Source organism: Somniosus microcephalus, chromosome 8 (genome assembly GCF_052327205.1).
Source record: "Somniosus microcephalus isolate GS21.2 chromosome 8, FLI_Smic_1.0, whole genome shotgun sequence".
NCBI classification, from domain to species: Eukaryota; Metazoa; Chordata; class Chondrichthyes; order Squaliformes; family Somniosidae; genus Somniosus; species Somniosus microcephalus.
The window spans coordinates 155,080,862-155,152,950 of NC_140994.1; positions in this window are offsets into that span (position 1 = coordinate 155,080,862).

A 72,089-nucleotide genomic window follows, 5' to 3' on the forward strand; every position below is an offset into this window, starting at 1 on the left:
AATCAAGATAAATGTCTCTGTGGTCTGAACGTTTATTGTCACTCTTTCATTTACAGTTGACAGAGGCTCAAGCCTAAAGCTATGATTCATGACTCAAGTATAATCCCCAAAATCCGAGCATAGCAGAAAAATAAAGAGACATCAATATTTGCTGGTTATTAAGAAAGCACAGAGGACCTGGAATTAAAAAAAAATTCCATCATTTAGATTTCAGGGTGTTTCTGCAGGGTGTTTGAGGTAAGTCCTAATGGTCAGCTAATTCTTCATCAGCTGTTGTAATCTTCACAACATGGAAATTCTTCACAAGGTTCTATGGTAGAGTTGCCACAGAGCAATGCCAATCCAGGGAATAGGAGAGGAAATTGATTCGTTTTTAACTTGGGCAGCTCAGCATAAACAGAGCGGCAGCTGCCCGAAAAAAGCTTACTGTCCAATTTGCACTGGCATCCGGCCGCTGCGACCTTCAAAGGAGTCTACAGCTGGGTGGCCAGAGCGCCCACCTGTTTCCGGCAGTAGACCCTGTGTATATGTATATATGTCCTATGGCATACAAAGGACCTGACGAACTGGATAGAGCATGCACTGTGCACACAGAGCCCAGAGGTAAGTTTTTATTTGATTTGGTGGGGCCAGGAGGAACAGGTGTGTACAGCAGAAAAATAAATACAGAGCAGATTTGCTTCTCCAGGTTGCACAAAAAATATCCTGGACTGTTGCTACACTGGACATAACATCTAGTTGGGTCAGTAGTCGAGGTTCCTGGTGGGCAGAATCTGTCACTTCCACGAGGATCAAAGGGCCTTGGATATTCAGGTTCTCTATATGTATTAGCTTCCATAAAAGACAGATATTGATGGCATTATGAAGAGCATTATTGCTAATGTAATGAAGAACATAAGAACATAAGAAATAGGAGCAGGAATGGGCCATTTGGCCCCTCGAGCCTGCTCCGCCATTCAATAAGATCATGGCTAATCTTCTACCTCATCTCCACTTTCCTGCACTATCCCCATATCCCTTGATTCCCTTAATATCCAAATATCTATCGATCTCTGTCTTGAATATACTCAACGATTGAGCCTCCACAGCCCTCTGGGGTAGAGAATTCCAAAGATTCACCACTCTCTGAGTGAAGAAATATCTCCTCATCTCAGTCCTAAATGGCCGACTGCTTAGTCTGAGATTATGACCCCTGGTGACCCCATGACTTCCCAGCCAGGGGAAACATCCTTCCTGCATCTACCCTGTCAAGTCCTGTAAGAATTTTGTATGTTTCAATGAAATCACCTCTCATTCTTCTAAACTCTCGAGAATATAGGTCTAGTCTACTCAGTTTCTCCTCATAGGTCAATCCCCCCATCCCAGGAATCAGTCTGATGTACCTTTGTTGCACTCCCTCTATGGCAAGTATATCCTTCCTTCGGTAAGGAGACCAAATCTGTACACAGTACTCCAGGTGTGGTCTCACCAGGGCCCTATATAATTGCAGTAAAGTGTCTTTTAATCTTATACTCAAATCCTCTTGTAATAAAGGCTAACATACCATTTGCTTTCCTAATTGCTTGCTGTATCTGCATGTTAACTTTCAGTGATTCTTGTGCAAGGACACCCAGGTCCCTCTTAACACCAACATTTCCCAGTCTCTCACCATTTCAAAAATACTCTGCTTTTCTATTTTTCCTACCAAAGTGGATAACTTCACATTTCTCCACAATATATTCCATTTGCCATGTTCTTGCCCACTCACTTAGCTTGTCTCTATCCTCTTGAAGTCTCTTCACATCCTCCTCACAACTTACATTTGGCCCCCTCATCCAAATCATTGATATATATTGGCCCAGAAATTGGTGTTGGGGGCTTCCCGTGGGTGCAAGCCCCTGACCTACACTTACCTAGCGTGCCGACAGTTGAGGCCTGGCCCTGCGTGGATTTCCTGTCAGTGGCCCGGTTCAGCTCCCGGCACGCTGTGCTTGCGTGATCCAGCGACGTAGTTAGTTCGATGAGCCGGCTGGGATCACGTGAGCACTGAGCAACCAATCGGAGGTTGCAAAAGTTCATTCATGAGTTTGATAGTAAGAACTGTCAAACTCATGAAAACTCCGGGCGCCCAAAACAGTACTTAAACTTCAAATAAAAGTTTTAAAAATCCCACTAATTAAATGAACTATTAATAACTGTAAAAAAACTAATTTAAACAATTCATCAAATTTTTGAAAAAAATAATTTTTTTATAAATCGGGTCTAAAAATACACTTACCTTACTGTAAAGTCTTTAAAAATAATAAAACTGTGGAAAAACATTTCTAACTTTAATTAATAGACCACTTACCTTTTAAAACTAAGTACTTACGTCTGCTTTTTTCTCGCGTAAAAACTGGAGGCCTTATCGCACGGGCAACCCTGTAAAAAAAAAGGAATTTCAGCGCGCACGCGCAGACTCCTGCGTGCACGCATTCTACCTCTGAACCCCTTGGTTCAGAGGAAAGGAAATGCCGGTTTTCCGCGCATGCGCTGTGCATGCTGAAAACCGGCAATTCCATCGGGCCCACGCGTGAGTACACGGTGTGTACTCACGTGTTGGGACCCGAATTACTGGGCCATTGTGAATAGCTGAGGCCCAAGCACTCATCCTTGCATTACCCCACTAGTTAAAGCCAGACAGCCCGAAAATGACCCATTTATTCCTACTCTCTGTTTTCTGTCCGTTAACCAATTGTCAATCCATGCTAGTATATTACCCCAATCCCATGAGCCCTAATTTTGTTTAATAACCTCTTGTGTGGCACCTTATCGAATGCCTTCTGAAAATCCAAATACACGATATCCACTGGTTCCCCCTTATCTATTCTGCTAGTTACAACCTCAAAAAACTCGAACAGATTCGTCAAACATGATTTCCCTTTCATAAATCCGTGTTGACTCTGCCCAATCCTATAATTATTTCCTAAGTGCCCTGTTACCACGTCCTTAATAATAGATTCTAGCATTTTCCCTACTACTGATGTCAGGCTAACTGGTCTGTAGTTCCCCGTTTTCTCTCTCCCTCCTTTGTTAAATAGTAGGATTACATTTGCCACCTTCCAATCCACGGGAACCATTCTAGAACCTATGGAATTTTGGATAATGACAACCAATGCATCCACTATCTCTATAGCCACCTCTTTCAACCCCCTAGGATGTAGGTCATCACGTCCACGGGATTTATCAGCTTTCAGTCCCATTAATTTCTCCAGTACTATTTGTTTACTAACACTAATTTCTTTCAGTTCCTCATTCTAGCTAGACCCTTGGTTCTCCACAATTTCCAGGAAGTTTTTTGCATCTTCATCCATGAATACAGACAGTGAGCCCGAGTTAAAATTAAAATGATTGATGGTGGGTTGCGAACCCGCTGCCATCCTGCCTCCATGCAACTTTACAAAGTATGGGGTCTATGAGTTCCGATCAGACCCGACACCAAGCAGCGGGAGAACCACTTAAGGCAGTAAACAGCTTGGTAACTGCCCGGATAAGCCTATTTTAAGAGGCTCTTCCCATTTTGCAACATTTTCAGCGTGTTGCATGTCGTGTGACAAACACGCCAGCTGATTGTGCCGGGTATACTTTATGCCCCGTGTATGTCTGCAATACTATCTCCGTATCCCGTAGGGGAATATGTTTGAATAACTTTTTGTAATCTTGTTTATTCATGACCGTCAACGCTGATCCGGTGTCCACTTCCATCTTCACTTGGACTTTTGCAATCTGCAGTGTGACCCAGATAGTTTGTCGGTCAGCTTCTTTACTCACATTGTGAATCTTCAGACTACCCAGTTCCTTGCTGTTGGGGTCTGAATCCGAATTCAGTTCATCTGGACTCTTCACAGTCACGTTATGTACCTTTCTGTACTTCTTCTGCGGTGACTTATTGTTGCTGGTCTTCTTTCCTGACCGGCATACATTAGCTATGTGACCAAGTTTGCCACATTTTCTACATTCCTGGTTTTTAAACCAGCATTGGTTCTGGTCGTGTGTTGTCTTCCCACAACGGTAACATTTCGTTGTACCCGAAGTCATTTGATCCACACTGAGTACCGCTGTCTTCAGCTGCATTTCCGCCGTGCCTCTCGCTGCGGCTTCGTGCGATGCTGCAATAAGGACAGCCTTATCAAGTGTAAGATCGTTCTCTTCGAGCAGTCGCTTTTGTGTTCCTTCCTTCGACATCCCGCACACGAACTTGTCTCTCAGTGCCTCTGTCAGATTTACCCCAAACTGACAGTATTTTGCTAGCCTATGCAGTTCAACCAGGTACTCCGCGTTGCATTCCTCCTTTAGTTGCGTTCTCCCGTAAAATTTAGCTCGTTCCGCTAACATCAGCGGTGTGGGGTTCACGTGATCCTTCAGGACAGCAACAATATTAGCGAAAGACTGATCCGCCGGTTTAGCTGGTGATAGAAGATGCTTCAATAACACGTATGTCTTCGCACCCATTGAGTTTAGTAAGGTTAGAGCTTTATAATAATTTGCTATCTTATTGACCTTACAATATATCCCGATGCGTTCTACATACGTGGTCCAATCTTCCACATCAGAATCGAATTCGTTGATGTTGCCACGCTTAGGCATCTTCACAATCTTCCTGAGAAACAACAACGAAATTTTTCTTTAACTTTTTTTTTCCAAAAATGGCGGTTTCCCGCGCTTGTCTTCTTCCCCGTCCACTTTCAAAATGGCGGTTTCCCGCTCCTGTCTTCTTCTCCGCCTACTGGCGGGAGGGGTAAGCTTTTCCCTCGGGCGACGACCGCTGGCTTTCGGGGTTCGCAGCCTGCGCGCCGGCTTCAGTGCGTTCTTTGTTCCCTTTTCTCGGCAGGGCAACCGGCGCTGGGGACAACCCGTTGACGGCGAACAGTTCCAGCCGCTGGCTGAATCTCCTCGGTCTCCCTCGCTCGGCTCTGTCTCTCCCGCTCGCTCGGGCTATGTCTCTCCCTCAGCGGCTTCCAATCGCACCTCCCAGCCCTCTCGCAGTCCGGTCCTTTCCTCCCCCGGCTGCGGCTGAGTTCTCCGCGGTTTCTTATTTTTATTTCTTCCCGCGCCTTACGATCCCGGTCGCAGCACCTCGCGGCCTCGGTAGCTGCCCGGCCTTACACCGGTCGCGGTCAAGCTGTCTCACGACGCTGTTGCGCCTCCCAGCCCACTTGTAGCCCCGTCTCTCACACCGGCTGCGTTCCCGCTGGTAGCCCGGTCTCTCACAACGGCTGCGTTCCCGCTTGCACCGCGGCTTCCGTGCCCCACGCTGCCCCAGTCTCAGCGCCTCTGGGCCCGACTTCTGTCCGGCTCCTTTCCCCCCCGACCGTGGTCGAGTTCACCGCCCTTCCTCCGTTCTTTTTTTTATTTATTTTCCCCCTACTCACAGTCAACGTGGCCGACTTGCTTCTCGTGGCTGATCGGCTCACTCACCACCGTGGCAGAAGGGACGATCACAGCCTGTTGCTGATGGAAGGCTTCGTGTCTGAATTCTTCCTTCTTCCTTGCTCTGCAGACTCGAGTCTTCTCTCAGCAGAATGACGAGGGCGGGTGCCTCCTCTCGACGCTCGTTAACTGCTTCGGATGTATCGCTGCCGCAGGGTAAGATCGAACTCGTCGCCACTGTAAAGTCTGTGGGTTATATGGTGAATGAATACACAGACTACAAGAGTAGCTTTAGCAGGACTTTACTATTTGAAGGTCAGGGCGAATCTGCCCAATAAATCCTTACACAGCACTTATATACCGGTGTGGTCACCACCGGTATTACAGTATACAGTAGCCAAGATAAAGCAGTGCAACCCTTAAAATAGCTCTCTTAAAGGTGGAACGTTACATACACTACAATAGTTATAGTGTTATATGCCTGTAATTGTTTCTCTACCAGCAATTTTCTCATAAGACTGTGTTTTCGTTTTCTGTTTTAATAAAATCTTGGTTTTCTTACACCAAACCACTTGTCTACTCGAGTCTTTCTGTATCGCCGCCTGTACCTAAGTCCGGTGTCTAGAACCCAGGGGCGTGGGAGCGATTTGAACCACTCGCAGGCAGTCAGGGCCATAACTGGCTAGGCGCACGCGCCACCCGCCACCCCCTACAGATAGGAGGCGGGTCAAAGGTTAAAATCTTTTTGATTGATGGCGGGTTGTGATCCCACCGTCAACCCACCTCCAAACAGCATTCCCAAGTGTAGGTACCCCAATTTGCAAATGGACCCGACACCTAGCGGCGGGAAGTGGATTAAAGGCAATTACTTGCCCATTAACAGGTACTTGCCAGTAGTTTTCAGGTTATTTTTGAATTTTGCTGCTTTTGGCTCAGGTTACCCGATGCCCGGACACCACACCAGGTAAGTGTGGCATGTTGTGAGTCTGCTGTAATGTTTCTGGATTGATGACAGCTGCAGAAGTGGTGTGAAGGATCCAGTGTTGCACATGGTGAGTCTCAGAGGAAAGAAAATGTTGGGAACTGCATTTTTAATATATTTACACTTTTATTTAGATTATAAGGCCTAGAAATTGAGTATAGCCCCGCTTGAGGCGTTAGAACTGGTGCTGCGCAAAGTTTATAGCCAGACGAAACTTATCGTTGCCTGGCAAGATATTGGGTTGCATCGCCCCCAAAGGGGATTGAGGCGCGAACTCAGATGTTGCACGGGGCTCCTAAGGCACAAAAGTTCAGGCGCTACCCAATATCGGCGCGGACGGGCGCAGCGCAGGTGATCTCAATTACCGGAAACCACGAGACTTCCAGGCGCCGGTCGGCTCTAAAAGGGGTGGGTCAGTCAGCCTGAGCTGTCACACTCAACGCCCTGTAGGCCTCAGAATCGGCGCTCGCCCTTCTCTGGCGCAAGAAACTTTTTATAAATCGGGTCTAAAAATACACTTACCTTACTGTAAAGTCTTTAAAAATAATAAACCTGTGGAAAAACATTTCTAACTTTAATTAATAGACCACTTACCTTTTAAAACTAATACTTACGTCTGCTTTTTTCTCGCGTAAAAACTGGAGGCCTTATCGCACGGGCAACCCTGAAAAAAAAAAGGAATTTCAGCACGCACGCGCAGACTCCTGCGTGCACGCATTCTACCTCTGAACCCCTTGGTTCAGAGGAAAGGAAATGCCGGTTTTCCGCGCATGCGCTGTGCATGCTGAAAACCGGCAATTCCATCGGGCCCACGCGTGAGTACACGGTGTGTACTCACGCGTTGGGACCCGAATTACTGGGCCATTGTGAATAGCTGAGGCCCAAGCACTCATCCTTGCATTACCCCACTAGTTAAAGCCAGACAGCCCGAAAATGACCCATTTATTCCTACTCTCTGTTTTCTGTCCGTTAACCAATTGTCAATCCATGCTAGTATATTACCCCAATCCCATGAGCCCTAATTTTGTTTAATAACCTCTTGTGTGGCACCTTATCGAATGCCTTCTGAAAATCCAAATACACGATATCCACTGGTTCCCCCTTATCTATTCTGCTAGTTACAACCTCAAAAAACTCGAACAGATTCGTCAAACATGATTTCCCTTTCATAAATCCGTGTTGACTCTGCCCAATCCTATAATTATTTCCTAAGTGCCCTGTTACCACGTCCTTAATAATAGATTCTAGCATTTTCCCTACTACTGATGTCAGGCTAACTGGTCTGTAGTTCCCCGTTTTCTCTCTCCCTCCTTTGTTAAATAGTAGGATTACATTTGCCACCTTCCAATCCACGGGAACCATTCTAGAATCTATGGAATTTTGGATAATGACAACCAATGCATCCACTATCTCTATAGCCACCTCTTTCAACCCCCTAGGATGTAGGTTATCACGTCCACGGGATTTATCAGCTTTCAGTCCCATTAATTTCTCCAGTACTATTTGTTTACTTACACTAATTTCTTTCAGTTCCTCATTCTAGCTAGACCCTTGGTTCTCCACAATTTCCAGGAAGTTTTTTGCATCTTCATCCATGAATACAGACAGTGAGCCCGAGTTAAAATTAAAATGATTGATGGTGGGTTGCGAACCCGCTGCCATCTTGCCTCCATGCAACTTTACAAAGTATGGGGTCTACGAGTTCCGATCAGACCCGACACCAAGCAGCGGGAGAACCACTTAAGGCAGTAAACAGCTTGGTAACTGCCCGGATAAGCCTATTTTAAGAGGCTCTTCCCATTTTGCAACATTTTCAGCGTGTTGCATGTCGTGTGACAAACACGCCAGCTGATTGTGCCGGGTTCAGCAACTATGTGAATTCTTGACAGCTGCCCCTGCAGCATAAAAGTGGACATGCAACATAAGTTCACTTTCAGATGCCAGAACTTTCTGTTTTGAGGTTTTGGAACACATTTTGCAGGTCTATTGAGGTTGTAAGGCTGCGATTTTGCCGGCGCTCAGAGGGTGGGTTTTGTAGGATTCACAAAATTTCCACATTTCCCCAAGGTTATTATTAAAAGGGGCCCTATGGACAATTTGAAAAGGGTACCCAAAGATGGCGTCCGCACCTCGTGACCAAAAGCCTGTAAGATTTTAAAAGCCTGAACTCTGCAGCACAGAACAAGCAGCTTTGGGAAATCAAAACTTAAAATGCATTTCTGTGAAAAGGACTTTTGTGTTTGAAGGGCCAGACATCTAAGCAAACATTTGAATATGCATTTTTGTCAAATTGGAACAGATCAACCCAGTTAGGCCTAAACATGAGGCCATTAGTTTGTCCGCATAAATAATCAGAAACAGCTTAAGGAAGCCATCAAGGCTGGACAGGCCGTTTAAAATGCATTAATGACAATACAGCCCGGACATCAGGCCATTAGGTGCGGTAAACGGCCATCTAAAACTAGTTATTTTAAATTGGCACAATCATTTAAAACAGCCCGCCAAAATTGAAACAATGGACTAACCTGATTTGGCGCACAGATAAGGGGCCATCGAAAGGAGTATAACTGTAGGCCCTTAGTAGCAATCTCGCTCTGCTGGCTCTCTCCTCCTGACTCTGAACTCTCATCTGGTCTTGGGCTACCGCCGCTCGCACTCACACCCTGGCCTCGTGGCGGGATCTCTTCTCGCTCCCCGTATTGTGCAAGCAACCAAGGACATCCATACCAAACGCGGGAGAGGGGAACGAGACCTGAGTCCAAAGTCACCCAGGACACCCGGGCCATGAGAGAGGGCAGAGGAAATGAGGTAAGATGAAGCGAGACGAAGAGTAAGGTAAACCCGACAAAGAGCAGAGAAGGGCAGCAAAAGACGTATTAATTAAGACCGCGCGCTGAGTTATAAGCTGACGCTCGGGGAAGAGAATATCCGAGGACAGTGAGACTAAGTTGGCTGGGCGAACACTGCAAATAAGCTGGCGCTTGGGGGTGAAGAATCTTGTTGAACAATGCGAATAAACGCAGGTGTCCATGCCATAACGAAGATGTTGGCGTTCTAAGAATGGGTAGGAAAATCTAAGCAGTGATGACTGCTAATCGCCTCATCGACGCAACGTTACCGCCGACGACCGCCCGAGGGAGAAGAAGAAGAGAACCCATCTGAGGAGAAGAAAGGTGTGTTGCAGCAGCAGCTGCAGCACCGCGCCCTGAGACCACATGGTGATGGAGAACCCCAAAGGACAGCAGCCCAGACCTCAAAACTCACGATTGCTAAAACAACAGGTTTTGCTTTGGATTGGTGAGCATGAATTCCTGGCCCCTCATAGCTTAATCTAGTTAGGTATAGGGGTAGGATAAGGATAAGGGGATTGTTGAAGTAGTTGTTTTTCCCTCGATGTGCTGTGTGTTCCCCATTCCCTGTATAAATATATTAGTTATAGTGTTATATGCCTGTAATTGTTTCTCTACCAGCAATTTTCTCATAAGACTGTGTTTTCGTTTTCTGTTTTAATAAAATCTTGGTTTTCTTACACCAAACCACTTGTCTACTCGAGTCTTTCTGTATCGCCGCCTGTACCTAAGTCCGGTGTCTAGAACCCAGGGGCGTGGGAGCGATTTGAACCACTCACAGGCAGTCAGGGCCATAACTGGCTAGGCGCACGCGCCACCCGCCACCCCCTACAGATAGGAGGCGGGTCAAAGGTTAAAATCTTTTTGATTGATGGCGGGTTGTGATCCCACCGTCAACCCGCCTCCAAACAGCACTCCCAAGTGTAGGTACCCCAATTTGCAAATGGACCCGACACCTAGCGGCGGGAAGTGGATTAAAGGCAATTACTTGCCCATTAACAGGTACTTGCCAGTAGTTTTCAGGCTATTTTTGAATTTTGCTGCTTTTGGCTCAGGTTACCCGATGCCCGGACACCACACCAGGTAAGTGTGGCATGTTGTGAGTCTGCTGTAATGTTTCTGGATTGATGACAGCTGCAGAAGTGGTGTGATGGATCCAGTGTTGCACATGGTGAGTCTCAGAGGAAAGAAAATGTTGGGAACTGCATTTTTAATACATTTACACTTTTATTTAGATTATAAGGCCTAGAAATTGGGTATAGCCCCGCTTGAGGCGTTAGAACTGGCGCTGCGCAAAGTTTATAGCCAGACGAAACCTATCGTTGCCTGGCGAGATATTGGGTTGCATCGCCCCCAAAGGGGATTGAGGCGCGAACTCAGATGTTGCACGGGGCTCCTAAGCCACAAAAGTTCAGGCGCTACCCAATATCGGCGCGGACGGGCGCAGCGCAGGTGATCTCAATTACCGGAAACCACGAGACTTCCAGGCGCCGGTCGGCTCTAAAAGGGGTGGGTCAGTCAGCCTGAGCTGTCACACTCAACGCCCTGTAGGCCTCAGAATCGGCGCTCGCCCTTCTCTGGCGCAAGAAACTTGTTCAGGTTGGAGAAGGTGAGACAGAGAGCAGAGTGCTTCAGCACTGAGGCTCTGGACCATTTGGTGTCTGCAGTTGAGCGCCGTCGAGATGTTCTGCATCCTGACAATGGTAAGAGGCCGAATCAAAAGGCTTACCGGCAATCTTGGAGGGAGGTTTCTCTGAGGGTCAACTCCAGCAGCATGGCGACCAGGACCCCTGTTCAGTGCAGGAAGAAATTCAACGACCTCACTCGGGTCGTTAGGGTGAGTGTTGTTTATGCAAACTTCTGATTCCCTCCATCTGCACCTGACTTCGAGCACCCTGTTGCCATGATGCCCCAATGGCCATCTGTCAGCAAGCACCCATGGCCCTTTCTGGGCACACACATGGACATTTCACTCAAGGCCACATGTAAGGGCCCTTGCACCATGGGGGGCATGCGATGATCTCTCAAGGCCTCATGTAAGGGCTCTTGCACCATGGGGGGCATGCGATGATCTCTCAAGGCCTCATGTAAGGGCTCTTGCACCATGTGGGGCATGAGATGATCTCTCAAGGCATCATGTTACAGAACTTCCCCTTCTTTCCCCTGCAGTCCAAGCTGGCAGCGAGGCGAAAGGAGCAGACTCGAACCGGTGGCGGGCCTCCACAAGTCGTCACTCGGACGGATCTCGAGGAGAGAGTGCACCAGATTCTTGGAGGACATCTGTCTGGTCCTGTTACCACTGCAGCTGCCGACCCCATTTCCGACAGCGAGGGTAAGGCTCTTTCCTTTTTCAGCTGTTTCCTTCCACTTGGTCCCCCCGCCAGCATGCTTCCTCAGTGTGCAGCCATGTCAGAGCCTTGCCGCAATCTGGCATGCCTTTCCGCCAACCTGTCCTTTTGCTAAAGCCACTCTTCCACCTCCCTGCTTTCAGATGATGCATCACCAACTCGGGCTCAATGCCCTGAAGCTGCCAGTGCCAGTGCCTCCGGAGGCGAGGATATGGAGGAAGCCGGACCATCCGTTCCAATCTCAGGGGAGCATACACATCTACAGACTGGGGATAGTAGTTCCCTGGAGGGGAGGGGGGGGCTCTGAGGATCAGCCAGTTGCCAGAACAAGTGGCATGCAGCAACGCAAGGGGGGTAGGCAAGTTCGGCCACCGTCTCCCCGGAGGGCAAGGCAGGTAGTGATGACTGCTGCACAGAGTGCAGAGGAGGTGCGTCGCCTGGCTGAAATGAGCACCCAGGCCCAGCTCAGGCACACTGAGCTGATGGCTGCAGTGGGGAGGATGCCTCAGTCAATAGATACACTGGCAAAGAGTGTGTTGGACTTCGGGGCAACAATGGAGAGGACTCTCCAGGGCTTCGGGCCAACAATGGAGAGGAACCTCGAGGGCTTCGGGGCAACAATGGAGAGGACTGTCCAGGGCTTCAGGCCAACAATGGAGAGGACTGTCCAGGGCTTCGAGGCCGCTATGGAAAGGACTGTTCAGGGCTTTGGACAATCCCTGGAATGGTCTGTCCAGGGCTTGTCCGAGGCAGTGGAGCGGTCGGCACCGGCCTTGTCCGAAGCAATGGAAAGAACTGTCCAGGGCTTCTCCAAAGCACTGGCACCTGGCTCACAGGTCCTCACTGCTGCCACGCAGTCACTTGCCGGCCTCGTCCACAACCAGATTGAGGCAACGCGAACTCTCACTGCAGCCACCCTATCTGCATCAGCTAGGATCACCCCGGGCCCTTCCAGTCCCATACAAGGCCAGGAATCAGTGGAGCATGCGATTGTGGCGGATGAGCCAAGCCAGTCCCCTCAGAGAGCCAGTGTGTCATCCGACCATGGTGCAGGTGTCCTCTCTCAGCAGGTGACCATTTCACATGCCAGCGCTGGTACGTCTGCAGTGCAGCTGCCACCACCTGCAGGGAACACTGCTTCCAGCCATGCTCAGATCAAGCATCCTGCGTCCGCACCCTCCAAGCCCAGAGGTCGGCCAGGCCGTCCCTCAGGGGCTTCTGCGCTTCCACACAGTCAGCAGGCGTCCCCCAGCCTTCACCCCGCCACTGGGGTTCAATTACGTAGGAGCAGCAGGGAGGGAAGGGGCCGTCCGCGAAAGAGAAGTCGTTCTCCATCAAGGGGCCAGCAGTAGAGGGAGGTGCTGAGACGTTTCCTTGGCCAAATTCAAGGACACCCTCACCTGTTGTAATTGCTGGAAATGGTTTGTTTAGTTTTGCGGCTTTGCCGAAGAGTTAACTGTTATTTTGTTAGTTATGGTTTCTGTTGACATGACGTTGTTTTGCTGTAATGAAAGACTTTTGTGACAATAAAGAGAAGTTTTAATGTGCTATGGTGCACATGACTAATTACAGTGATGCTGGCCTTCAGAAGCTTTCAAACATCCAAAGTGCGCAGGAGTAAAGACACTCATCATTCCGCGAGAGGGGCCTCGAAATGAGTCCTCATGAGCCTCTGACGGATGGCCCTTCCACTTTCAGGAGCCCTTCCATGTTCCTCCTCCTCCTCCTCCTCCTCCTCCTCGTCCGCATGCTCCTCCTCCTCCTCCTCCTCCGTCTGCTCTTCCTCCTCCTCCTCCTCCTCGACCGCCTGCTCTGCTGGTCATTGAGGGACAGCTGGAATTGGGTGGGTGCGTCAAATCGCCAAGTTGTGGAGCATGCAGCAGACGACGACAATGTGACCCACTTGCTCCGGTGAGTACTGCAGGGCTCCCCCCGAATGGTCAAGACATCGGAAATGCTTTTTGAGCACGCCAATAGTGTGCTCTACAATGTTCCTGGTCGCCTGATGGCTGCTGTTGAACAGCTCTTCTGCTGGGGTGGCGGACACACGGAGTGGTGTGATCAGCCATGGGCAGGGAGGATAGCCCTTGTCCCCAATAAGGCAGCCTCGTGGTCAAGCCGGCCCCTCAAAAAGGTAACAAACTGAGGTCTACCGCAGGATAAAGGCATCGTGGCTGCTCCCTGGGAATTGGGTGTTGACTGCCATGATGATTTGGCGGTGGTCACAGACCAGCTGCACTTTGAGGGAGTGGAAGCCCTTGCTGCTGCGGAAGTCCTCAGGATTCTGGAATGGCGCCCTCAAAGCCACGTGTGTACAGTCAATCGCCCCCTGCGCCATGGGGAAGTCCGCAATAGCAGCGAAGCCCTGCGCGCACTCCGTCTGCTTCTCCAGGGTCAGAGGGAAGGTGATGAATTGACGCCTTCGCCTATAAAGGGCAGCTTTAACTTGCCGGATGCAACAGTGGACTGCAACCTGAGAGATATTCGCAATGTCCCCAATGGCTGACTGAAAGGATCCGTTGCCATAAAAATTGAGGGCAACAGTCAGTTTAACGGCCACCGACAGAGAGGTCCTGCACCGTAGACGCGGCTGCAGATTCTCAGCAAGCAGGTGGCACAGCTCAGTAACAACGTCCCTCCCGATTCGGAGCCTTCGCACACACTGCTCCTCCGACATGTCAAGGTATGACACCTGCTGCCTAAAGACTCTCGCAGCATACCCTCGGATTGGCCAACCTCCATTGCCCCTCCTCCTTCTGGCCAATCCCGGCCCTCTCTCCCGCCGTCTCTCTGCCCCTAGTGTTCGGCCATGAGGCGGTCGCTCTCCAAAGCATCTCCCATTCCGATGCCAGTTGGTCAAAAGGCTGTTAGGTCTAGTGCTCCAACTGCTCCGGACAGGTTTGAAGGTCCCAAGTACTGTAATGCTAAATTCCAAAAACCCTGCTCCACAGTAGCTCACCAACTCTCTCCACCAATGATCGCAATGAACAGGCCAAGTGGCTGAAGCTTCTATACTAGAGCTGTCCCCTTTAAATAGTGCCCCCCCGACTCCGAGAAGGGCCTGCTAATGCTTCTTCGAACTGTCACTAATAGCGCTAGGCGTAAAGGCTCCGGGCGCCACCCAATATCCGCTCAGGCGCCCCTAAAAGGCATTGCACACTGAAATGACATCATGATCTGCTTGCGCTCATGGGCGCGCGCAAACACTTAGCGCAGGCGTTAAATGTATAGTCAATATGGGAGTTGTCGCTATCTTCATTGCGCCCGCCCCAACATTGGGTAACGCCCCAATTCTCGGTCTCTTTAGGCGCTAACCACTGGCGCAAACAACCGAATTTCTAGGCCTAAGTTTTTAAATTCATGCCCAGTGCCACCTCATTGGGAGAACCTCTCTCACCAGTGACAGATCACTTCTGTTACCTCACCTGCAGCTGCCATCTATTCCAGCCTATGGAGGGAGCCATTGGAGAGCCTAGATGCAAGAGGTCACCTCTGTGCATATTTGTCAGTGTTTGCAGCACCTTAATGCTGCCAAACACTGAAGTATCAACTGTCAAAATAAAATTGTGCGTGGTCCCTTTAGGGAAACTGGCAGATGACACGTCATCAAATGATGTCAGCTGACCCGCTTCCTGTTAATTGGCTGGCAAGCTCGCAGGGCGGGCTTAACAAGGTCAATCAAGGCAAAATCACATCTGTGGGCCGGATGCAGCTGGGGGTGGGACTGGAAGCCGGAAACCACCTGACCCGCAACGAACTCGCCTCCATTAATAAAATCGCAGTCTACGTGTTTAAGCTGAGATCCATATGCAGAATGATCTCCTTGGAAAACCCTCTCCCCACATTGACTGAGCACTTATAACATCTCTTCTTCAACTGAGATTCAGATGCCTCGACAGATCTGGTGGAGCCCTACAGTACGCACCAGACAGGGTCTCCAGAATCATTATAGTCTGCTATACCTTGCACAACATCACACAGCAGCATGGCTTACTGTTGCCTGAGGAAAAAGTGACACAGCACACAGCCTCCTCAGAAGAGGAGGAGGAGGAGGAGGCAGCAGATGAAGAAGACCTTGCGGAGGTGGATGTGCCTGTTCCACCAGCATGCAAGCAAATTGCTGGCCTTGAGGCAAGGGATACACTAATTCATGCCAGATTCGCATAAGTTTACACAGCAAACTCATGTGGCTGGCACATGGAAATAGTGTCTGCCTGACCTTCTTAACATACCATATAGCATCTGTATAATAAACTATGGTTTCCTATCACTCTCACCAACATCATTACAGATGAAAGGCGCCATGACCCCTCACTGTGCAACTTCCATTTCTGAACACACATAGGCCAACTCTTTGAATCTTTGACATTGCATTTCTTTAATACAATTGAAATAACAATGAGAAACGTAACTTTGCATTAGATCCAAACACCCAGGTGACTACCTTTGTGACCATTTGTGAGTTAACTTTCTCTTACGCGTGCTTCTACGTGGTGCACCCCCTGTGGCTTCAGCAGATGTAGAGGCACCTTGCTCATTTCTATGCTGTGCCTATTTAGATGCCTTTAGTGGGTGTCCTCTGGGTTTGGGAGCCTGGGAGTGTTCTGCAACAGTCTGCTCCTCCTGCGGCTGTGCAGGGGCTGAGCGGGCCATCTCAGTTGTGTGAGGAATCGAGGGCTCTGACCGAGGGCTCCGCAGTGGCATGGGAGTGTGAGCGCTTGGAAAGGAGCCCACACTTCCTTGTTGTTGACCACCAACATTCCTCTCAATTTCCAAAATTTTGGAATAGATTATGGAATAGTTCCTGCAGATTGGAGGGTGGCAAATGCAACCCCACTATTTAAAAAAGGAGAGAGAGAGAAAACAGGGAACTACAGACCGGTTAGCCTAACATCAGTAGTAGGGAAAATGTAAAGTCTATTATAAAGGATGTGATAACAGGACACTTAGAAAATATCAACGGGATTAGACAAAGTCAACATGAATTTATGAAAGGGAAATCATGTTTGACAAACCTACTGGAATTTTTTGAGGATGTAACTGGTAGAATAGATAAGGGAGAACCAGTGGATGTTATGTATTTGGATTTTCAGAAGGCCTTTGATAAAGTCCCACATAAGAGGTTAGTGTGCAAAATTAAAGCACATGGGATTGGAGGTAATATATTGGCATGGACTGAAAATTGGTTAACAGACAGGAAACAGAGAGTAGGAATAAATGGGTCTTTTTTGGGGTGGCAGGCAGTGACTAGTGGGGTACCGCAGGGATCAGTGCTTGGGCCCCAGCTATTCACAATATATATCAATGATTTTGATGGGGGAACCAAATGTAATATTTCCAAGTTTGCTGACGACACAAAACTAGGTGAGATTGTGAGTTGTGAGGAGGATGCAGAAGCTTCAAGGTGATTTAGACAAGTTAAGTGAGTGGGCAAATATATGGCAGATGCAGTATAACGTGGATAAATGTGAAGTTATCCACTTCGGTAGGAAAAACTAAAAGGTAGAGTATTATTTAAATGGTGATAGATTGGGAAATGCTGATGTACAAAGGGACCTGGGTGTCCTTGTACACCAGTCACTGAAAGCAAACATGCAGGTGCAGCAAGCAGTTAGGAAGGCAAATGGTATGTTGGCCTTCATTGCAAGAGGATTTGAGTACAGGAGCAAGGATGGCTCACTACAGGTGTATAGGGCTTTGGTGAGACCACACCTGGAGTACTGTGTGCAGTTTTGGTCTCCTTACCTAAGAAAGGATATACTTGCCATAGAGGGAGTGCAGCAAAGGTTCACCAGACTGATTCCTGGGATGGCAGGATTGTCGTATGAGGAGAGATTGGGTCGACTAGGCCTGTATTCACTAGAGTTTAGAAGAATGAGAGGGGATCTCATTGAAATGTATAAAATTCTGACAGGGCTAGACAGATTGGATGGAGGGAGGATGTTTCCCCTGGCTGGAGTGGCTAGAATGAGGGGTCACAGTCTCAGGATACGGATTAGGACATTTAGGACTGAGATGAGGAGAAATTTCTTCACTCAGAGGTGATGAACCTTTGGAATTCTCTACCACTGAAGGCTGTGGAGGCCAAGTCATTGAATATATTTAAGAAGGAGGTAGATAGATTTCTAGACACAAAAAGCATCAAGGGGTATGGGGAGCGAGCGGGAATATGGTATTGAGATAGAGAATCAGCCATTGTCATATTGAATGGCAGAGCAGGCTCGAAAGGCCGAATGGCCTACTCCTGCTCCTATTTTTCTATGTTTCTATGTTTCATGGGTCACCCGCACTTCACTCTAGCAAGTAGCTGGAGATCACATTGCTGCACATCAGTGGGGCCATGAGGAACCATCTCTGTACTGACAGTCCTTATAACGGGAACGTCCATATACCTCTAGTTCCTCTCCCATCTATCCTCCATAGCAGAACATCTATTTGGAAGAGTCACCATGTTCATTTGAGTCTGGCGATTTATGTCCTCCATGGAGGTTGCCATCCTTTCCAAGGCGGCACCTACATTCACCATTGCATGCACCACAGCATTGCTTATGTTTGAGATGGACGCCTGCATTCTCTGCACACTCGCAGTTACCATGGTTGCAAACCCTATCAGATACTCCTGCACTTGTTCCTGAAGTTCCAGCACCACCTTCTTTCTGGATGGTCCCAGAGACACAGCGTCCACATGCAGCTGAGCAGAGCTGGGAGTGTCCAGTGCCCTCCGACGAGGACTCTCCTCTACTGTCCCTGTCTTCACCATCTGCTGATGCTCACTTGTGAGCTGTGATACACCAGGTAACAACACTAATCTATCTTGCGAATGACCCACCGAGGTGCGCGTCCCTGCGCTGGTGCTGGGTGCGCTCATTTCCGCTGACGTTGCTCCCTCAGAGGCTGCAGGTTCCTCTGAGGAGTCATCCTGCTCTTCCTCCAAGACAGTGGGGAGGGGGGCTCTCGATGGTCCTGTGGGGGAGTAAAGACATGAGTTAGACATGTGATATTAACATAGCAGACACATCCCATTGTGCAGATGATCAGAACTCCATCTGTATGAACATCAGATGCCATATCTGTCACTCATGAAATCTAAATGATAGGGTTGCAAATCTATCCTGTCACCAGCTTGCTCTACTGCACCCATTTCTCCGTCCCCTACTTCCAGCTCCTCTGCGGTGGTTAAATGTGCCATGGAAGGTGGGCCTCCTCCTGTCCTCCCCCTCTCCCTCTTATTGTGGGCTCTCTTTTCCTGAAATGAGGGACACAAGTGGAGTTTGATTGAGAATGTTGGAGTGAGTGTAGAGAACCCATAGCATAGATGCTTAGAGGGAGGCAAAGATGGAGTGAGGTGCCAATACCAAGGTGCCTCCCTGTGCGTTGTTCGTTATTGTCATTGCATAACAGTGATAGCGCGTGTGAGAGGTGCATAGTAGAATAGTGAAGTAATTCTGTACATAGAGAGAGAGGGATGTTTAAGGGAGCAAGGGATGTAAGGGTAAATTGGGATGTGCAGGAATAGGTTGACAATACAGAGTGCTGGTGATGATAACGTGGATAACTGTGAGGTTGTCCTCTTTGGTGGCAAAAACAGGAAGGCAGATTGTTATCTAAATGACAATAGATTGAGAGAAGTGGCAGTGTAACGAGACCTGGGTGTGCTTGTGCACCAGTCGCTGAAGGTAAGCATGCAGGTGCAGCAGGCGGTTAAGAAGGCAAATGGTATGTTGGCCTTCGTAGCGAGAGGATTTGAGTACAGGAAGAAGGATGTCTTGCTGCAGTTGCACAGGGCCTTGGTGAGACCACATCTTGAGTATTGTGTACAGTTTTGGTCGCCTTATCTGAGGAAGGATGTTCTTGCCATGGAAGGAGTTCAGCGAAGATTCACCAGGCTGATACCTGGGATGGCAGGAATGACGTATGAGGAGAGAGTGGGTCGATTGGGCTTGTACTCACTGGAGTTTAGAAGAGTGAGAGGTGATCTCATTGAAACTTATAAAATTCTGACAGGACTGGACTGATTAGATGCAGGAAGGATGTTCCCGATGGTCGGGGAGTCCAGAACCAGGGGACACAGTCTAAGGATAAAGGGTAAGCCATTTAGGACAGAAATGAGGAGGAATTTCTTCACCCAGAGAGTGGTGAACCTGTGGAACTCTCTACCACAGAAGGCGGTGGAGGCCAGTTCATTAAATATATTCAAGAAGGAGTTGGATATATTTCTTAAGGCTAAAGGGATCAAGGGGTATGGGGAGAAAGCAGGGACCGGGTACTGAATTTGGATGATCAGCCATGATTGCATTGAATGGCGGAGCAGGCTCAAGGGGCTGAATGGCCTACTCCTGCTCCTATCTTCTATGTTTCTATGTTAAGAGACAGAGAGCAGATTGAAGGTAAGTGTGATGTTATATTCACTTTTGCTGAGCGTAGCAGATCATTGAACCTTTTCCTGCACTGAACCCAGGTGTGTGCACACAAACACCTGGCGCTAACCTCCTCAGCAATTTACAGCCAGGCTGCCTTGGTTTGCTGAGGAGCCTTCCTATGTCCATTAGAGGGAAACAGAACATTATTGCGCCCTCTTACTCCCTCCGCAAGAGCATGGAGGGAGTCGTCATCAAATTGGGGAGAAGCCTTTGCTCTTGAAGCAGTCATCCCGCTATTAGTAACACTGAGAAACTTCAGAATGTGAATGAAACACCCAGGTTGCTTGGGCCCCTTAAATGCAGCTGAATTGAAGACATCAGCAGAGGTGAGCAGCAGACCCGAACCCACTGATCGGGCCGTGTAATGCGCATGCTGGGCTTAATAAACCCAGTTAAGTCAAAATCATTATTTCGGTGTGGCTGAAACTGGCAATGGGACCAGAACCCGCTGAGCAGCCAACCCGACACGAACCCGCCTTCGATGGCAAAATCGCGGCCAAAGTATTTGTTTAATTTCTCTGCCATTTCCTTATTCCCCATTTTAATTTCTCCTGTCTCAGCCTGTAAGGGATCCACATTTACTTTCACTAATCTTTTCCTTTTTACATACTTATAGAAGTTTTTGCAATCTGTTTTTATGTTTCTTGCTAGTTTACTCTCATATTCTATTTTTCCTTTCTTTATTAATTTCTTCGTCTGCAAAGAGTATAATGAAGAGCATGTGGCTCAGAAGGCTTTCCAAGGGGTGGGGGAATGAGCAAAATAGAAGTGTAGTAGTGATAGGGAATTCTATAATTAGAAGGATAGATAGCATCCTCTGCAGCCACAAACAAGAATGCCGGGTAAGGGATATCTGGAGGCAGCTGGAGAGGAATTTGGAAAGGAAGGTGGAAAATCCAGATGTCATGGTCCATGTCGGAATAAACGACATAGGTAGGAACAGGATGGAGGTCCCGCTGAGGGAGTATCAGGAATTAGTGTGAAATTATAATCTCTGGATTATTGCCCAAGCCACGTGCAAATTGGCATAGAAACATTCAGATGAGGAGAATTAAAACATGGCTAAAGATCTGGTGTGGAAAAGAGGGGTTCCTTTTCATGAGACACTTGCACCAGTACTGTGACAGGAAGGAGCTGTACCAATGGGACAGGCTCCACCTGAACCGGGATGGGATCCATGTCCCAGCAGAAAATAGGGAGGTGGCTGTAATGATCAGTAACCTGTCATTCTGGAATGGTACACTAGGTGGTGCTGTATGTATATAAGAGTGGGCTACCCACAATGCACGAGGCTACCCACAAGGCAGCAGTCAAGATGGATGTCTCTACAGATACTGTACCTAGTCCACATGTGCTCAATAAAGTGTCTAGCAAAAGCTAGCTGTTCTTAATAAAAACGACAAGTTATTAATGAACATAACATGGTACCAGGATTGGTAAGATCTGCTGAATATTGTGCAATGTGACATGGAGAATTTGAAGCCACCAGAGCGTTTGAACCTCAAAGGAAATGTCGACTACAATTGGCAGACATTTAAACAACAATTCGAACTCTACATTGCTGCCATCGGGTATGGTGCGAAGCCAGACGTAAGGAAAATAGCATTGCTGCTCACGGTTGCAGGCCCACAGGTGATAGAGGTATTTAATACATTTGTATTTAATCCAGAGGAGAACAGAGAAAAATTAGACGATGTGATAAAGAAGTTTGATACACATTGTGCTCCCAAAAAAGAATGAAACCTATGAGAGGTACATCTTCCGTTCTCAGACACAGCAGCAAAATGAGACTTTTGATAGCTTTTTGACTGATCTGAAACTGAAAGCACAGACATGTAATTTCTCTGAGCTGAAAGCATCCATGATTTGTGCCCAGATTGTGTTTGGTATTCATGATAAAATAGTCAGGGAACGTCTGTTGAGAGAAACCGAACGAACATTGGAAATTGCTGTGAAAATATGCCAAGCCAGCAAGCTAGCTCGAAAGCACGCGAAGACTTTCAGTGAAATCAATAATGATGCGATTGTAATGAGTGACAATGCTGCTGTCGGTGCTGTGTCCTACAAGGGGAAGAAACATGGGCAGAACGGAAATGAAAAGCAATCAGAGGATGAAATTTTTAATTGTAAACGCTGTGGTTACAAACATCAGTTAAGACAATGCCCAGCATTTGGAAAAATGTGCACAAAGTGTAATGGAAAGAATCACTTTGCCAAACAATGCTTTTCAAAAGTAAAAACAAAGAAAGGGCAACGAGTTATGTGATTGAGGACACTGATTTAAGTGAGACATTTTTTGTAGGAATGGTGTCATGTGACAATGTCAAAAATGATACAGAAAATGTGCAGCACTCAGGAATTAACAATGCTGAACATAAAGTTAATGCAGTAAAAGAGGACAAATAGATGATCCCACTGCAGGTAAATGGAGCATTAGTTACATTGAAACTAGACACTGGGGCAAAAGCAAATTTAATCAGTATGAGTGACATTAACAATATGAAAGAAAAGCCCAAAATACAGAAAAAGTCAATACTACTGAAGGACTATAATGGACAGAAAATAGATAGCTTAGGTGTATGCAGACTTAAAGTGACAGTCAAAGACAAAGTGCAACGTCTCATGTTTTCTGTTGTGGCTGAAGGACTTGATTCACTACTGGGTGACAAAGCTTGTGAGGACTTAGAATTGGTCAAGAGAGTCTACCGTATAAATTGTGCCATAAGCAGACTAGATGACTCGGTGGATTCTGTAGTGAATAATTTCCAGGACGTGTTCAAAGGATTTGGAGTTCTACCATTCACTTACAAGATCCAGCTAAAGGAGAATGCTCAGCCAGTGGTACATGCTCCATGAAGAGTTCCAGCACCCCTGCGTGACCGGCTCAAGAATGAACTCGACAGAATGACCACACTAGGAGTCATCAGGAAAGTCGAAGAGCCAACAGACTGGGTTAACTCCATGGTATGTGTAAAGAAAAAGAACAATGATCTAAGAATATGCATGGATCCAAAGGACTTAAATGCAAACATAAAACGTGAACACTACCAGATTCCCAAGCGAGAAGAAATCACCAGTGAAATGTCAGGTGCCAGATACTTTACAAATCTCGATGCCTCACAAGGATTTTGGCAACTAAAGCTGGATGAAGAGAGCACCAAATACTGTACCTTCAACACACCATTTGGCAGGTATTGTTTCCTCAGAATGCCTTTTGGAATAATATCTGCATCTGAAATCTTTCATAGAGCAATGGAATACATAATTGAAGGTCTGGAAGGAGTTCGGGTCTATGTTGATGACATCATCATCTGGGGCTCCACACTGAAAGAACACAATGAGAGACTGACTAAAGTGCTACAGAGCATACGCCGGAATGGACTGAAGCTCAACAAAGCCAAGTGTCAGTTTGGCGTCCAGGAAGTCACTTTCCTAGGAGATAATCTATCTGGTAAACGAATAGAGCCAGATATGGAAAAAGTAAATGCCATACTCAAAATGCCCTGACCCACTGACAAAAAAGGAGTGCTACGCATCATGGGGATGATAAACTTCATTGGAAAGTTCATTCCTAACTTGTCAGCCAAGACAGCCTCTCTGCGAGACCTGCTATGTAAAACAAATGAGTTTGCATGGACAGTAAGACATGAACAAGAGTGGATAAACCTCAAAACAGTGCTGACAACCACACCTGTACTCACCTTCTTTGACCCAACAAAAAGAATCAAAGTGTCAACGGATGCATCAAAAGATGGCCTAGGTGCGGTCTTGCTACAAGCAGAGTGTGAAGATTGGAAGCCTGTTGCCTATGTCTCCAGGTCTATGACTGATACTGAGTGTTGATACGCCCAGATTGAAAAGGAATGTCTAGGCTTGGTAGTTGGACTAGAAAAGTTTCATGGCTACATATATGGACTTCCCACCTTCACAGTTGAGACAGACCACAGCCCACTGATTGCCATCATAAAAAAGAACCTGAATGAGGTGTCTCCAAGGATTCAACGACTCATGATGAAGCTGCAAAGATATGACGTTGAACTGATCTACACACCAGGCAAATACATAGTGTTAGCAGATGCACTATCCCGAGCACCCACAATGAGTCATGTGAGCTCTACTGAAGAAGACGTGGATGTTCATGTGAGTATGGTCACCGCTGCGCTGCCTGTGTGAGACACAAAATCAAAGCAAATAGCAGAAGAAACAGTAAAAGATACAGTATTACAAACAGTAATAGAGAACATTCATCATGGTTGGCCAAAAGGTTCCTGTCCAAAATATTTTCACATAAGGTCAGAATTGAGTGTCGCAAGTGGACTACTAAAACAGAACAGAATAGGCTCTACGTCAAGACATGCTCAAAAGGATTCATGAGGGAAACCTCGGAATTGATAAATTCAAACGGAGAGCAAGAGACACTGTTTATTGGCCTGGCATAAATAAGGACATTGAGAACATGATAGGCAAATGTGAGACATGTCAGAAACACCAAAACAAACAAGCAAAGGAACCAATGATAGTAGCTGACATACCAACAGCACCATGGCCAAAGGTTGGTATGGACCTTTTTCATTTAAATGGTAAAGACTATCTAATAGTGATTGACTACTATTCTAACTATCCTGAGATGGCGCTGCTCTCAAGCACCACAGCAAGCAGTGTCATAATGCATGTGAAATCCATCTTCGCCAGACATGGAATTCCCAGGATTGCCATTAGCGACAATGGTCCGTGCTTCAACTATAAGGAGTGGCAACAGTTTGCAGCACATTATGACTTTCAACACATCACATCCAGTCCTTTGTATGCTCAGTCGAATGGTAAGGCAGAGAAAGGTGTTCAAGTTCTCAAGCAGCTACTGAAGAAAGCGACAGAAAGCAAGTCTGATCCTTATCTCGCCCTGCTGAGCTACAGAACCTCACCTTTAGACTTTGGTTCTTCACCTGCTGAACTCCTAATGGGTCGCAAGTTGCGTACCACGCTTCCCTGCTGTGCAAAAGAAAAGCAGAGTAAGGAACTGAGACAGAGACTTCAACTGTTAAAGCTGAAACAGAAATCATACTATGACTCTTTTTTTTTTTTTTTTTTTTTGTCCGATCGCAGCCCTGCCTTCGATCTAGTTCCTTTTCTCTCCAGTTTTGAAGAAGGGTCAAACCCGAAACGTCAACTCAAATTTCTCTCCACGGATGTTGCCTGACTTGCTGAGTTTTTCCAGCATTTTCTGTTGTTATTTCGGATTTCCAACATCTGCAGTATTTTGCTATCATACAAGCCATCCAAAACCCTGAAGCCATTGACAAGGAATGATGTTGTCAGGATTGAGGATCCAGATGCATGGAACAGGAAAGCTACAGTTCTTGAGGAAGTAGGACCAAGGTCATACACTGTTAGAACTGAGGAAGGACAGATTCTCAGGAGGAACCGCCGTTCCCTCCTAAAATCACAAGAGACTATCGAAGAGCAAATCGATGACAATGCCGCAACTGAATCTTGTCACTCACCACCAGAACAATCTAACACAAATACACATACAGGTTCTCATGAAAACACATCAGACTTACCTGTGCTGAGAAGATCCACACGTGAAGTAAAAAAGCCTGATAGACTTAATCTTTGAGTACAAAGAAAACTACATTGAAAATGTATTGACTGTTGAAGATGTTTATGTTGTTATTGATTGATATTGATTGATACTGATTTTGTTTAACCTCAAAGAAAGGGGGATGTAATGATCAGTAACCTGTCATTCTGGAATGGTACACTCGGTGGTACTGTATGTATATAAGAGTGGGCTACCCATGATGCATGAGGCTACCCACAAGGCAGCAGTCAAGATAGATGCCTCTACAGATACTGTACCTAGTCCACATGTGCTCAATAAAGTGTCTAGCAAAAGCTAGCTGTTCTTAATAAAAATGACTAGTTATTAATGAACATAACAGTGGCAAAGGCTTTAAATGAGTAAGATGGGGGAGGGATCTACAAGAAATGAAATCAGCCTAAATATAAACAAAACAGGAAAGGAGAGCGTAAGAAAGGATAAAGTAAGGGAGGACATTGATGGCCAGGGAATAAATAGAGTTATAGAACAGGAGTGTAAAAAGATGGTTAACAATAAAGTGAGAGGAACTGCGGTTAAAAATGAGTTAATCTGTCTGTACAGCAATGCACTCAGTGTCTGTAATAAAACAGGTGAACTGAAGGCCATAATATGTTGTGAGGAACCAGACATAGTAGGGATTACTGAGACATGGTGACAGAAAAATCAGCACTGGGAATTAAACATTGCATGGTATAACATATTTAGAAAAGATAGAGAGGGTAAAAGGGGAAATGGAGCAGCTGTACTTATTAGGGATAACATAATGGCAGTAGAAAAAAATGGTGCAGCTATCAACAAGACCAAAATAGAATCGATGTGGGTAGAGATAAAAGATAATAAAGAATCTTTACGGGTAGACTACAGGCCACCTAATAGTGGAAAGGAGGTGGAGGAAGAAATATGCAAACAAATTAGGGAAATGAGTAAAAAACATAGAATAATAATCATGGGGGATTTCAACGACCTCGATATTAATTGGCCAGAAGAGGTAGGTAAAGGTGACAAGGGAGTGGAGTTACTACAATGTATACAGGACACCTTTCTAACCTAATATGTAAGAAGCTCAATGAGGGGGCCGTTCTGGACTTAGTTTTAGGGAATGAAGCTGGGGAGGTGGAAGGTGTATCAGTGGGAGAGCATTTTGGTGCTAGTGATCATAATTCAGTTAGATTTAGGGTAGTTATAGAAAAGGACAAAGATAGACCAGGAAAAGGGTGGGACTAACAAATCTAGAGCCCCCTGGATGTCAAGGGACATACTAGGTAGGATAAAGAAAAAAAGGGAGGCTTATGACAGATACCGAGGGCTCAATACTGCAGAAACTCTAGAGGAGTATAGAAAGTGCAGGGGTGCAATTAAAAAAGGAAATTAGGAAAGCAAAGAGAGAGCATGAAAACATTTTGGCAAGTAAAATCCTTGCGTGATCCAGTGACGTAGTTAGTTCGATGAGCCGGCTGGAATCACGTGAGCACTGGGCAACCAATCGGAGGTTGCAAAAGTTCATTCATGAGTTTGATAGTGAGAACTGTCAAACTCATGAAAACTCCGGGTGCCCAAAATTAAAATGGATAACAATATTGGGAAAACTTATGTAGAACAGCAGTGGGAAATATTTAAAACAGTGTTCAACAGAGTTCGGGAAAAATATATTCTGCTAAAAAACAAGCTAAACATTAATCAAACACCATGCATGAATAAAGACATAAGGGAAAAATTGAAGGTAAGGAAAGAGGCATACACTAACTACATGGACAGCAGGGGCGAGTATGACGAGAGAATACGAAGAGAAGTCAAAAAAATTAGAAAGGCAAAAAGGGACCATGAAATTAAATTATCAAGGAACATAAAACAAAATAGTAAAATATTTTACAGGCACATAAATTAAACAAAAAGGAAAATCGGGATGGGAATAGGGCCACTAAGGGATGGACAGGATAATATCAGAGGCAGCGATAGAGAGATGGCAGAAATATTAAATAATTACTTTGCATCAGTATTTACCAGGGAGACAGAACAGGTGGGCCTGGCATTGGATGATCAGATTAGAAATGAGATAACTCCATTTAAAATAAAAAGAGGAAAAATATTAAATAAACTAATCAAACTCAAAGAGGATAAAACCCCATGTTACATCCACGCATTTTAAAAGAATCTAGAGAAGAGATAGCAGAGGCATTACTACACATATTTAATAATTCATTTGAACAAGGTATAGTGCCAGAGGACTGGCAGATAGCTAAAGTAATACTTATATTTAAGAAGGGAGATAGAACATGTCCAGGAAACTATAGACCAGTCAGCTAAATATCAGTGGTAGGAAAAATAATGGAATCCCTACTAAAGGAGAAAATAGAAGAACATCTAGAAACCAAAAATATAATAATGAATAGTCAGCATGGATTTCAAAAAGGAAAGTCTTGCTTGACCAGCCTCATTGAATTTTTTGAAGAGGTAACAGAGAGAGTACACAAGGGTAATGTAGTAGATGTAATTTATCTAGATTGTCAAAAGGTCTTTTATAAGGTACTACATAATAGACTAATGAATAAGGTCAGAGAATGCTGAATCAGGGGACAAGTATCAGAATGGATAACTAGCTGGCTTCAAGACAGAAAGCAAAGAGTAGAGGTAAAGGGTAGCTATTCAGAGTGACAGAGGGTGCGAAGTGATGTTCCACAAGGATCAATGCTGGGACCACTGTTGTTCACAATTTATATTAATGATTTAGACTTTGGAATCAAAAACACAATTTCTAAATTTACAGATGACACCAAATTGGTGGGGGGGGGTGGTTGGTAGTCAATACTGAGGAGGACTGCAACAAATTACAAGAAGACATTAATAAACTTGCAGAATCGGCATATAATTGGCAAATGAAATTCAACACAGATATATTTTGGTAAGAAAAGTAGCGAGGTCACATATTACTTGGAAAATAAAAATTTTAATGGGGTAGAAGAGCAAAGGGACCTCTGAGTACAAACACACAAATCACTAAAAGTAGCAACACAGATTAGCAAGGCCATAAAAAGCAAACCTAGCACTAGGGTTTATTTCTATCAGGAGTGAATTGAAAAGTAGAAAAGTTATGCTAAACTTGTATCGAACCTCGGTTAAACCACACTTGGCATGTCAGCTGTGGCTTAGGCAGTAGCACACCCACCTCTGAGTCAGGAGGTTGTGGGTTCATAGTCCCACTCCAGGGACTTGAGCACATAAAGCTAGCTGACACACCAGTGCAATGCTGAGGGAGTGCTGTATTGTTAGAGGTGCCATCTTTCGGTTGAGACATTAAACTGAGGCCCTGTCTGCTCTCTCAGGCAGACGTAAAAGATCCCATGGCACTATTTCGAAGAAGAGTAAGGGAGTTATCCCCGGTGTCCTGGCCAATATTTGTCCCTCAACCAACATAACAGAAACAGATTATCTGGTCATTATCACATTGCTGTTTGTGGGACCTTGCTGTGCGCAAATTGGCAGCCGCGTTTCCCACATTACAACAGTGACCACACTCCAAAAGTACTTCATTGGCTGTAAAGTGCTTTGAGACATCCTCTGGCTGTGAAAGGTGCTAAAGAAATGCAAGTCTTTTGTTTCTTTTACAATTCTGGTCGACATATTATTAAAAGGATATAGAGGCACTGGAGAGGGTGTAGAGAAGATTTACAAGGATGATGTTAGATCCGTGATTCTGAGAGTATGATGTTTTCCAATAACTACACGGATGCTGTAACTTAACAATCAACTGGTGTTTACTGGAGTAGGGTAGTCTCAAGACTGGGAGTACAGAGGCATGCTCAAGGCTTATATACAGGTGTGGTCACTGCCGGTACTACAGTATACAGGAGCTGTAAAAGTAGTTCTCTCTTAAAGGTACATACACTACAATTCCTCCCCTTTTAGATTAGCAGTACCCATAATATTCAAATAACAATTAACACTTTAACATGCACATTAAACAGAAATAGTCCATTTATAGATTCAGTCTTTGGGGCGGCTTCCTGATCCTTTCTGGATAGCGCCTTTCCTGAGGTTCTTGTTCTTGGTGCGGACACGATTCTGGCCCCCTTTCGTCGGTTAGTTCATCAGTTTCCACTGCTACTGTTTCTGTCGGGTTCATCCCCAGGTACGCGAGACATGGGGTTGACTCGTTCCTGTGACGCTAAGATCTGATCGACGTGGCGTCTCACAATGTTCTCCCCGACATCCACTGTGTACATTAATGGCCCCTGCCTTGTGCATATCGTTCCGGGTTGCCATTTCTCTGTTCGGTAGTCACGGGCCAAGACTGGTTGTCCTACATTGAAGCTCCTTGTCGGCTTCTCATTGATGTGCTGGAATTGTTTATCCTCAACATTTCTTCGCACATTTGGTCTGAGCAAATCCAGACGAGATCTCAACCTTCGGTTAAAGAACATCATGGCCGGGGTCTGGTTGGTAACTGCATGTGTCGCATTTCTGTAGGCTAACAGGAAATTGTCCACCTTATGCTGTAGTGGAATTTCATCATCGCACATGGCCTTTATCGCCTTTTTAAAGGTTTGTACGAACCTCTCAGCCAATCCATTTGTGGCTGGATGATACGGGGCGGATGTATAATGCCTTACCCCATTCCTTCTCATAAATTTCCAAAACTCTTTGGACACAAACTGTGGTCCATTATCAGAGCAAATCTGCTCTGGCAAGCCGTTCTTGGCAAATATGGTCCGTAGGACTGCAATCGTTTTCTCTGTAGTGGTTGAGGACATTTTTTATCACCTCAGGCCATTTCGAGTGAGCATCCACTGCTATTAAGAACATTGAGTCCATGAATGGACCAGCAAAATCAATATGCACCCGTTGCCATGGAGAGGAGGGCCACTCCCATGGGTGTAGAGGGGCATGTGGTGGTGCATTTTGGACCTTCTGGCATCCTGAGCAGCTCTTGGTTAGGTCCTCGATTTGTTGATCGATCCCCGGCCACCACACATAAGCCCTAGCAAGGCTTTTCATTTTCACCCTCCCAGATGACTTCATGAAGCTCATTTAGCACTCTCTCCCTTAACTTGGGTGGAATCACCACTCGGGATCCACACATCACTGTCCCCTGACATACTGACAGCTGTTCTCTTCTGGATGAGAATGCTGGCAACAGTGAGTCGCCAATTGTGGTGTATGTGCCTTTAAGAGCCCCCTGTGTACTGTAATGCCGGTAATGGCCACTCGGGCTATATAAGCCTGTATATTGTCTTGTATCTGTTAGTTCAACTCCAGACTTTGTTCAGTAAACACCTGTGAAACCAACTCCTGCCTTCCGTGTCTCTTTTAACACACGGATACAACAGTGGCGACGAGTTGGAAACGGACTTACCTGCAATTCGGCAGCACCTCAAGGAGATCGATTCCTCAGACGAAAGTCGAAGAAAAGCAAGAAAGAAAAAAAAAACTGTAGTTTCACCAGCAAGCCAAGCTGGTGGCAGGTACTGCAATAATCCTTCCTGGGCGGCGGGCTGGGGCTCCATCGGCTGGCTCTGCAGCGGGGCCTAGCAGCGAAGGCGGAGGCAAACAAAGACAGAGGGGGGGAGCACTCGGGAGACGGCCGGCGCTGCAAAGCAGGTCGGCGTTCGGACCAAGCAGAGGGGGGAAAAGTCCCAGAGAGTCCAGCGGGAACGAGTCTCCACCTGTAAATAAAAACCGCGGAAAACAGCGTTGTCAGCAGCAGCAGCGGCGGGAAAACGCGGGAAGCACCATTTTTTTTCTGCAGGGAAGAAAGGAAAGTGCGGGAAGCGCCATTTTTTTTCAGGATGCCTAAGGCTGGCAATATTAATGCTTTCGATAACGATATAGAGGATTGGACCACATATGTGGAAAGAGTGGAGGTATATTGCACAGCAAATGGAATAGATAATGATTAAAAGGCATCAGTACTTCTAAATCTAATGGACACAAAAAATCCACGGACAGGAAAAAAATCAATAAGGAAAAGAACAGAAAGGTACAAATGATGACGGTCAGTAGCTCCGAAGACCAGAAGAGCGATAGCGACTCCGGAAACAAGAGACTAAGCTGTCTCAAATTACATAATATAATTGCCAAAGAAGATTACCAGACCATTTGGGTTACCCTCACGATAGCGGGGTCCCCAGTTAAAATGGAGCTAGATACAGGATCAGCTCTGACCGTCATATATCGACGGGATTACGAGCGGCTATTTCCGCATATACCTTTTAAAGACACATCCATTATCTTGAAAACATATACGGGGCAGAAAGTATACCCCAAAGGGAAAATAAGGGTGCCTGTTGTATACAACGGCAAGGAAATACAGAAGTTGTATTTGTACGTTCTGCAAGATGGTGGTCCACCGCTGTTGGGATGTGAATGGATCAGGAAGATACGTTTAGACTGGCACTCCATTCAGGCACTGACGGTGACCAGTAAGAAAAAAAATGATGATGATGTCATACCTGAACGATTAAAAGGCATCTTGGCCAACGCCAAGGAAGTGTTTCAACAGAAACTAGGAACCTTGAAAGGCATCACCGCCTCAACAAAAATGGAAGATGCGGCAATTCCCAAGTTTTTTAAGGCAAGACCGGTGCCATACGCAATTCGTCCAGCAGTCGAGGCAGAGCTGGAGAATTTGGAAAAGGCAGGCGTATTATCCAAGATAGATTGGAGCAAGTGGGCAACACCCATTGTCCCGGTCATGAAGAAAACATTGAATAATGATAAATCTGAAGAACAGAGAAAAATTCGCATCTGTGGGAACTTCAAGGTGACTGTAAACCCGGACCTTCACACGGTACAGTATCCTCTTCCGAGGATAGAAGATATTTTCGCCTCACTATCCGGAGGGAAACGTTTCACCAAAATTGACTTGGCACAGGCATATCTACAGATGGAGGTTGAAGAGGCCTCTAAAAGTATCTCACGATAAATACACACAAAGGCCTGTACCAGTACAATCGACTGGTTTTCGGATTAGCATCAGCTCCAGCTATCTGGCAAAGAGCTATGGAGCAAGTCCTCCAAGGGATTCCGGGGACTCAATGCTACCTAGATGACATCCTTGTAACAGGAGAAAACGACAACGAGCACCTTGCCAATTTGGAGCAGGTGCTCACTAGGCTGAGAGAACGGGGCCTACGAGCAAATCGCCTCAAGTGCGAATTTTTCCAGAAACAAATATCATATTTGGGCCACATAATTAATGAGGAAGGGTTGCATAAGTCACCTGAAAAAATTGAAGCGGTCATAAAAGCCCCAGCACCTGAAAATGTCTCACAATTAAGGTCGTTCCTAGGATTGATAAATTACTATCATAAATTTTTACCGAACTTATCAACTCTTCTGCACCCTTCTAATGAACTGATACAAACGGGAGTAATTTGGAAATGGAGCGAAGACTGTAAACGTGCCTTCCATAAATGCAAAGGCTTGATCACGTCCAAGGAAGTTTTGACTCATTACAACCCATCACTGCCAATCAGACTGGCGTGCGATGCACCCCCTTACGGTGTAGGAGCAGTATTATCGCATAGATTCCCTGATGGCTCGGAGCGGCCGATAGCTTTTGCGTCACGCTCATTGAACTCAGCTGAGCGTAACTATGCCCAGATCGACAGGGAAGCACTCAGCCTGGTATGGGGAGTGAAGAAATTCAACCATTACCTACACGGACAAAAATTTACCTTATTGACTGACCATCAACCCCTCGTCTCCATATTCAACCCTAAAAAGGGTGTTCCCATTATGACAGCGCAAAGGCTACGGAGGTGGTCCCTTTTCCTAGGGGCACACCAATATGACATAGAATACAAAGGATCAAAACAGCATGGGAATGCTGACGGTTTATCGCGCCTACCGTCGCCAACGGTAGAAGAGGCACCTACAGTAGACCCAGTGGAGATGTTCCACTCAACCATAGTGGAATGTCTACCAGTAACAAATTCTGCCATTGAAAAGGAAACGAGAAATGACCCGACTCTCTCACGAGTCTACGATTTAACGGTGAAGGGATGGCCAGCACATGGCGAACCACTGTTGCCAGCATTCTCGCAAAGAAGAGAACAGCTGTCAGTGTGCCGAGGAACCTTGATGTGTGGATCCAGAGTGGTGATTCCACCCAAACTCCAGGATAAAGTGCTAAAGGAGCTTCACGAGCGGCATCTGGGTGGAGTGAAAATGAAGAACCTAGCCAGAGCGTTTGTGTGGTGGCCAGGTATCGATGGAGACATCGAAGAAATGACCAAGAGCTGCCTAGGATGCCAGAAGGTCCAAAACGCCCCACCACAAGCCCCTCTACATCCATGGGAGTGGCCCTCATCTCCATGGCAAAGGGTACACATCGACTTTCCTGGTCCATTTATGGACTCAATGTTCTTAATCGCGGTTGATGCACACTCCAAGTGGCCGGAGGTAATAAACATATCCTCCACCACCATGGAAAAAACCATCACAGTATTAACGACCATATTTGCCAGGAATGGGCTGCCTGAACAGATCTGTTCTGATAATGGACCGCAATTTGTGTCCGAAGAATTCAGGAAGTTCTTAAAAAACAACGGGGTTAAGCACTACACGTCCGCCCCATACCATCCCGCCACCAATGGATTGGCTGAAAGGTTTGTCCAGACCTTCAAGAAGGCCATAAAGGCCATGGGTAATGAAGACATAAAACTTCAGCATAAGGTAGATAACTTCTTGTTTGCATATAGGAATGCAACACGTGGTTACAAACCAAACTCCCGCCATGATGTTCTTCAATAGAAGCCTAAGATGCCGGCTGGATTTGATCAAGCCAAACATCAGAAGGGACATGGAGAACCGGCAATTTCAAGGCATGAATGAAAGGCCAACTAGAACCTTCCAGATAGGTCAACAAGTTTTGGCCTGGGACTGCCGTACCGAGAAATGGCAGCCTGGAACTATTTGCACACGACTAAGACCGCTGATGTATACCGTGGACATTGGAGAAAGCATAATAAGGCTCCATGCTGACCAGATCATAGAGTCATCTGAAAAGGGACAACCTACACCACAACTCTATACGCCTAATGATGAAGTAGAGATACCCATAGTATCTACCTCCGATCCGGTGATACTGGAACCAGAGGAACCCGACACTGGCATTCAAGCCGAATCAGCCTTGCCAAAAGAACCTACTACACCACCAGAAACTACTACACCACAGAGGCGTTATCCGGACCGAGTCAGGAAGCCTCCAGAGAGACTGACTTATAATTGATTAACTGCAGCAATGTGTAGATTATTGTTCTTGTAACATGTTAATTAATGATAACTTAAAATATTATGTACTGGTTGTCTAAAAAGGGAGGAATTGTGGTGTATGTGCCTTTAAGAGCCCCCTGTGTACTGTAATGCAGGTAATGGCCACTCGGGCTATATAAGCCTGTATGTTGTCTTGTATCTGTTAGTTCACCTCCAGACTTTGTTCAGTAAACACCTGTGAAACCAACTCCTGCCTTCCGTGTCTCTATTTACACACGGATACAGCACCATGTGTTGGCCATCCCCTCACCATCAAATCATATACCCGAGACAGTGTCGGATCATTGCGGGTCTCCTTCTCTATATCCGCGTTAGTTACTGGCAATCGTTCAATTATTGACGAATAAAATACCTCGATAGGGTCCACTGCTGGTGCTTCCTCCACAGTAGGCAGTGGCAGGCGTGATAGCCCATCAGCGTTTCCATGCTGTTTCGTGCCTTTATATTCTATTTCATATTGGTTCGCCCCTAGAAAAAGGGACCATCTTTGTAACCATTGTGCAGTCATCACCGGAACGCCCTTCTTTGGATTAAAGATGGAGACAAGTGGTTGGTGGTCAGTCAGCAAGGTGAACTTCTGCCCATGCAGATAGTGGTTGAATTGTTTTACTCCCCATACTAGGCTGAGGGCCTCCCTGTCAATCTGGGCGTAGTTGCGCTCGGCTGAGGTTAGTGACCGAGAAGCAAAGGCTACTGGCCTCTCCAACCCGTCTGGGAATTTGTGCGACAGCGCCGCTCCAATACCATAGGGTGATGCATCACATGCCAAACGAATTGGTAGTGCTGGGTTGAAATGGGCCAACACCTCTTTTGATGTGATCAATTCTTTGCACTTCTGGAAAGCTCGTTTACGTTCGTCATTCCACTTCCATGGTACCCCCGTTTGCAGTAGGGTGTTCAGTGGGTGTAATTCTGTAGACAAATTTGGTAAGAACTTATGGTAGTAGTTCACCAGCCCGAGGAACGACCTCAGTTGTGACACATTTTCCGGTGCTGGAGCCTTGACTACTGCCTCAATCTTTTCAGGGGACTTATGTAACCCCTCTTCATCAATAACGTGGCCACAATACGAGATCTGCTTCTGGAAAAACTCGCACTTGTGGCGATTAGCTCGTAGCCCATATTCCTTTAATCTAGTGAGCACCTTCTCCAGGTTGGCGAGGTGATCACTGTCATTTTCGCCCGTGACCAGGATGTCGTCCAAATAACACTGGGTCCCTGGAATCCCTTGCAGGACTTGATCTATCGCCCTTTGCCAAATAGCCGGAGCCAATGCTACCCTGAATACCAGCCGGTTGTATTGATAGAGAGCTTTATGAGTGTTGATCGTGAGGTATTGTTCCGAGGCTTCTTCTACCTCCATTTGCAAGTACGCCTGGGCTGGATCAATTTTGGTGAAGTGTTTACCTCCAGATAGCGAGGCAAAAATATCCTCAATTCGTGGAAGCAGATATTGTACCGTGTGAAGGAGTGGGTCACTGTCACCTTAAAATCCCCACAGATGTGGACCTTCTTTGATTCCCCAGGCGTATTACTCAACGACCTCTTCATTACAGGAACGATGGGTGTAGCCCACTCACTCCAGTCTACTTTGGACAGTACTCCTGAACGTTCCAACCCTTCCAGCTCTGCTTTGATGGCTGGTCGGATCGCATAAGGCACTGGTCTGGCCTTAAGGAACTTTGGGCTTGCATTTCCCTCTATTTTAATCATTGCTGTTATGCCTTTTAGTGTTCCTAGTCCCTCCTGGAACACTTCTTTTGTGTCAGTTAGCATTTTTGACAGTCGTCCAGGTGTGACGTCGTCATCCTTTTTGGCCTCAACCTTCAGTGCCTGTATGGAATGCCAATCTAATTGTATCTTCCGGATCCATTCACGTCCTAGCAGTGGTGGTCCTCCATCTGGCAATACATATATATCCATTTTAGGTATTTCCTGGCCTTTATATATTACTTTCACCCTTATTTTTCCTTTGGGGTAGACTTTTTGCCCCGTGTACGTCTTCAAGACAATATCTGTAGCTTTCAAGGGTATATGTGAAAATAGCCGCTTGTAGTCCCTTTGGTTTATGACTGTTAGGGCTGATCCTGTGTCCAAATCCATTTCCACTTGGACTCCGTCTATCTTGAGTGTGACCCAGATAGTCTGGTGATCCTCCATTTTGGTTACCTTATGTAGTTTCAGACAACCCAGCTCCTTGCTTCCGGAGTCTATCACTTTTCTGTTCATCTGAACTACTGTCCATCACCTTTTGTACCTTTTTGTACTTCTCCTGTGGAGATTTCTTGCTGTTGGTTTTCTTCCCTGACCTGCAGACTCTTGCTATATGTCCTGCTTTCCCACACTGTCTGCACACTTGGTCCTTGAACCAACAATCCTTCTGGTCGTGTGTTGTTCTGCCGCAGCGATAACACTTCCCTGTTCCATATGACATTTCATTGGTGCCATATTCTTTCGGTCTCCGTTGTATCTCTGCAGCACCCCTTGCGGCTGCTTCATGTGATACTGCCATGCTGAAAGCCTTGTCCAGAGTCAGATCCTTTTCTGATAGAAGCCATTTCTGGTTTCCTTCACTTTGAAGCCCACACACAAACTTGTCCCTTAACGTATCTGCTAGTCCCAATCCAAACTGGCAGTGTTTCGATAGCTTGCGCAGTTCCGTTAAGTACTCAGCATTACTTTTATCTTTATGCTGGTTCTTTTTGTGGAACTTAAATCTTTCTGCTATCAGCAGCGGTGTGGGGTTTAAGTGGTCCTGTTGGATTTCTACTATGCTTTCGAAATTCTTATCCACGGGCTTCTCTGGGGTTGTTAGGTTTCGCAGTAAGCCATAAGTTTTTGCACCCATGGAATTTAACAAAACCAGTGCTTTCCTAGCATCTGGCACTTCATTCGCCCTGCAGTACACCTCAATGCGTTCCACATATGTCGCCCAATCTTCGACTTCATTGTCGAACGTAGAGATACTGCCACTCTTCGGCATCCCTGGGTATGATTTAACTGTCAAAAATGGCATCTCCCACGCTCTCCCTTCTTCTCCGCTGGCACAAAATGGCGCTTTCCTTTCTTCCCGAGCTCGCCCTTCTTCTCCGCTGCGGCTTCTAAAAATGGCATCTCCCGCGCTCTTCCTTCTTCTCCGCGGCTCAATGGCATCTTCCGCGCTCTCCCTTCTTCTCCCCGTGGACACTGTTCAGCCCTTGAGCCCTGGCTGTGCTCTGCGCATTTTCCTGTGCGCCTTTCCCGTTTCTGCCGCTCGGTCCTGAACCCGGCTGCTGCTTTACCCTCTCTCTCTCTTACCCCGTCGACGCTGCTCGGCTTTTTCTCTGCCGTCGTTCGGCTCCAGCCGCCGCTGTCCGGGAAGAGTCTGCGCTGTACCTGTTGCCAGTCTGTTGCTGGATCGTCGTGGCTGGTGAACCAAGCCCGGCTCTCAACAGCCTCCCCTGTGATGTTCACTCTCTGCTGGATGACTGGGCGGTTGCTCGTGGTCGACGCCCGTGCTTCTGGCCTCGACTTTCTTCCACCGCCCTCCCGGAGCGAATCCTTGAAGGGAAATGCAGAGTTGCAGGTAGATTCGAATCGACACTCGTCGCCACTGTTAGATCTGTGATTCTGAGAGTATGATATTTTCCAATAACTACATGGATGCTGTAACTTAACAATCAACAGGTGTTTACTGGAGTAGGGTAGTTTCAAGACTGGGAGTACAGAGGCATGCTCAAGGCTTCTATACAGGTGTGGTCACTGCCGGTACTACAGTATACAGGAGCTGTAAAAGTAGTTCTCTCTTAAAGGTACATACACTACAGATGATACCAGAAATGCGAGGGTATACCTATCAGGGAGGGATGAACAGGCTGGTTCTCTTTTCTCTTGAAAAGAGAAGGCTGAGGAGTGACCTAATAGAGGTCTTTAAAATTATGAAAGGTTTTGATAGAGTAGACACAGAAAGAATATTTCCACTTGTGGGAAAGCGCAAAACTAGAGGTCATCAAATAGTCACCAAGAAATCCAATAGGGAATTCAGAAGGCACTTCTTTACCCAGAGACTGGTGAGAATGTGGAACTCGCTGCGACAGGGAGTGGTTGAAGCGAATATTTTAGATGCATTTAAGAGAGCAAGGAATGGAGGGTTATGTTGATAGAGTTAGATGATGAAGGATAAAAGGAGGCTCAGGTGCAGCATAAATGCCGGCATGGACTGGTTGGGTCAAATGGCCTGTTCCTGTGTTGTATATCCTATGTAAGTTACTAACATCAATGATCTAGCAAATTATGCATTTTTTTCACATTTTATAATTGTTGAACGTTTTCAGTGTTCCATCAATGTTCTAATCTGCTGAGATTACCAGCTGGGTTAGTTAATGATGTACATTGCTGTTACTAGTTGGGGGCTTTGCATGTTTGGAATATTCACTGTTATGTTTGTGTTGTCCAACTAATTTCCCACAACCCCAGTTACCTTTTATATTGCTAGGGAAAGCAAATTAGGTTATTCGGTACTAAAGTACAAGTGGACAAGAATTCAAGAAAAAGATGAGTAAGTAAAAACATTGAATTAAAAAATGTGTGAGAGAGAAAGAAAGAATTTTAAATCAATACTATTCATTCATGACTTTCCCGTGTGACATCCTTGCCCCAAGCCAAATGGGATTGCATTGAACTGGAAATCGAACTCAAATAAGAGATCATAAAATTAGACATGTGTACAATATATTGTCTCACTTCCTTGAATGACGAAACCGTAGCACTTAATACTGCAGAAAGAGATTAGCTTGACTGATGTTCATACTGGGACTTCTCAGAGGGTGAATTTGTGGTTTCAGTTTGGTAATGGGCAGAATTCCAGGAAAAGTGACAATGATGCTATCGAGTCTCGACTGTAAGTTTTACTAGGAGGCCTGAGTGGGAAACATCAGTGAGTTAGCTGCCAGGGCAACCCAGCCTGGTCAAAGATCTACCCCATGGAGTTGGGTTGGCACTGAATGCTCTGGCCATCTCTTGCCATTGTTGTTGTGCTGCTGTCCCTATAAGATGCTGTTTCTTACTGTTGGTTCTGCTGACATGTCAAACATCTTCTTCTTAAGAGATTAAAGAGCTGCTGAAAATATTTGGTTTTAATATTATGCCCCTTTAAACTGCTGCAGGCCTTTAAATCCTTTTAATAACTTTTCTCCCCATAATGGCAAGTTCCCATTCTTGCCTCAGAACTTCTGGCTGGTCAGCCACTTCTTACTAGGCAAGCATAAAATCTAGGCTGGTGAGTTCAACCTCCACCTAGGTCTGTTCTAAAACATCTGTGGAGTACACATTGTTATTTCCCATATGCAATATATTTGTATATATTGACAACTGATCAGCACAGATGAAAATTTAGGGGCTTATGATAGCAGGCTTGCCTAGCAGCTTTTCTGGCCATCCCCTGGACAGCAGGAGGGCCAGGAACCAAGCCCTAACTTCCTCTGGGACAGAAAATAAAAGATGAAACATGTACTGAGAGGTCAGTCAGTCAAACCTGGCAAAGGCTGCAAAGCCAGTTGGTACCCACTCTGCCAATTCACAAATTTGCAATCTGAGCATGTAGGAACTCATTTAAAAAAGGGAATGGAGAATGTTTTCTTTTACAGATTGGTATATTCTCTTACAAAAATAAAATACACACTCCAGTGGACTGAATATGCGGTTAGTTAGATTACCTTGAAAAAATGAGGCTGAAAAAAATTGTCCTTTTTCTTAAAAAAAAGCTATCTTTCCTTCTGTTTTTCAGGTTCCCAGTTCTACAATATCTGCCATTCCTGAACTGAAAGATTATGAAGCCAATCTCTCCAGGCTTCTGCCAATGCTGTCCTTGAGCTGGCCACCAGGAAGTGGGTCAAATATCCCACTGCATTTCATACCAGCGTGACTCACGTTGTTTATTTTATCTCTGTGAGGAACACCTTGCATGGGCTCCAATCTGCACCTCTCCAGATGGCATGCCTGAGGCTGAGAAGTCAACATACATTAAACTGCATCCGATCACTTAATGGCACAGCATATTGGAGCACAACCATACTGCTTCTCTATGCCACCTGAGTTTAGCTTTTTGACTTCATACACACAGTGAATGCACTTCAGCAATACACATTTCAAGGGAATAGATTGTGTTTATAAAGCAATTGTAGTGCCATGAATTTATCCATGGTCTATATAAAAATGGAATGGAGAGTTCTGCTGCCCTTCTTTCGGATGAGACGTTAAACCGAGGCCCCGTCTGCTCTCTCAGGTGGATGTAAAAGATCCCATGGCACGATTTCAAAGAAGAGCAGGGGAGTTATCCCCGATGTCCTGGCCAATATTAATCCCTCAATCAACATAACAAAAACAGATTATCTGGTCATTATCACATTGTTGTCCATGGGAGCTTGCTGTATGCAATTTGGTTGCCGCGTTTGCCACATGACAACAGTGACTACACTCAAAATGTACTCCATTGGCTGTAAAGCACTTTGAGGCGTCTGGTGGTCATGAAGGGCGCTATATAAATGCAAGCCTTTCTTTCTATGCTCAATGAAGGGCGAGAAACAGAACTTCAAATAATTTAAAAGTAATAAATATTGAATTGTTAGCTATACATGTAGAGCATCAGATGGCAGTAATGATTGACAATGAAACTACTGAATGTGAATTACAAATAAAATTATCCGTGACAATGATAACTCATGAAAAAAAATTCAGTTTTTAATATATCTATCTATATATATATATATATATATATATATAAAGTGGTCGATCTGTCTGTCTGTCTGTCCTTCTGTCTGTCTGTCCTCGGGTGTGCGTCTGTCCGGCTATGCGCTCGAAAGTTATACGGCGTACCTATGCGCGCGTTACCTCCGAAGAAAGCTTACGCTTCCGGGACGCTGGTAAGCGTATTTACTTTTCGGTTGGACAAAAATTGTTCGCGCCTTATGCAAAAAACCTTCAAAATTAAACTCATTATCTGCTAGCATTGATTGACTGACGTCAAGGTTCGACCAATCCTGTGCCGTCACGATTGACCAATCCTACAGTACCGTCCCCTGATGGTTGGCCAATCGGTGTGTGTGTGTGTGGGCGGGACTAATCGTTTTCATCTCGGGGATCTGGCAGCCATTGTTTCAGTGCTTGCAGCTTCCAGCTCAAACTACTTTGAAAGTTAGTATCTCTTAAAAATAACATAAGATTTACCAAAAATGTTTTATAAGTACTTTCACTTTCATCTTTCAAGGTATTAAGTGTGTGTGTGGGCGGGACTAATCGTTTTCATCTCAGGGATCTGCCAGCCATTCTTTCACTGCTTGCAGCTCAAACTACTTTCCTTATCCAGCTTTGAAAAAGTTAGTTTCTTTTTTTTAAATAACATAAGATTTACCAAAAATGTTTTATAAGTACTTTCACTTTCATCTTTCAAGGTATTAAAAGGTAGAAATGTTGCCCGCCAGCAGATTCACAGAGGGACACAGACAGGGCCCAAAGCCTGGCACTCGATTTAAACCGCCCAGCCCAAAACAGCCCTGGCAAAGCCGGGCTCCCCCCAGCTAGTTTGTAATAAATCGCCCTACAGATTTTGTAAGTAAAAAGGAAGTATTATTTCTAATTATTTTTAGCCAAAACAGCATCACCAACAAGTTCAAAAATTAGATGAATTATCTGTTGTATGGAATCTAGCCGAGACAAAGAGCAAAGTTTCAAAAAGAAGTTGCTGGTATCTTAAAATTTCAAATATTTTTGATTTTTCAAATTAAAATATCCTGCAACCTATCAATTGTCTTGTTTGTTTTTGGAATGTTGCTCTTGCCATATATCCAAGAGCAACATAAATCTTACAATGTAAATTTCCACTTAGAATGGTAATAGGAGCAACACACAGCAATAGCATCTTTAGTAGGCAGAGCTACAAAATAATCACAACCTAAACTGATTCTGTGCATTGAAGTGATTTCATATATGCCACTTGAACATTGATCACAATTCTAAAATGAACCTTGACAACGAACAACCACTATATCCCTAATCTCATCCAAAGAATTTATTGTTTTGTAGTAGAATACAATCAATTGTTCAAAAAAAATACAATTAAAGTACAAAAAATGGCAAAGAAAACCACAGTTACTGTTTCAAATGATTGGAGTTGAATTCAAGTTCTTATAAGGGAGGTTCAGTGACTGGGTAGAACAGTTCTTGTTGACATGCTAATCTATATATATATAAACGGATCGTTCTGTCTGTCTATCTGTCTGTCCTCACGTGTGCGTCTGTCCGGCTATGCGCTCGAAAGTTATAGAGCATACCTACGCGCGCGTTACCTCCGAAGAAAGCTTACGCTTCCGGGACGCTCGTAAGTATATTTACTTTTCGGTCGGACAAAAATTGTTCGCGCCTTATGCAAAAAACCTTCAAAATTAAACTCATTATCTGCTACTTAGCATTGATTGACTGACGTCAAGGTTCGACCAATCCTGTGCCGTCCCGATTGACCAATCCTACAGTACGGTCCCCTGATGGTTGGCCAATCGGTGTGTGTGTGTGGGCGGGACTAATCGTTTTCATCTCAGGGATCTGGCAGCCATTGTTTCACTGCCATTACTTCAGCTTCCAGCTCAAACTACTTTGATCATCCAGCTTTGAAAAAGTTAGTATCTCTTTTAAAAATAACATAAGATTTACCAAAAACGTTTTATAAGTACTTTCACTTTCATCTTTCAAGGTATTAAAAGGTAGAAATGTTGCCCGGCAGCAGATTCACAAAGGGACACAGACAGGGCCCAAAAGCTTGGGACTCGATTTAAAATGTTGCCCGGCACCAGATTCACAGAGGGAAACAGAGAGGCCCCAAAGCCTGGCACTCGATTTAAACCGCCCGGCCCAAAACAGCCCTGGCAAAGCCGGGCTCCCCCCAGCTAGTATAAAATAAATGAACATTGAGAAGAAAGTTAAATTTGTCACCGTCAGGTATTGGGGTAAAATAAAGCTTGATTAAACACTGGGGTGTTATTTTCATTTCTGTATGTTCATAGGAACAGGAGTAGGCCATTCAGCCCCTCTAGCCTGTTCCACCATTTAATTCAATCATGACTGATCTGTAACTTAACTCTATTAACCTGCCTTGGTTCCATATCCCTTAATACCCTTGCCTGACAAAAATCTATCAAGCTCAGTTTTGAAATTTTCAATTGACCTAGCTTCAACAGCTTCTAAGGGAGAAAGTTCCAGATTTCCACTACCCTTTATGTGAAGAAGTGCTTTCTGTCATCACCCCTGAATGGCCTAGCTCAAATTTTAAGGTTATGCCCTTTGTTCTGGACACTCCCACCAGAGGAAATAGTTTCTCTCTGTCTACCCTATCAAATGTTTTAATCATCTTAAACACCTCAATTATATCACCCCTTAATCTTGTGTACTCGAAGGAACACAAGCCTAGTCTGTACAACCTGTCCTCATAATTTAACCATTTTAGCCCTGAGAATCGACACTGCACTCCCTCCAAGGCCAATATATCCTTCCTGAGGTGCGGTGCCCAGAACTGAATATAGTGCTCCAGATGCAGTCTAACCAGAGCTTTATACATCTGTAGTATAACTTCCATCCCTTTGTATTCCAGCTCCCTTGAGATGAAGACTAACATTCCTATTCCATTAGCCTTTTTAATTATTTTTTGTACCTATTCACTAGTTCTAAGGTGATTTCTGTACATGGACCCCAACATCGCTCTGCTTTTTCACAGTTCATAGCTTCTCAAACTTTAGAAAATACTCTGATCTATCTTTTTTAGGTCCAAAGTGGATGATCTCTACTTCCCCATATTGAACTCCATCTGCCATAGTTTTGCCCACTCACTTAATATATCAATGTCCCATTGTAACTTCTGCTCCCATCTACACTACTTGCAGTTCCATCTAAGTTAGTGTCATCAGCAAACTTGAATATATGACTCTCTATTTCTTCATCTAAGTCACTTACAAATATAGTGAAAAGCCGAGGCCCCAGTACAGATCCTTGGGGGACACCACTAGCCACATCCTGCCAATTGGAGTACATACCCATTATCCCTACTCTCTGTCTCCTACCTCCTAACCAATTCACCGCCCATGTCAAAAGGCTGCCTCCAATTCCATGTGCTTCCATTTGTCCAAACTCTCTCTTCTGTGTAATCTTATCTTCTGGTAGTCCACATAAATAGCATTTATAGACACTCCTTTATCTACTCCGTTAGTGACTTTCACCAAAAATTAAACTAGGTTAGTTAGGCATGAATTAGCTTTTACAAATCATACAGGCTTTCTCTGATCAGATCATATTTGTTCAAGTGCTCAGTCACTCTATCCTTAATACCATATTTTATTAACTTCCCACAACAGGCTTTAGACATTGTCAGTAAATATTGGATGTTTGCCATAATGTGTTTTGGATATTCTATTCCACAGCTCAGTGTCCTGAGTCAAGGATTTTTTTGTAGTTAATTAATGATAATATTTAGATGAAGTACAAGAAAGATTTAATTGCATTAAAATTAGCCTTGAGACAGAAGCTCAGAAAATATAATTCAAATACAAAACAGCAAAGTCAGGAAACAAGTTCAATAGCAACACGCATTAGTATTTCAGTGGAGGAAAAATCATTAATTAAGACTTGCCTGTTGTAAAGTAGTTGAAGAACAAAGGAAAGTTATTTCATACTCACAACTGGTCTCTCAAAGTAAGTGCCATATCAAAAATATAAATGCAAACCACTTAAATAAAAGGAAGGATAATTACCAAAGGGCATGCTAGAATTATCTGAAGTAGAATTAAAAGATGTTGGAGTGCATGAAATGTAGGTTGGCATAAACTTGTAGGATCACAGTACCTCCATCCAGGATTTGAGTATAAGAGTAAAGATGTCTTACTGCAATTATATAGGGCCCTGGTGAGACCACACTTAGAGTATTGTGTACGGTTTTGGTCTCCTTACCGAAGGAAGGATATACTTGCCATAGAGGGAGTGCAACAAAGGTTCACCAAACTGGTTCCTGGGATGGGGTGTTTGTCCTATGAGGAGAGATTGAGTAGACTAGACCTATATTCTCTAGAGTTTAGAAGAATGAGAGGTGATCTCATTGAAACATACAAAATTCTTACAGAACTTGACAGGGTAGATGCAGGGAGGATGTTTCCGCTGGCTGGGGAGCCTAGAACCAGGGGTCACAGTCTCCGAATAAGGGGTTGGCCATTTAAGACTGAGATGAGGAGAAATTTCTTCACTCAGAGGCTGGTGAATCTTTGGAATTTTCTACCCCAGAGGGCTGTGGAGGCTCAGTTGTTGAGTATATTCAAGACAGAGATCGATAGATTTTTGAATATTGAGGGAATCAAGGGACATGGGGATAGTGCAGGAAAGTGGAGATGAGGTAGAAGATCAGCCATGATCTTATTGAATGGCAGAGCAGGCTTGAAGGGCCAAATGGCCTAATCCTGCTCCTATTTCTTATGTTCTTATGTCATTGGGAAAGATCAGGGCCATTGTCTTTTTGCACAAGCTAGTTGACCCCAAGCTTTTTAATGACAATGGGAACATAAGTATCTATCCATCCATTTCCACTGCCAACTGGTATGTCTGTCATGTCAATAGGGGTAACAGAATATGCAACCAAAGTTGAAGACAGCACCATAATAACACCAACTTCTCCAACAGCACAGGAGATTCAAGGTCCAAGTAAATAGTTCATGCATTTCAAATATCCTGTTTAAATGTTGGAGTCAGTACAGCCTATAGACATGAATGTGCTGTCACTTTGCAATGTGCATCATATTTTAATTTCTGTCACTTCATATTCCGCAAGCTCATTACTACAGCCTTCGGACAGTCAGCAGCTTTTGATGCCAGTGGTACCATACTGCCAATCTGAAGACTTCTCCAATTCACCACCAGATGGCTGTGTTCTTGCCAGGCACATGATGCGCATTATTGTTCGAAGGAATGTTTGAAAGGTACCAGCAGTACTACAACCCGCTGTCACTGTCTTCAGAAGAGCGTAAATGGCACGAGTTTGATTCTACACTTATTCTTAAATCATTGCACGTATCATTCCATATTTCCTTATTGAATTGAAATCTATGAAAAGCCTTTTTCAGACAGGCCAATAAAGCTGATATAGTGTGTGAATCCTTTCCTGAACTCTACAATCACAAGTCTATCAAAAACTATCAGCTATTTTGAAACATTTTCCCCAAAAGGCCAAAGAGACAGCTATTCTACATTATCATTTAATCCACTATACAGTAAAACTGACGCAGAAATTATACTTTAAAACATGTCATAAACAGACTCACAAATTGTGTCAAAATGCCCATTTTTGCACCAGTTTGACACAGCTTTTATATCATGTTAACATAGAATCTGTAGTAAAACTTCAGTTTATCTCAAAATCTGAGTATGAGTCGATCAGAAGCATGGCAAGACCACATCAAACACCTAAGCTCTGATTTTAACCCTGCCCTACAATCGTAACAGGGCAGGCAGGTGGTTAAATCAGAGATACTTAGAGTACTTACCACTGCATTCCTGGCAAGCTCCCGCCCACCACTATTTTAACCGTGTACTGTATGAAGTCAGCCGAGGTGCCCGCCAGGGGCAGGCGGTGGGCCTCATTAATACATGTAAATAAGGGTCCTATGATGCAATTAAGACATAATTTTAATTACAAATCGCAGAAGTCCCACCCAATGCCCCACATGCCAGTAAAACCTGGCAGGATTAGTCTCTCAGAGCCACTGGCTCTGTATTTAAAGGATCACGCCCCTGCAGCTAATTGAATCACAGGATCTTTGTGCTATTTGGATTGCCAGGAGACTGGCCAGCTTCCACATTGCCTCTTTTTCACTATTTTTGCCTTATTACCCTTGGGAAGCTTTATTTGCTTCCAGTGGGTGCTTTAATTGCTAGTTTCATTTGTATGGAGGAACACTTGGAGGAAGAGAAGCACCAACAGCAACGACAGCCTTAGCAACCAGCACAATCAGCAGTTGGGCCAGTAGGAAGACAGCTGATGAGGAGGTGCTGCTCATAGATGGCCTTACCCAGCCCACAGGGTGTACAGGCCAAGAGTCACATTCTTGGATCTCTCTGAGGAGCAGTGCATCAGGAAGCTGCACTTCTCCAGGTAGGCTGTTGCAGACCTCTGTAGCCTCGTGCAACAGGACCTGCTACCTACTGGAACGGGGTGGGGGTGGGGATGGGGGGGGTGGGGGGTGGCGGTCATGCTGTCAAATTCACCACAGCCCTTAAATTCTTTGTCATTGGCTTCTTCCAGTCTGCTGCAGGGAACATTCACTGCATCTTGCAGTCTGCAGTATACAGCAGGGCTAAAGATTACATCACCTTCCCTATTGACTTCAACAGTCAACATGCGAGAGCACGGGGCTTTACAGCAGTGGCTGGCTTGTACGGGGCATCACTGACTACACACGTTGCCATCAAAGCATCAGAACACCAACCAGCAGCATTTGTTCATCGGAAAAGCTACCACTTTATTAATATCCAGGTAGTGTCCAATCACAGAAACAGGAGCATGGAAGTTTGTGCACGATACCTAGACAGCTGTCACAATGCATTATCCTATGAAAGTCTATCATTTCCCCTCAATATTCAACACTCCCAGAAATATTGTAGGCTGGCAGCTGGGGAACAAGAGTTCCCTCCTCCTTATGTGGGCCATGATACCCATCCACAACCCCACAATGTCTGAGCAACACAGATATAATCAAAGCAAGGGGACTGCGAGGATTATTACTGAGCACACCATAGGGAAGTTGAAGCAGAGGTTCCGGTGTCCTGTTTTAGAAACTAGGGGTGCCTAAAATTGTATATGGCTACACGAATTATACTGTGTTTAAATGATAAGTTTTGTTTTCTTGGAAAGCTTGCATTTGAATTTGACATGGGGGAGAAATTGGGTATGTAGCGCCACCTATTAGTGCCTGAAGAGGACAATCAGTGGCTGTAGCGCCACTGGCCGCGCCTCCCGCGATATTCAGCGGGGGCGCTAATGGTGGCGTTAGCCTGTTGCGCTGCACCGCCACCGATGACGTCATCGGTGTGCACAGTGCCCCATTAGCGCCCCGATCACGATATTTGGTAGCGAACGCCGCTGTAGCGGCATTCGCTACCTGCGCCCGGTTCACGGGGCCTTGCTGTGCCGGCAGTGGCACAAGTTAAGGTGGAGGTGCGGGGTGGCCGCCTTTTTCGGTAGCCGCCTGCCACCACCTCCGTCCCCAGCCTCCTGACCCCCACCACGGCATTGCCGGCTGTTTCCCGAGAGCCCGGCACTTCTCCTCGGTGCCGGGCTCTTTTGCCGGCACTCGTGATCGGGGATCACGCTGTTGCAGGCCCCTCCCCCTTAACAATGGGAGGAAGTCCTGCAGTACCGCAGCGTGCCGTGTGCAGCGTGTGGCGCTGCGGCACGTTGCGCTGCGATATTCAGTTTCAGCACCCTAAGAGGGACGCGGAGCGCCTCGAGCCTCGCCCCATCTCCCTCTAGGGGCGCTGAAACTGAATTTCTGACGTTTGTTAATGCTCCAAACGCTGCACAAACATCAGCACCCAGGCGAACTTGGCGCCACTTTGGCGCCTCAACCCAATTTCTAGGCCATAGTCTTTTTAATCTGTTAGATTAGGTGAAACATAAACATTCCACACAGGGGCCCAGAGGATGGCCCTGCCAGGCTAGTTATCTGCTGTTTGTAAGTTAGAGTTTTGTCTTTGTTAATGTATCTTTAATTTGGCCAGTGAAGGCCCAACATATGTTTCTTCCATTATTACTAATAACCATATTATAATCCCTACAGATAGAATTTGGAGTTTGTTTAGCAGAACTGCTTGCAAAGATAATTAAAAGTTAGTTAGGAAAAGATATATAATGAAAGGAATTTGAGGAGGCTAAGGTATCCATCTTAGAATGGGCCATTTGCTAGATGAAGGTGAGTTAGTGACTGGCTAACGTGCGACAGCTCTGGCTAAGGCCATGATTAAGAGGGACAGGACCGGGCCTTGTACTTGCTGAGTCAAGGAGGATAGAGTCAAAAGCGATAAGACAAATTCCAATGGAGGAACCTTCAAAATGTAAAAACACGAAAGATAAATTGGATAAGATAATGAGACCCCCATTTGTGGAGGGCTTTCACCCAAGAATTGAGACAAAGAACTCGACGGCCCATTGGTTGATGAGGTTTTAGAGGAACCTCTACAGGTTAAAGGGTTTTGTCAATAATTTGGCCTCAGGCCCATCCCTAAAAAGAGAACAAAAGTGACACCCGAGTGCTTGCCCACACAGACGGTGGAGGGGCGAGCCGAACAGAAGTTGCAAAGAGAAGTTGGGCTGGTTGAACGCTCTTTTGAGAGTGATCCCACGCTCACCATTGGAGGTTCTGGAGAGAGAGAGAGAGAGAGAGAGAGAGAGAGAGAGAGGCCAAAAGCCAGAGAACTGTCCACGCACACCAGCCATCTGTCCGATCGGGTCCGGTATCGGCTGTTTGTCACGGTCGTATGTTTTTGCCATATTGCTAGTGTAATGTCCGAGTATAAATAATACACGGACTGCAGGAGAACAATAAAACAGGTATTTACTTGAACAGAGGGTACTCTTTTATTTGGACCCAAAAAAAACCAATTCGACTGTAAATAAACAAAAGTTCAACTAAAGCTTAACAAATCAAATTAAAATTTGGTTTTCCGTGTTGATGATGCACTCCAGTCCCCGCGGCGCCCACCGGTCGCGGAAATACTCAAGCGCACCGGCGGACACCGCGTGCTCCATCTCCAGGGCCACCCGGGCGCGAACATGGCCGCGGAAGAGATGCAGGCAATCCGGCTGGACGACCCCCTCGACCGCCCGCTGCCTGGACCAATTGATGGCTCTTTTAGCCAGGCCCAGGAGCAGGCCCACAAGGAGGTCCTCCAACCTGTCCGCTCCCCTCCGCACCGGGTGACCGTAGATCAAGAGCATGGGACTGAAGTGCAACCAAAAATCGAGGAGCAGCCCCTTCAAGTAGTGAAAGAGGGGCTGCAACCTCTCACAATCCATATAAACGTGAAACACGGACTCCTCCAGGCCGCAAAAAATGCAGGCGGCCTGGGAGTCCGTGAACCTACTTAAAACGTTATTGCACGGGACCGCTCCGTGCAACACCCTCCAGGCCAAGTCCCCGATGGAACAAGGGAGGACTCCCGCATAGAGAGCCCTCCATTGGGGACCTCCGCTACCGCCGGTCGGCAAAACGCCACGCCAAGGCGTGTCCGGACGGTAGACGAAGATGGCAAAGTGGAGAGTGTGCAGGAGCAGCCCGTACAGGAAACCCCTCCACGCGGAATGAAAAGGCACGGAGGGTATTTCCTCGAGACGGCTCAAGTTGTGAGGCGCCGGTTCCCGAGGGGAGTTTCGGGGCCGGGCGCCGATGTGGAATTCCGTCCGAACGGGGGTAAGCTCGGACGGGATCGCCCCACGTGCTTGAGCCGCCTCAATACACCTAGTGGAGTCGGGGCCCAGTGCCGCTTTTACCGATTCGATGGTTTCGACCACGAGCTGGACGTTGGCCCAGGACAGGCGCCGTGCCAGCTCCTCCGGCGCCATCCAGCCCGCTCCTCCGCCATCGAGCAGGTCCCCGACTCTGGTCACCTTGCCAGCCACAGCCCTACCCTCCGCCAGCCGCCCGAACCCGTGTTCGTGGAGGTGCGGATTCCTGAGCAGCGGCTCCCGAAGGAGAGCCGCCGCTCCTGACGGGGGAGAGCTCCGCCTGGAAGCGACGTAGTTCCAAACCCATAGTAGTTCCTGGTAGAAGACAGGCAGCTCCCGCAGGCCGGCACGCCTGCTGCCCACTTTCGCAAACAGGAGCTGCGTGTCGTAATCAGCCAGTTGTCGTGGTACATGTAGGTACCAACGATGTAGGTAAAAAGAGGGAGGAGGTCCTACAAGCTGAATTTAGGGAGTTAGGAGCTAAATTGAAAAGTAGGACCTCAAAGGTAGTAATCTCTGGATTGCTACCAGTGCCACGAGCTAATAAGTTTAGAGAGAGTAAGATAGATAAGCTAAATACGTGGCTTGAGCAGTGGTGCAAGGGAGAGGGATTTAAATTCTTGAGGCATTGGAACCAGTTCTTGGGGAGGAGTGACCTGTACCAAGGGGACGGTCTACACCTGAACTGTGAGGGAGCCGATGTCCTCGGGGTAATATTTTCTAGGGCGGTTCGGGAGGATTTAAACTAATTTGGCAGGGGGATGGGAACCTAGGTAGTGGAAAAGAGGGAAGTCATATGAAGTTAGAAATAGATGGTAGAAAGGTGAGAAGCAATAAGCAAAGGAGAGAAACACAAAGGGCCAAACTAATTCATAATGAGAGTGTGAAAAAAGCAAGCCTGAAGGCTTTGTATCTTAATGCTAGAAGCATTAGGAACAAGGTGGATGAATTAGTTGTGGAAATAGAGGTAAACAAGTATGATTTGATTGGGATTACAGAAACGTGGCTGCAGGGTGGGCAAGGCTGGGAACTTAACATCCAGGGATATACAATATTTAGGAAGGATCGGCAAAAAGGTAGGGGAGGTGGGGTAGCATTGCTGGTAAAGGAGGGGATTAATGCAATGGAAAGGAAGGATATTAACTCGGATGAAACGGAATCTGTATGGGTAGAAATGAGAAATAGCAAGGGGAGGAAAACGTTAGTGGGTGTGATATATAGGCCTCCAAATAGTAATATGGAGGTGAGGGAAGGCATAAAAAGGGAAATTAGAGAAGCGTGCGATAAGAGCACAGCTGTCATCATGGGTGACTTTAATTTACATATTGATTGGACTACCCAAATTAGTAAAAATTCTGAGGAGGAGGAATTCCTGGAATGTTTTCGGGACGGTTATCTGGACCAATATGTCGAGGAGCCGACTCGAGATCAGGCCATTTTAGACTGGGTATTGTGCAATGAGAAGGGACTTATCAGCAATCTTCTTGTACGAGGCCCCTTGGGTCAGAGCGATCATAATATGATCGAGCTCTCAGTCGAGATGGAGAGTGAGGAAATTGAATCAGAGACTAAGGTCCAGAACTTAAATAAAGGGAATTACGAGGGTATGAGACGGGAATTGGGTAAGATTGATTGGGTGGTGTTTCTGGGGGGATTGACAGTGGATAGACAATGGCAAGCATTCAAAGATAGAATGGAAGAATTCCAGAACATGTTTATACCGGTTTGGCATAAAAATAAACCTAAAAAGGTGACTCAACCGTGGATAACGAGGGAAATTAGGGACAGCATAAAATCAAAAAAAAGGGCATATCAACTGGCAAAAAAAAGCACCAGACCGGAAGATTGGGGGCAGTACAGGATACAGCAAAAGAGGACAAAGGGATTAATCAGGAAGGGGAAAATAGAATACGAAAGTAAACTTGCAGCAAACATAAAGACAGACTGCAAAAGCTTTTATCGGTATATCAGGAGGAAAAGACTGGTAAAATCCCAAGTCGGTCCCTTGCAGTCCGATTCGGGAGAATATATAATGGAGAATAAGGAAATGGCAGACCAATTAAACTCATACTTTGGTTCTGTATTCACAAAGGAGGACACAAATAACCTCCCAGGAATATCGACAAACATAGGGACTAATGAGAGGGAGGAGCTGACAGAAATTAGTATCTCTAGGGATATGGTGTTGGGTAAGTTGAGGGGACTGAAGGCCGACAAATCCCCGGGGCCTGATAAACTACATCCTAGGGTACTTAAGGAGGTGGCCCTGGAGATAGCAGATGCTCTAAGGATCATCTTCCGGAACTCCATTGACTCGGGAACAGTACCCGTGGATTGGAGGGTAGCTAATGTTACCCCAATATTTAAAAAGGGGGGTAGAGAGAAAGCAGGGAATTATAGACCAGTAAGCCTTACATCGGTTGTGGGCAAAATGCTAGAGTCCATTATTAAGGATAAAATAGCGGAGCACTTGACAAATGGGGAAAGGATCGGACAGAGTCAACATGGATTTACAAAGGGTAAATCGTGTTTGACTAATCTGCTGGAATTTTTTGAGGAAGTAACTGGTAAAATAGATGGGGGAGAGCCAGTGGATGTGGTGTACCTTGACTTCCAGAAAGCCTTCGATAAGGTTCCACACAAAAGATTATCATGCAAAATTAAGGCTCATGGGATTGGGGGCAAAGTATTAACGTGGATAGAGAACTGGCTGGCGGATAGAAAACAGAGAGTTGGAATAAACGGCTCATTTTCGGAGTGGCAGGCAGTGACCAGCGGGGTGCCGCAAGGATCTGTCCTGGGACCCCAGCTGTTCACAATATATATAAATGATCTGGATCAGGGAATTGGATGCAATATTTCCAAATTCGCTGACGACACTAAACTAGGAGGAGGGGTGGGCTCTGATGAGGATGTCAGGAGGCTACAGTGCGATTTGGACAGGTTGGGGGAATGGGCGGATACGTGGCAGATGCACTATAATGTGGATAAATGCGAGGTTATCCACTTTGGGGGTAAAAACAGGAGGGTGGATTATTATCTAAATGGCAATAGATTGGGAGATGGGGAAGTGCAGAGGGACCTGGGTGTTCTTGTGCAGCAGTCACTGAAGGAGAGCATGCAGGTGCAACAGGCGATTAAGAAGGCAAATGGTATGTTGGCCTTCATATCAAGGGGGTTCGAGTATAGGAATAGGGATACCTTACTACAGCTGTACAAGGTGCTGGTGAGACCGCATCTGGAGTATTGTGTACAGTTTTGGTCGCCCCATCTGCGGAAGGATGTTCTTGCCATGGAAAGAGTGCAGCGGCGATTCACCAGGCTGATACCTGGAATGGCGGGAATGACCTACGAGGAGAGATTGAATAGTTTGGGCTTGTACTCACTGGAGTTTAGAAGATTGAGAGGGGATCTCATCGAAACATATAAAATTATGGCAGGCCTGGACAGGCTGAATTCAGAGAGAATGTTTCCAATGGCAGGGGAGCACAGAACCAGGGGCCACAGTCTAAAAATAGCGGGCAAATCATTTAAAACAGAGATGAGGAAGAATTTCTTCACTCAAAGAGTGGTGAGCCTGTGGAATTCCCTGCCACAGAGGGCTGTGAAGGCTAATTCAATAAATATTTTCAAGAGAGAATTGGATATATTTCTGAAGGCTAAGGGGATTAAGGGTTACGGAGAAAAGGCGGGGACGGGGTACTGAACTGGTAAGATCAGCTATGATCTCAGACGAAGATCAGCCATGATCTCATTGAATGGCGGAGCAGGCTCGAAGGGCCGAATGGTCTACTCCTGTTCCTATCTCTATGTTTCTATGTTTCTATGTAATTGAGGCCATGCAGCTGGCGGAAGAAAAACGTCGCCAGCGCACACCATCTCGGAGGATTCTCGACGTACAGGTATCTCTGCAGCGTCTGAAGACGGAAAGTCGCAGCCTGGGTGCGAAGGCACACCAGCGCCTGACTGCCCTCCCTAAGCGGGAGACACAGAACCGCAGCAGAGACCCAGTGCTTCCTTTTGTCCCAGAAGAAGTCGATGAGCTTTTTCTGAATCTTGGCGACAAACGCAGGGGGAGGGATCAAAGTGACCAACCGGTACCACAACATGGCGGCCACCAGCTGGTTTATGACCAGCGCTCGACCCCTGTAGGACAACACTCGGAGTAGTCCTGTCCAGCGTCCTAGGCGAGCGGTGACTTTGGCCTCCAGCTCTTGCCAGTTCGCCGGCCAAGCGTCCTCGGCAGGGCTAAGGTAGACTCCCAAATAGAGGAGGTGCGTGGTGCTCCAGGCGAAAGGCCTGAACTCCTCCGGCAGGGAGTCCACCCGCCACTGACCCACCAGGAGTCCGGAACATTTCTCCCAGTTGATCTTGGCGGAGGATGCGTCCGAGTAAATCTGCTGGCATTCCCGCATCCTCCGCAAGTCAGCGGGATCTGTGACCGTGAGGAGCACGTCATCGGCGTAAGCCGAGAGGACCACCTCCACGCCCGGCCCTTGCAGAGCCAGTCCCGTCAACCTCTTCCGCAAGAGGCGCAGGAAAGGCTCCATGCAAATGGCATATAACTGACCGGACATGGGGCATCCCTGACGCACCCACCTCCCGAAGCGAAGGGGCGCCGTCAAGGACCCGTTAACTTTAATCAGACACTCCGCGGCGGCGTACAGAAGTCGGATCCGGGCGACGAAATGCGTCCCGAACCCGAATGCGCGCAGAGTCCCGAAGAGATACTCGTGATCCACCCTGTCGAACGCCTTCTCCTGATCCAGGGAAAGGAAGGCGACCGACAGACCAGCCCTCTGGGAGTGGTGGACCAGGTCCCGGACCAGATGGATGTTATCGTGGATGGTCCGGCCCGGGACCGTGTAGGACTGGTCGGGGTGGATCATGTGGGCCAGCACGGTGCCAAGGCGAGCAGACATGGCCCTGGCAAAGATTTTATAGTCCGTGCTGAGGAGGGAGACCGGGCGCCAGTTCTTAAGGAGGCGGAGATCGCCCTTCTTAGTCAGCAGAACAATGACCGCCCTGCGCCAAGAGAGGGGCATCTCCCCGGTCGCCAAACTTTCCCCCAGGACCCGCGCGTAGTCGCCCCCCAAGACGTCCCAGAACGCCCTGTGGAACTCCACGGTCAGCCCGTCCAGCCCCGGGGACTTTCCCCTAGAGAGCTGGCGGAGGGCGCCGGTCAGCTCCACCAGACTTAGCGGAGCGTCCAATTTCTTGGCGCCCTCCGGGCCAACCTTCGTCAGGTCCTCCCACAGAACTCTGCGCGCATCCTCGCTGGACGGATCCGGAGAGAACAGAGCCCCGTAATAGGCGCGGGTCTCCGCGCTGATTCCCTCCGGATCCGAGACCAGAGACCCGTCGTCGGCCAGCAGCCCCAAGAGCTGCTTACGGACCCCCCGTCTTTTTTCCAGCGAGTAGAAGAAGGGGGAGCCGCGGTCCAGGTCCCGCAGGAGCTGGATCCACGACCTCACGTACGCGCCTCGGGACCCGACGAGCTGCAGGTCCTTCAGCGCGCCCTTCTTCTCTTCGTACACCTTCCGCAGGGCCGGGTCCTCGACGACCTGACCGAGACGGGACTCCAGGTCGAGCACCTCCTTCTCCAACCGCCCGACCCGGGCCTCCCGCCTCTTGGTCGACCCCTTCGCGTACTCCTGACAGAAGAGACGGATGTGAGCCTTGCCCACATCCCACCATAGCCTCAAGGAGGGGAAGCCCCCCTGCTTCCTTCTCCAGTCGGCCCAGAATCGACGAAATGAATCCCGGAACTGTGCGTCCTCCAGCAGCAGGTTGTTAAAATGCCAGTACACGGACCCCCCCCGCGCGCGCAGCGGAGCGAGCTCCGCCCACACCAGGTGGCGGTCCGTGCACGGCACCGGCCGCATGGAAGCTGCCGGAACGCAGGAGACGTACGCCCGGGAAATGTAGAGGCGGTCGATTCTGGACCTTCCTCCCCCAGACCTCACGCTAGTGAAGGCGCTGGAGTCGGGGTGGAGATTTCGCCAGACGTCCACCAAGTCGAAGGACCCAACCAGGTCCCTCAACTTCTCCATCGCTGCCGGGCTTCGCGGGGGACCCGAACGGTCCCTCGCCTCGAGGGTGCAGTTAAAATCCCCCCCGAGGATGACGCACTCGCCCACGTCGATGGAGCCCAAGAGAGCGGACACATCTTCGAAGAAGCGCACTTGCTGCGCACTGGTCTGAGGGGCGTACACGTTCACTAGATGGAGCGGCACGCCCCCCAGGCGAACAGTGACATGGAGCAAGCGGCCCGGCACGTGCTCCTTGACCCCCAAGATCTCCGGCTGAAAATGCGGGGCCAGCAAGATAGCCACCCCGCTGGAATTGTTGGAGAGGTGACTCATGCTGACCCCTCCTTGCCACTCCAGGAGCCACGTGGCTTCGTCTCCCGGAACGGTGTGGGTTTCTTGCAGGAAGCACACCGCATACTTCCCGTCCCGAAGGATCGAGAAGTTATTGAATCTGCGGCGCGCCTCCCTGCTGCCGTTGATGTTGAGGCTGGCTATGGTTATCTTCATGTCAGAAGCAGAGTGCAACCTCTACCTACACCTAACGGGGCGAGGAAGCGCAGCCGCTGGTCCGCCGCCACTTCCTCAGCAGCCCAGTGAGAAACGTTGTGAGCCGACGCAGCTCGAGCAGGTTCACACCCTCGTCCGCGCCCAAGATCTTAACGGCGGCGCGGACGGAATCGATGAGCAGCGCCAGCTCCGACCACCTGTCGAGGGCCAGCCGGACCTTATTGCGCTGACCAAGGCACGTGGCCATAAAATCCCAGAGTTCCCTTACGGAAATGAGGGGAGACTTGGCAAGGGGCACGAGGTCATCCATCGCCACGTCGGCGCTGGAGTCCGAATCGTCCTCCGTGCCCATCACCGAGTCCCCATCCTCCTCCAGGGGGTCGTCACCAGCGGCCGACCCGTCCGCCGCGCAGTGCGAAGTGAACGACTCGGCCGCGCCAGCCAGCCCCGCCTCCGCCCGGATCCCACCCCCAGGATCGGCGGCAGAGGATTTCTCCCTGGGCTCCTCTAGGGGTGCCGGGCCAGAAGACGGCGGCGGTTCAGAGCTCCCCTCCGCCTCAGACGCCGGAACGACCGGAGAAACCGGGGAGAGAACAATTTCCAGCTCCTCCAGTACGTCCGGCACCAGAGACGCAGCCAGGGGGCAATCCTCCTCCCCGCCACCAACCTCCGACCCAGCGGACGGGGGGTTTTGAATTAAAAGCTCTACCAGGACGAGCATCCCCTGGGAGACGTCCGGGTCGCATTGGGCGAGCTCATTATCCTCGAGCTCGCCCGACCCAGCCCCCAGGCTGCCCGACCCGGCGAGGGGTAACGACACCGATAAAAGGTCAACTTCAATTACTGCCGCGGGTTGTTCCGCAACCCCCCCCACGGGCAGGGTCTCATCCCCATCCCCGGGAGGCACGTGCTGGACAGACACATCTGCCTCAGCCTCCCGAGGGACAGGCGACCCCTGCCGATCGCTGGTGATGACGACAGCGCTGGGGGGGGGGGGGGCGCAGTACCCGCGGCAGGCGACGACTCCCCCTGCTCGGAGGGACCTTCCTCCTCCCGGTCCTCCTCCTCATCCAGGGGGTCGCGCCTTCTTTTTAGCACGGAGGGAGCGAGGGACACCTCCATGTCTGCAAAGGCCTCCTCCTCGACTCCCTCCGGCGGAGCAGGTTTGTCGGGTTCCTCGGGCCCGAGCCCAGCCGCAGGTATTGGCATTACCGCTGCGGCGGTTGCGGCCACAGGCTCGGGCACGGGGCCCCTCCCGCTCACATCTGCCCTGATCAACTCCGCGAGGAGCGCGGGTGTAAGGGGCTCAAGGGGCAAGGGCTCACCATCCACGGGGGGGCCTGCCCTAAGGTGCTTCTTTTTTCCCCGCGCCTTCTTTCCGGCCGGACACGCTCCCTCCCCCCCGCCGGAGGCCTTGGTGGCATCGGCCCCCGACGTCAACCGCGCATCAGACGTACTTGACGCGCGGGCAGATCCGGGGGGAAGGGCGGCGGCGGCGGCGCCAGCCTCGGCCGCGCGAGATGATCCGGCGGCCTTGGAGGCAGGGCAGTTCCTCCTGATGTGCCCCACCTCCCTGCAGGCATGGCACCTCACACCGTCCGACGTCCAAAAGGCGCGGTAGGCGGTCCCGTCGTGGAGGACGACGAACGCCCCTTCAGTGTCCTCCTCCCGCGCCAGCTGGATAAACAGCTGGCGCCGGAAGGAGAAGACGTGGCGAAGGCTGGCCTCCCGGAAGCCGAGCAGGATGGGCGTGATCCCCGACCTCACCTCCCCAAGTTGTCGCAAATGGGGAAGGAGGAGCTCACCAGGAACATAGGGCGGGACGTTGGAAATAATGATCCTCTGCGCGGTGGCCTCGAGAGGATCCACCGGCAGGAAGGTCCCGCCCACGGTGAGCCCCTTGGCGACAGCCAGGGACACCGCCCGCTCCGACCCCAGGAAGAACACAGCCTTCCCATACATTTTCGAGGCCGCGACGATGGCTGAGGGGCCGACAACCCCAGCCATGGCCTTGACGCAGGCCTCGATGGTCATAGTGGGGTGAGTGTAGCTCTTCACCCCAAGCTTTTTTGTTATTAATCGAAAAGGTGACGGGGCAGCAGGAACAGCGGGAGCAGCTGTGGCTGTGGCTACCACTCTCGCATAGGTCCCGGCTGGCCCCGCCACCGGCGAAGATGCAGTCGCCATTCTGGGGTGCTTTTTTTAAGGGCTACACTCACCCCAAGTCACAGGCCTGAAGGTGTTAATGGCCTCGGTGTATATATATATATTTTTTGTCCTCTATTGAGCAGAGGGAGCTGATTAAAATGAGGACACACCTCTCTCCTTATTGATTTAAATTGGGAGAGGAGCCCTCGCCCCTCTGCTCAATTGGCAATTAATAAAATAGATGAAACTAAGGTGCCTTAGAAAGACAGGCAGAGAGAGACAAAGAGAGAGAGAGAGGTGGGGGGGTGGGAAGGAGGGAGGCCGCAAAGGGCAGTGTTGCCACTCAGGATGGTGGGTGGGTGTAGGCAGGGTTGCACTCTCCGATGGAAAAAGTCTTTGGTGATGGTGGTCTTCTGGCAGGGGGAGAAGACGTCTTCACCTGGAAAAGCTGGAGAAGCCCAGGCTTAGTCTTGCAACAGGTCTTAACGATGTAATTAAATTAAATTAAGGACTTCACCTTGGGCAGCTCCAAGCTCTCCCAGGGCAGGCAATAGAAGGGATGCTAATTAGTGGTGTGTGTGGCCTAGCTTTTAACAAGAGCACACACACTACACCCCTTGATGATCCGGCCTTGCTTCTTCTTTTCTCCCCCCACCTAAAATACAAAGTCTTGGGAGAGTGCCCCAAATAACACCCACCTGTAGATGTTCCGGATGAAGTTTTCTTCCCTCCTTTTAAGCAGTTGGTTTCTCTCCCCTCTCTCCCTCTCCTAAAGTGGAGGCCAATTTGGGGAGGCAGTGATAGAAAAGGCCTCTCCCCTGGTTGATGTTGATGTCGGCCTCCTTTCTCCTTCTCCTCCTCTGTCCTCTCTCTCCAGGCACCTCAGTTGATGTAATGATGGTGGAGTTGGTGGTGGTGGTGGTCCAACGTTCTCCTCCTCTTCCTGGTCAGGGGACCACCACTTTAATCCACTCTCCAAAGTCTGGCTGCTCCCTCTGCTCGTGCTTGCAGCTGAACAGAGGGTAACTTAAGACTGAAGTACAGAAGCCTGCTAGGGCTTTATATACAGGGGTGGTCACTGCCGGTACTGCAGTATAGAATAAGTTCTTCTCTTAAAGGCACATACACAACAATTCCTCCCCTTTTAGATAAACAGTACATAACATTCATTTAACAACTAAATAATAACTAATTACAATTACAATTTTATCTGTACTATATACATCAACTGAAATAATCATTTATTAGTTCAGTCTTTGAGGAGGCTTCCTGATGCTGACTGGATAGCGCCTTTCTCGAGTATCCTGTTCTTGCGGCGGAGTTGATTCTGGCTCATTGTCATTGGTTGGTTCGTCAGCTTCCAATACCACTGCTTCTGAGGTAGACGCAATCTGTACTTCGGGTTGATTACCAGGTGCGCCTGCTCGTGGTATGGGTTTGGCTTGTTCCTGTGACTCTAGAATCTGGTCAGCATGGCGTCTCACGATGCTCTCTCCAACGTCCACTGTGTACATTAGTGGTCCCTGCTGTGTGCATATCGTTCCTGGCTGCCATTTTTCTGTTCGGTAGTCGCGGGCCAAGACTGGTTGCCCTATCTTGAAGCTCCTGGTTGGCTTCTCATTTATGTGCTGGAATTGCTTATCCTCAACTTCTCATCTTCTGTTTGGTTTGAGCAAATCCAGGCGACATCTTAGCCTTCGGTTGAAGAACATTATGGCTGGAGCTTGGTTGGTGACTGCATGTGTCGCATTCCGGTAAGCAAACAAGAAATTATCCACCTTGTGTTGTAGTGGTATGTCGTCATTATGCATTGCCTTTATGGCCTTTTTAAAGGTCTGAACAAAACTCTCAGCCAATCCATTTGTGGCTGGATGATATGGGGCAGATGTGTAATGCTTCACCCCATTATTCCTCAGAAACCTCCGGAAATCCTCTGACACAAACTGTGGCCCATTGTCGGAGCAAATCTGTTCTGGCAAGCCATTCCTGGTGAAGATGGTCCGTAGGACTGCAATAGTTTTGTCCGTAGTGGTCGAGGACATTTTGATGACCTCTGGCCATTTCGAATGGGCGTCCACAGCGATTAGGAACATTGAGTCCATAAATGGACTAGCAAAATCAATGTGTACCCGTTGCCATGGAGATGAGGGCCACTCCCATGGATATAGCGAGGCCTGTGGTGGAGCGTTTTGGACCTTCTGGCATCCTGTGCATCTCTTGGTCATATCCTCGATTTCTTTATCGATTCCCGGCCACCACACAAACGCCCTGGCTAGGTTCTTCATTTTTACCCCTCCCAGATGACCCTCATGAAGCTCATTGAGCACTCTATCTCTCAACTTGGGTGGAATTACCACTCGGGATCCACACATCAAGGTCCTCCAGCACACTGACAGCTGTTCTCTCCTTGGCGAGAATGCTGGCAACAGTGAGTCGCCATGTGCTGGCCATCCCTTCACCGTCAAATCGTAGACCCAAGAGAGTGTCGGGTCATTTTGGGTTTCCTTCTCCATACTTGAGTTTGTAACAGGTAGACATTTGACTATGGTCGCATGGAATATCACAACAGGGTCCACTGCAGGTGCTTCCTCTACTGTAGGCAACGGTAGGCGCGACAGCCCATCAGCGTTTCCATGCTGTTTCGTACCCTTGTACTCTATGTCGTACTGATGTGCCCCTAGAAAAAGTGACCATCTTTGCAGCCGTTGCACCGTCATCACCGGAACGCCCTTCTTTGGGTTAAAAATGGAGACCAGGGGCTGATGATCAGTTAGTAGGGTGAATTTCTGCCCGTGCAGATAGTGATTGAACTTCTTCACCCCCCACACCAGGCTGAGGGCCTCCCTGTCAATCTGGGCGTAGTTCCGCTCGGCTGAGGTTAACGAGCGTGATGCGAAGGTTATTGGCCTCTCTGAGCTGTCAGGGAATTTGTGTGACAGCACCGCTCCGATGCCGTAGGGAGACGCATCACATGCTAACCGAATCGGTAGTGTTGGATTGTAGTCGGCCAATACTTCTTTTGAAGTGATTAGGCATTTACATTTCTGAAAGGCACGCTTACACTCATCACTCCATTTCCATGTTACTCCAGTTTGCAGTAGGGCGTTCAGTGGGTGCAGAATTGTGGATAAATTCGGCAAGAACTTATGGTAGTAGTTCACCAACCCGAGGAACGACCTCAGTTGCGACACATTTTCCGGTGCTGGAGCCTTGACTACAGCCTCAATCTTGTCCGGCGACTTATGCAACCCTTCCTCATCAATCATGTGGCCACAATACGAGATTTGTCTCCTGAAGAACTCGCATTTGGGGCGGTTGGCTCGTAGCCCATATTCCTGTAATCTTGTGAGCACCTGCTCCAGGTTGGCAAGGTGTTCAGTGTCATTTTCGCCCGTAACCAGGATGTCATCCAAATAACACTGGGTCCCTGGGATCCCTTGCAGGACTTGTTCCATCACCCTCTGCCAAATAGCCGGGGCTGATGCTACCCCGAATACCAGTCGATTGTACTGGTAAAGGCCTTTTTGAGTGTTTATCGTGAGGTATTTCCAAGACACTTCTTCCACCTCCATTTGTAGATACGCTTGGGCCAGATGAATCTTTGTAAAGCGTTTCCCTCCAGATAGTGAGGCGAAAATATCTTCTATCCGTGGAAGTGGATATTGTACTGTGTGCAGGACTGGGTTCACAGTTACCTTGAAGTCCCCACAGATGCGAACCTTCTTCGGTTCCCCAGGCGTGCTGCTCAATGATTTCTTCATTACAGGAATGATGGTTGTGGCCCACTCGCTCCAGTCCACCTTGGACAGCACACCTGAACGCTCCAGACTCTCCAGCTCTGCTTCAACGGCTGGGCGGATCGCATAAGGTCTGGCCTTAAAAAATTTTTGGGTTTGCGTTATCTTCAATTTTTATCATTGCCGTTACTCCTTTTAGAGTTCCAAGTCCTTGTTGGAACACCTCTTTCGCGTCAGTTAGAATTTTTGACAGTCGACCAGGTGTGACGTCTTCATCCTTTTTATCAGTCACAGTTAGCGCCTGAATGGAATGCCAATCCAATTGTATTTTTTGGATCCATTCACATCCCAATAATGGTGGTCCTCCATCTGGTAGTATATATAAATACAGTTTCTGTGTTTCCTTGCCGTTGTATTCAACTGGCACCCTTATTTTTCCTCTGGGGTAGACTTTTTGCCCCGTGTATGTCTTCAATACAATGGACGTGTCCTTCAAGGGTATGTGTGAGAATAGCCTCTCATAGTCTCGTCGATTCATGACAGTTAGGGCTGATCCTGTGTCCAATTCCATCTTTACTGGGGACCCTGCTATCATGAGTGTGACCCAAATGGTTCGGTGATCCTCCTTTGCGATCACGTTGTGTAACTTTAGACAACTTAGTCTCCTGCTCCCGGAGTCCTTATCACTCTCCTGATCTTCCGAACTACTGTCTGTCAATTTCTTTACTTTCTTGTACTTTTCCTTAGTAGTTTTTGTGGTGTTGGTTTGCTTTCCCGACCTGCAGACTCTTGCTATGTGTCCCATTTTCCCACATTGCCTGCATACTTTGTCCTTAACCCAGCAGTCCTTCTGATCATGGGCTGTTCTGCCGCAGCGATAGCACTTTTCTGCTCCATACGCCATTTCGTTAGCGCTGTATTCCTGTGGTTTCTGTTGTATTTCCGCAGCTCCCCGTGCTGCTGCTTCGTAGGATACTGCCATGCTGAAAGCCTGTTCTAGCGTCAGGTCCTTTTCCGAAAGTAGTCGTTTCTGGGTTCCTTCACTCTGGAGCCCGCAGACAAACTTATCCCACAAGGTGTCTGCCAGACCTGCTCCAAACTGGCAGTGCTTCGATAACTTGCGTAGTTCCGTAAGATAGTCAGCATTGCTCTCATCTTTGTGCTGGTTTCTTTTATGGAACTTGAATCTTTCTGCTATCAGCAGCGGTGTAGGGTTTAGGTGTTCCTGTAAGATATTAACAAACTATTCAAAACTTTTCTCCATTGGTTTAGCTGGGGTAATTAAATTCCGCAATAGGCCGTACGTTCTCGCGTCCATCAAATTTAATAATACCGACGCCTTCTTTCCATCGGGCACCTCATTTGCCTTGCAGTGCACTTCAATTCTTTCCACATACGTGGTCCTGTCTTCTACCTCGTTGTCGAAAGCAGTGATACTGCCACTCTTTGGCATCTTGAGTGATTTTAATTGGCGCCTCCCGCGCTTTATCTTCTTCCCCAATAGAATAAAATGGCGCCTCCCGCGCTTTTCCTTCTTCCCCAATGTAATAAAATGGCGCCTCCCGCGCTTTTCTTTCTTCCCCAATGAAATAAAATGGCTCCTCCCGCGCTTTTCCTACTTCCCCTTGATGCCACGCTGCTCCTAGCATTCTACAGGGTAATGGCGGCGACCCGCGGCTTCGGCGCATATGGTTTTTCCTTCCCAGCGTTCTTTCCTCTCCACGCTGCCCTGTTCTTGAGCACCGACCGTGCCCTGTGCGCTCCACCCTCTCTCTCTCTCTTCCTCCCGACAACGCTGCACGGCCCCTTTGCCGAGCCGCTCGATCGAGCCCGAGCCCGCCGCAGTCCGGAAGGGTCAGCGCACTACCTGCTACTAGCATGACTTGCTGGAACACCTTGACTGGGGAGACAGGCCCAGCTCTCCACAGCCTCCCCTGCAACTCTCTGATGGATCCCTGGGCGGTTGCCCACGGTCGACGCCCGCCGTTCTGACTTCGACCTCCAAGAAGCTTCTCTTCAGGGAAAAGATCCCCGTGAGGTGATGCAGTACTGCAGGTGAGTTCGAACCTGCCCTTCGCCAGTGTAATGTCCGAGTATAAATAATACACGGACTGCAGGAGAATAATAAAAGAGGTATTTACTTGAACAGAGGGTACTCTTTTTGTTTGGACCCAAAAGAAACCCAATTGGACTGTAAATAAACAAAAGTTCAACTAAAACTTAACAAATCAAATTAAAATCTGGTTTTCCGGGTTGATAATGCACTCCAGTCCCCGCGGCGCCCACCGGTCGCGGAAATACTCAAGCGTGCCGGCGGACACCGCGTGCTCCATCTCCAGGGCCACCCGGGCGCGGACATGGCCGCGGAAGAGAGGCAGGCAATCCGGCTGGACGACCCCCTCAACCGCCCGCTGCCTGGACCAATTGATGGCTCTTTTAGCCAGGCCCAGGAGCAGGCCCACAAGGAGGTCCTCCAACCTGTCCGCTCCCCTCTGCACCGGGTGACCATAGATCAAGAGCGTGGGACTGAAGTGCAACCAAAAATCGAGGAGCAGCCCCTTCAAGTAGTGAAATAGGGGCTGCAACCTCTCACACTCCATATAAACGTGAAACACGGACTCCTCCAGGCAGCAAAAAATGCAGGCGGCCTGGGAGTCCGTGAACCTACTTAAAACCTTATTGCATGGGACTGCTCCGTGCAACACCCTCCAGGCCAAGTCCCCGATGGAACAAGGGAGGACTCCCGCGTAGAGAGCCCTCCATTGGGAACCTCCACCACCGCCAGTTGGCAAGACGCCACGCCAAGGCGTGTCCGGACGGTAGACGAAGATGGCAAAGTGGAGAGTGTGCAGGAGCAGCCCATACAGGAAACCCCTCCGTGCAGAATGAAAAGGCACGGAGGGTATTTCCTCGAGATGGCTCAAGTTGTGAGGCGCCGGTTCCCGAGGGGAGTTTCGGGGCCGGGCGCCGATGAGGAATTCCGTCCGAACGGGGGTAAGCTCAGACGGGATCGCCCCACGTGCTTGAGCCGCCTCGATACACCTAGTGGAGTCGGGGCCCAGTGCCACTTTCACCGATTCGATGGCTTCGACCGCGAGCAGGACGTTGGCCCAGGACAGGCGCTGTGCCAGCTCCTCCGGCGCCAGCCAGCCCGCTCCTCCGCCATCGAGCAGGTCCCCGACTCTGGTCACTTTGCCACGCACAGCCCTGCCCTCCGCCAGCCGCCCGAAACTGCGTTCGTGGAGGTGCGGATTCCTGAGCAGCGGCTCCCGAAGGAGAGCCGCCGCTCCTGACGGGGGAGAGCTCCGCCTGGAAGCGACGTAGTTCCAAACCCATAGCAGTTCCTGGTAGAAGACAGGCAGCTCCCGCAGGCCGGCACGCCTGCCGCCCACTTTTGCGAACAGGAGCTGCGTGTCGTAATTGAGGCCGTGCAGCTGGCGGAAGAAAAACGTCGCCAGCGCACACCATCTCGGAGGATTCTCGACGTATAGGTATCTCTGCAGCATCTGAAGACGGAAAGTCGCAGCCTGGGTGCGAAGGCACACCAGCGCCTGACCGCCCTCCCTAAGCGGGAGACACAGAACCACGGCAGAGACCCAATGCTTCCTTTTGTTCCAGAAGAAGTCGATGAGCTTCTTCTGCATCTTGGCGACAAACGCAGGGGGAGGGATCAAAGTGACCAACCGGTACCACAACATGGCGGCCACCAGTTGGTTTATTACAGTGCTCGACCCCTGTAGGACAACACTCGGAGCAGTCCTGTCCAGCGTCCTAGGCGAGCAGTGACTTTGGCCTCCAGCTCTTGCCAGTTCACCGGCCAGGCATCCTCGGCAGGGCTAAGGTAGACTCCCAAATAGAGGAGGTGCGTGGTGCTCCAGGCGAAAGGCCTGAACTCCTCTGGCAGGGAGTCCACCCGCCACTGACCCACCAGGAGTCTGGAACATTTCTCCCAGTTGATCTTGGCGGAGGATGCGTCCGAGTAAATCTGCTGGCATTCCCGCATCCTCCGCAAGTCAGCGGGATCCGTGACCGTGAGGAGCACGTCATCGGCGTAAGGCAAGAGTACCACCTCCACGCCCAGCCCTTGCAGAGCCAGTCCCGTCAACCTCTTCCGCAAGAGGCGCAGGAAAGGCTCCACGCAAATGGCGTATAACTGACCGGACATGGGGCATCCCTGACGCACCCCACTCCTGAAGCGAAGGGGCGCCGTCAAGGACCCCTTAACTTTAATCAGATACTCCGCGGTGGCGTACAGAAGTCGGATCCGGGTGACGAAATGCGTCCCTAACCCGAATGCGCGCAGAATTCCGAAGAGATACTTGTGATCCACCCTGTCGAACGCCTTCTCCTGATCCAGGGAAAGGAAGGAGACCGACAGACCAGCCCTCTGGGAGTGGTGGACCAGGTCCCGGACCAGTTGGATGTTATCGTGGATTATCTGGCCCGCGACCGTGTAGGGCTGGTCGGGGTGGATCATGTGGGCCAGCACGGTGCCAAGGCGAGCAGACATGGCCCTGGCAAAGATTTTATAGTCCGTGCTGAGGAGGGAGACCGGGCACCAGCTCTTAAGCAGGCGGAGATCGCCCTTCTTAGGCGGCAGGACAATGACCGCCCAGCGCCAAGAGAGGGGCATCTCCCCGGTCGCCAAACTTTCCCCCAGGACCCGCGCGTAGTCGCCCCCCAAGATGTCCCAGAACGCCCTGTGGAACTCCACGGTCAGCCCGTCCAGCCCCGCGGACTTTCCCCTAGAGAGCTGGCGGAGGGCGCCGGTCAGCTCCGCCAGGCTTAGCGGAGCGTCCAATTTTTCGGCGCCCTCCGGGCTGACCTTCGGCAGGTCCTCCCACAAAACTCTGCGCGCATCCTCGCTGGACGGATCCGGAGAGAACAGAGCCCCGTAATAGGCGTGGGTCTCCGCGCTGATTCCCTCCGGATCTGAGCCCAGTGATCCGTCATCGGCCAGCAGCCCCAAGAGCTGCTTACGTATTTTTTCCAGCGAATAGAAGAAGGGGGAGCCGCGGTCCAGGTCCCGCAGGAGCTGGATCCGCGACCTCACGTACACGCCTCGGGACCCGATGAGCTGCAGGTCCTTCAGCGCGCCCTTCTTCTCGTCGTACACCTTCCGCAGGGCCGGGTCCTCGACGACCTGACCGAGACGGGACTCCAGGTCGAGCACCTCCTTCTCCAACCGCCCGACCCGGGCCTCCCGCCTCTTGTCGACCCCTTCGCGTACTCCTGACAGAAGAGACGGATGTGAGCCTTGCCCACGTCCCACCAAAGCCTCAAGGAGGGGAAGCCCCCCACTTCCGTCTCCAGTCGGCCCAGAACCGACAAAACGAATCACGGAACCGCGCGTCCTCCAGCAGCAGGTTGTTAAAATGCCAGTATGCGGACACCCCCCGCGCGCGCAGCGGAGTGAGCTCCACCCACACCAGGTGGTGGTCCATGCACGGCACCGGCCGCATGGACGCCGCTGGAACGCAGGGGACGTACGCCCGGGAAATGTAGAGGCGGTCGATTCTGGACCTTCATCCCCCAGACCTCACGCTAGTGAAGGCGCTGGAGTCGGGGTGGAGATTCCGCCAGACGTCCACCAAGTCGAAGGACCCGACCAGGTCCCTCAACTTCTCCATCGCCGCCGGGCTTTGCGGGGGACCCAAACGGTCCCTCGCCTCAAGGGTGCAGTTAAAATCCCCCCCGAGGATGACGCACTCGCACGCGTCGACGGAGCCCAAAAGAGCGGACACTTCTTCGAAGAAACGCACTTGCTGCGCACCGGTCTGAGGGGCATACACGTTCACTAGATGGAGAGGCACCCCCCCCAGGCGAACAGTGACCTGGAGCAAGCGTCCCGGCATGTGCTCCTTGACCCCCAAGATCTCCGGCTGAAAATGCGGGGCCAGCAAGATAGCCATCCCGCTAGAATTGTTGGAGAGGTGACTCATGCTGACCCCTCCTTGCAACTCCAGGAGCCACGTGGCTTTGTCTCCCGGAATGGTGTGGGTTTCTTGCAGGAAACACATCGCACACTTCCCTTCCCGAAGGACCGAGAAGTTGTTGAATCTGCGGCGCACCTCCCTGCTGCCGTTGATGTTGAAGCTGGCTGTGGTTATCTTCATGTCAGAAGCATAGTGCAACCTCTACCTACACCTAATGGGGGGAGGGAGCGCAGCCGCTGGTAAGCCGCCACTTCCTCAGCAGCCCAGTGAGAAACGTTCTGAGCCGACGCAGCTCGAGCGGGTCCATGCCCTCGTCCGCGCCCATGATTTTAACGGCGGCGTGGACGGACACAATGAGCAGCGCCAGCTCCGACCACCTGTCAAGGGCCAGCCAGATCTTATTTTGCCGACCCCGGCACGTGGCCATAAAGTCCCGGAGTTCCCTTACAGGAATGAGGAGAGATTCGGCAAGGGGCATGAGGTCATCCAGCGCCTCGTGGACGGTGGAGTCCAAATCGTCCTCCGTGCCCATCACCGAGTCCCCATCCTCCTCCAGGGGGTCGTCACCAGCGGCCGCAGTGCGCAGCGAACGGCTCGGCCGCACCAGCCGGCCCCAAATCCGCCCGGATCCCACCCCCAGGATCGGCGGCAGAGGGTTCCTCCCTGGGCTCCTCTGTGGCGCCGGGCCAGAAGACGGCGGCGGTTCGGAGTCCCCGCCCGCCTCAGACGCCAGAATGACCAGAGAAACCGGGGAGAGAACAATTCCCAGCTCCTCCAGTACGTCCGGCACCAGAGACGCAGCCAGGGGGCTATCCTCCTCCCCGCCACCAGCCTCCGACCCAGCGGATGGGGTGTTTTCAATTAAAACCTCCACTGGGACGAGCAGCTCCTGGGAGATGTCCGGGTCGCATTGGGTGAGCTCATTTTCCTCGAGCTCACCCGACCCAGACCCCAGGCCGCCCGACCCGGCGAGCAGTAACGGCACCGATAAAATGTCAATAGCCGCGGGTTGTTCCGCGACCACCCCCCCCCACGGGCAGGGTCTCGTCCCCATCCCCGGGAGTCATGTGCCGGACAGACACAACTGCCTCAGCCTCCCGAGGGATAGGCGAGCCCTGCCGATCACTGGTGATGACGACAGCGGGGGGGGGGGGGGGGCGCGCAGTACCTGCGGCAGGCGACGACTCCCCCTGCTCGGAGGGACCTTCCTCCTACCGGTCCTCCTCCTCTTCCAGGGGGTCGCGCCTTCTTTTTAGCACGGAGGGTGCGAGGGAGACCTCCATGTCTGCAGAGGCCTCCTCCTCTGCTCCCTCCGGCGGAGCAGGTTTGTCGGGTTCCTCGGGCCCGAGCCCAGCCGCAGGTATTGGCATTACCGCTGCAGCGGTTGTGGCCACAGGCTCGGGCACGAGGCCCCTCCCACTCGCGTCTGCCCCGATTAACTCCGCGAGGAGCGCGGGTGTAAGGGGCGCAAGGGGCAAGGGCTGGCCATCCATGTGGGGACCCGACCTAAGGTGTTTATTTTTTCGCCGCGCCTTCTTTCCGGCCGGACGCGCTCCCTCCCCCCCCGCCGGAGGCCTTGGTGGCATCGGCCCCCGACGTCGACCGCGGATCAGAAGTTCCCGACGCGCGGGCAGATCCGGGGGGAGGAGCGGCGGCGGCGCCAGCCTCGGCCGCACGAGATGATCCGGCGGCCTTGGAGGCGGGGCAGTTTTTCCGGATGTGCCCCACCTCCTTGCAGGCGTGGCACCGCACACCGTCCGACGTCCAGAAGATGCGATAGGCAGTCCCCTCGTGGTGGACGACGAACGCTCCGTCGGTGTCCTCCTCCCGCACCAGCTGGATAAACAGCTGGCGCCGGAAGGAGAAGACGTGGCGAAGGCTGGCTTCACGGAAGCCGAGCGGGATGGGTGTAATCCCCGACCTCACCTCCCCAAGTTGGCATAAATGGGGGAGGAGGAGCTCACCAGGAACATAGGGCGGGACGTTCGAGATGACGATCCTCTTCGCGGTGGCCTCGAGACGATCCACCGGCAGGAAGGTCCCGCCCACGGTGAGCCCCTTGGCGACGGCCTGGGACACCGCCCGCTCTGACCCCAGGAAGAACACAGCCTTCCCGTACATTTTTGAGGCCGCGACGATGGCTGAGGGGCCGACCACCCCAGCCATGGCTTTAACGCAGGCCTCAATGGTCATAGTGGGGTGAGTGTAGCTCTTCACCCCAAGCTTTTTTGTCATAAGTTTAAAAGGTGACGGGGCAGCAGAAGCAGTGGGAGCAGCTGTGGCTGTGGCTGCCACTCCCGCATTAGTCCTGGCTGGCCCCGCCACCGGCGAAGATGCAGTCGCCATTATGGGGTGTTTTTATAAGG